At 41.0% G+C, this 58,769-nt stretch overlaps 1 protein-coding gene, 2 long non-coding RNA genes and 1 pseudogene across 3 annotated transcripts; 3 read left to right on the top strand and 1 right to left on the bottom strand.

Annotated features, from left to right (window-relative positions):
• Nucleotides 1–5,487: 5,487 nt before the first annotated feature.
• On the top strand, nt 5,488–7,589 carry LOC115590069 (gastrula zinc finger protein XlCGF8.2DB-like; annotated as a pseudogene).
• Nucleotides 7,590–13,820: 6,231 nt separating this feature from the next.
• On the bottom strand, nt 13,821–14,814 carry LOC115590121 (uncharacterized). The gene is made up of 2 exons (XR_003985686.1): nt 14,714–14,814; nt 13,821–14,236 (listed from the first exon to the last, which is right to left on the bottom strand). It is a non-coding gene; the product is annotated as an uncharacterized LOC115590121 (long non-coding RNA).
• Nucleotides 14,815–24,780: 9,966 nt separating this feature from the next.
• LOC115590050 (uncharacterized) lies at nt 24,781–34,279 on the top strand. Its single transcript, XM_030431306.1, has 4 exons — nt 24,781–24,814; nt 25,003–25,329; nt 33,089–33,427; nt 33,751–34,279. Exons 1-4 carry the CDS (start codon nt 24,808–24,810, stop codon nt 33,813–33,815), a joined length of 738 nt encoding a protein of 245 aa, XP_030287166.1. The 5' UTR covers nt 24,781–24,807; the 3' UTR covers nt 33,816–34,279.
• A 987-nt stretch (nt 34,280–35,266) lies between these two features.
• Nucleotides 35,267–36,789, top strand: LOC115590107 (uncharacterized). The gene is made up of 2 exons (XR_003985670.1): nt 35,267–35,584; nt 36,534–36,789. It is a non-coding gene; the product is annotated as an uncharacterized LOC115590107 (long non-coding RNA).
• Nucleotides 36,790–58,769: the final 21,980 nt, after the last annotated feature.

Below are 58,769 nucleotides of genomic sequence, written 5' to 3'. Positions count from 1 at the left end.
CACCAAAAGTCAAATATATATACATATAATGCATAAACTAATTATTGCTGTAAGCTTTTAGAATAAAAAGATGATTTAATCAATGAATAAATGGACATTCTTTCATATTTTAACTTTGTGCTACTCTGATGGTTCAAAGGTTTCTTGCTGCATAAGTCCTGTCAACAGCTCCATGTGGGTCTTTGTTCACATTTGTTTTATATTTTATCATCTTTAATGAAAATGTTTCATCATTTTTGACCAATAACTCAATGTTTTACTTAAAACTTCTGTCAGTAAAATGTAATGAACCCAGTTCATGCAGCAAGCTTTGCTCCTGGTGTTATAATAAAGGCAGATTCAGGGTTTACTGAGGTTCTGAAGCTGTAATCTACACAAGTGGCCTCACAGAGACTCCAGCAGTGAAGAGAGGCTCCAGAGGAGGAGGATGATCCCAGAAGAGCAGCAGCCGGCTGGTCAGGAGGGACTGCAACAGCCGAGCAGCTCAGTGTATTAAAAAGGGAAACTTCAGGTCACAACTCAGGTTTTATTTGCAGCTGCTGTGAACCGGAGGAGAAGCCGGAGAGTGAGATGTTCCCAGCTCGCTTTAGCTTCTCACACACCTTCATGTACAGACATGAAGATCAAATCTGACTTATATTATTTTATATCATATTATATTATATTATATCATATCATACAGTATATATGGAACACGTACATGTAGATAGTTCCCTATAAATTAATCTAGTGGTTGAATTAGAGGTAGCTGTGCTCTTCATATCAAACACACTCTTTATGTAACTTATGTAGGCTACTTCTTGGAGAAAGTCCCCAGACTCCCTGAAAAAATGTCTCAATTTAGTGAGTTGTTGAGTTAAGAGACACTTTATGAACTCTGTGAAACTCTCTCTACATCACTGTCTGAACTATTCGAGCCTTCTTGTTCATTCGGCAAATGTTTTACATGAAGATATTCCTTTCTTTGTGTTAAAATAACAACATGTTTACACGTTAGAATGAAAACAGAGGAGGTTCGGTTATTGTGCAGCTGCGAGGTTTGTCCCGATGGACAGTGACAGTCTGGATGTGTTAGTGCTTTTTGTACTTTCAGTTAATATTCTGTTGGGAAATCTGTTTGATGGTTTGCGATACTGCAGGATTATGTTTCGATCCGATACCGAGTAAATACAGCGCCAGTATCGCCAACACCGATACTTTTTGATAATTAAAGTGGCTGTATCATAAATGTGTTAAATCTGAATGAATTTTCATGACCTTTAAGTGTTTTTGTGATTTTTCCTTTGGAGTATTAATTAGATAAAACCCAGAACAGAATTTGGGCAACGTTTTGTAAATAGAAAATACTTTATCAACATGATAAAAGTTTTTGTTCAGAAACAACAGAACAGTAACAAAACATTTTTCCCCATACATTATCATTTTCAGAAACTCTTGGGGAATTGGCTAAGTGAAATAATAAGATGATTAAGTCTGTAGTACAACTACTTGCAGTTAAGATATAGTAATCATACAGTATCCCTTTCACAAATCTGACTTTATTATTTTATATTATATATCATAATGCTTTCACAGAGTTTATGAAAGAAATTGTCTTTAAACAGAGCACATCAGACCCATGTGTGTTTGTAAGATCTGGACAGGAGCTAGAAATACTAGCTGTGTATGTTGATGATCTGATGTTGATCACAGAATCAACAGAAAGCGTGGATGAGTTGAAACAACCTTTCAAGAAGCGCTACAAGATGAAGGACATGGGGAGCTGTCCTATATCCTGGCATCTCTGTTGTCCAAGACAAAGCAAAGAACTGTCTTTCTTCATCAGAAGCATTACATTGAAACCATTCGTCAGAACCCCATTGCAACCCCTGCTGATGCAAATGTAAAGTTGAGAAAAGATGATGGTGTCAGTAAACCCGTGAAGCCCAAGCACTTATCAGTCCATGGTAGGTAGTTTACTGTACGCTGCAATGGCCACGCGACCAGACATAGCACAAGCAGTGAGTGTTGTGTCAAAGTTCAATGCAAATCCAAATGCTGCATATCTGACGGCTGTGAAGAGAATGTTTCCATACTTGATGGGTACAGTGAACGTTGCCCTCAAGTATGAGCAGTCAGAGTCAGGAACTGTGATTGGTTTCTCAGATGCTGATTGGGCCAGAGATCAGGACGACCGTCGCTCAACAACTGGTAATATGTTGTTCCTGAGTTGGTTCAGCAAGAAACAGGCAACTGTTGCACTTTCAACAGCAGAAGCTGAGTATGTGGCACTCAGCCAAGCAGCTCAAGAAGGTACCTGGCTGAAGAGATTGCTGACTGATCTTGGAATGAGTGATTCACCTACAGTGACCATGGAGGACAATCAAGGACATCGCAATCACAAAGAATCCTGTCAATCATTCTAAACATAGAAACAGACTAAACACATAGACATTCACTACCATTACATTGGTGAATGTGTGCAGAATGGGCAAATACGAGTGCAGTATTGTCCAACAGTTGATATGAAGGCAGATATCTTGACCAAGCCACTGACAAGACAAAAGTTTGAGTACCTCAGAGGAGAGATTGGACTTTACCCTGTTTAAGTCTGCCTAATATGCTTACTGTACTGTTTACTGCTCAATATGTTATGGAACCTGTAAGCAAGGTAAAAATAAGTAAGGAAAACAAATCTTGCAAGTTTGAAAGGATTTATTATGTTGACATTATTTGTGAGGTCAAGCACTGATCTTAGTTGTGAAAATTGCTCAAGTGCTTAAATGCTGTAAAATTAAGTGGGAGTGTAAAAACAGTAATTTGACAGTGTTGAGAAGGCGTTGTACCGCCACCTAGTGACTGCTTTTGAAAAGTGTTTTCTGTTCTGAATAAAGACACGTGAAATAACGACACTCACACATCTTCATGTACACAGACGTGAAGATCAAATCTGATGGATCAGAGTCACTTTTCAATTATATAATATTTATCATATTATATTACATTACATTACATGGTATATATGGAGCACGTACTGTAGTTCAATATAAATTAATCTAGTGGTTGAATTAGAGGTAGCTGTGCTCTTCATTATACACTCATTATGTAACTTATGTAGGCTACTTCTTGGAGAAAGTCCCCAGACTCCCTTAAAATATGTCTCAATTTTATGAGTTGAGTTAAGAGACACTTTATAAACTCTGTGAAACTCTGTCTACATCACTTTCTGAACTATTCGAGCCTTCTTGTTCATTCGGCAAACGTTTTACATGAAGATATTCCTTTCTTTGTGTTAAAATAACGACATGTTTACACGTTAGAATGAAAACAAAGGAGGTTCGGTTAACGTGCAGCTGCGAGGTTTGTCCCATTGGAGTTGCCGTAGTATACCGTCAGAGGCTCGCGCTGCACGTTAACGAGCGTTAACGAATCAGATCAGTTTGTTTTTATTCTAACTGCGCCGCTCAGATCGCTTTTCTTGTGATTATTGATGATCGATTAGAGATGAGCCGTCCACGGTAGTGACGTAGTGACAGTCTGGATGAACGTGTGTGATGGACTTTGTGCTGTTTGCTCTCAGACTCATCTCCCGCCAGATACAAGTATACACACGTTAGCTTAGCATGCTAGCTGTAAACAGTGTGACTGTGTGAAAATGTCTAAAGTCCAGATTCTGAGATCGTTGGTGAAGCAGCGACTGACTGCGGCTGCTGAGGAGATATGTGCGCTGTTTGAAAGGACGATAGCAGAGTACGAGGAGGAACTGTGTCGGTCCACAGAGCAGAACCAGCGACACCGGAACCTACTGGACTCTGCTTTAACGCCTCAGCTTCGGTTACACAGAGCAGGTTCGTTCTCCTCCACACGTATCTCTTTGTATTGGACTTTAGTGCTTTTTCTACTTTCAATTACTATTTTACTGGGAAATCAGCATTTTTATCAATAGATTAGTTTAGATATAACTTTAGATATATTATTAGTTTAGATGTAACTTGTTTACATGTATCTTCAGTGTTTTTAGTCAGTAGCTTCCAGGTCATGTGACCCATTAACTCAAAGTCCACCCTGAAATGTCTCCCTATAGGTGAGATCAACACATCCAGGTACTTTGCACTTGTGTCACCTTCCAGTCACAAAAACAATCATTCTGATTTGACAATACAAACTGTGGTTACAACTTTACAAAGACTGTGTTTAGATTCTCTTCTGTCTACAGACTTGGGTTGTCACGATAGTAACATTTTCAACTCAATACCGATACTCAGGAAAATATTCGATACTCGATACCATTTTCGATACCACACGGATAAAAAAGACCCCAAAATTCAAAAGAAATATTTTTATTCACAAGAAAAATCCAAAAATAACCTCTTTTACAACATGTAGCCTAACAATTAACAGAACCACACATTAAATATTTATAATAAAAAACAGTTGTTCAAATAGAAACTGCAACAAGTTTCCGGTCTGAGGTTGATACTTTTGAAAATGAGTATTGTATCCGGATACAACATTTTAGTATCGATACTTTTTTGAGTTTCGATACTTTCGACAACCCTACTGCAGACACAATCGCTCACATGTCATTCACTCAGTGACATCATGAACTGACCTGAGGTCAGGTGTTTGACCCAGACGTCACGTATTGACTGGCCGGGTCTCACCACTTTCTGCAGGACCTCCTGGTCTGAGGCGTTACAGTTCTCAGAGCAGCTGGAGCTGCAGCCAGTCGTCTATGTAGAGACAAGTGTGAGTGAGCTGCTTCCTCCTGAAGTCCACAATGATCTCTGATGTGTTGTCCACATTCAGGTTCAGATTGTTGAGGCGACACCAGTCAACCAGGCGCTTCACCTGTGATTTGTACTGAACCTTGCAGAACCGTTGTGGGTCATCAGGGTGAAGAGCAGTGGGCTCAGGCTCAGATGTAGTGCTCAGGATATGGTAGCTTCAGTGGAGCACGATCATCTTTTAAATCATCTGTGAGGACACGAGTCAGTTGGTCCGTCCACTCTTCAATTCATTAAGATTTGTCATTTCTCATGATGTTCAGTGGAACAATGTGGGGTTACCTGTCCGCTCCAGTATTTGGTTGAATATCAACCTGATTTTAACTTTTTTCTGTCGGCCTAACATTTGTCTTTTTGTCTCTTGTGTCCTGCAGATGTCCAGCAGCTGTTGTTTGGTCAGAAGAAGGTTTCTCCAGAGCAGCAGGAGTGGAGCTCCAGTCTGGACCAGCAGGACCCAGAGCCCCCACACATTAAAGATGAACAGGAGGAACTGTGGACTAATCAGGAGGAAGTTGATATCACTGAGTTCACATTCACTCTTGTTCCTGTGAAGCATGAAGATGATGATGAAGAGAAACCTCAGTCCTCGAAGCTTCATCAAAGACAAACTGAACAGATGGAAACAGAAGCTGACGGACAGGACTGTGGTGGACCAGAACCAGCCAGGAACTCAGTTCCAGATAGACATTTACAATCAGAGACTGAAGACAGGACAGAAGACTCTCCTGAACCTGAAGCTGAAGACTCTCCTGAACCTAAGGCTGAAGACTCTCCTGAACCTGAGACTGAAGACTCTCCTGAACCTGAGACTGAAGACTCTCCTGAACCTGAGGCTGAAGACTCTCCTGGACCTCAGGCTGGAGACTCTCCCAAACCTGAGACAAAAGACTCTCCTGAACCTCAGGCTGACAACTCTCCTGAACCTCAAGCTGAAGACTCTCCTGGACCTCAGGCTGAAGACTCTCCTGAACCTGAGGCTGAAGACTCTCCTGAACCTCAGGCTGAAGACTCTCCTGAACCTGAGACTGAAGACTCTCCTGAACCTGAAGCTGAATACTGTTCTGAACCTCAGGCTGAAGTTAAAGATGATGTTTGGAGTGAGACCAAAGAAGCTCAGTCAAGTTCAAACGCTCAGAAAAACATTGAAGTCCCTGTAAGTGGTGTAGGATGTGGTACTGACAAGGAACAGTTTACTTCCTCTGACTGTGGTGAAAGATCTAGCAAAAACTCAAAACTGAGGAGTTTTAAGAGGATTAAGACCGGAGAGAAACCATTTAGTTGTTGTGACTGTGGTAAAAGATTCAACTACCAGCGCTATCTTAACAGACACAGAAAGATCCACACCGGAGAGAAACCATTTAGTTGTCGTGAATGTGGTAAAAGATTTAGCCAGCAGCAAAGTCTTATCAGACACACAAAGATGCACACGGGAGAGAAACCATTTAGTTGTCCTGAATGTGGTAAAAGATTTGTCCGAAAGCAAATTCTTATCACACACACAAAGATTCACACAGGAGAAAAACCGTTCAGTTGTCATGAATGTGGTAAAAGATTCAGCCAACAGCAAAATCTTATCACACACACAAAGATTCACACAGGAGAGAAACCATTCAGTTGTCATGAATGCGGTAAAAGTTTTGCCTGAAAGCCAGATCTTATCAGACACACAAAGATTCACACAGGAGAGAAACCGTTTAATTGTTGTGAATGCGATAAAAGATTCAGCCAACAGCAAAATCTTATCAGACACACAAAGATTCACACTGGAGAGAAACCATTTAATTGTCGTGAATGTGGTAAAAGATTCAACCAACAGCAAAATCTTATCACACACATGAAGATTCATACAGGAGAGAAACAGTTCAGTTGTCACGAATGTGGTAAAAGGTAAAAGGGGATGAAAGATTCAGCTGACAGCAAAATCTTATCACACACATCAGGATTCACACAAGAGAAAAAGCATTTCTTTGCTCTGAATTTTGTAAATAATTAAATAATAAATGTAGACATAAAAGAAGTATGACCCGACACGTGGCCGTGCACACAGGAGAGAAATACTTCTGTTGTGGCGGTTGTTACAAAACAATCACCCAGCGTGGCACATTAAATAAACACAAGTGTGATCATTGTAACACGTCACAGCTTCATCACAACCAAACTTAGAGGTTCAGCTGAGACCGAAGACTGTGATGAGACCAGTGACAACAACACAGTTCAGCACTTTCCTACAATATAATTACAAACGTGTCTGTTGAACATGTTGTCTAAATACTGACACAGCAGGGAGTTGGATATTGTTGTTTGACGAGAAATAAACATGTTTCGAGTTACTGTGTATTGAAAAAGTGTTTTTAGATCTGAACTGAAAGTGAGAAGTCTGATATACTCAAAAAGTGTTCAATGTTCTCATGGTTATTCTCATGTTTTGTTTAGTGTTTGTGTTGTTGAGGAAACTAATTGTGTTGTATTTAAATATGTTGATGTTGTGTTTGGATGTAAATCAGAGGTCCTGTTGTGGTGACAGTTCATCCCATATTAAATTCACAAACAAGCAAATGACTTTCTTGTGTTCAAGCATTTGTAATTCTGAAGATTCCTCTGAGCTGAAAGACACCTGTGAATGAAGTTTATCTGTCTTTGTTTAATCAACAAACACTGTGTTGATTCGATCCCGTCCTCAGACCTCTGAACTCTTCTTCTATCCTGTCTTTCCAGCAGAGGTTTCAGGGACTCTGTGTGTCTGTTGTCAGATCAGTTGAGCGTCCTATTCGTGACACCAGTGTTGTGTCGACAGTTTGTCTAATAAAGAATTCACAAACAACAGAATGTCTTTCTGTGTTTATTCAATGATTTGTTAGCGGACACAGTACAGAGTGTTTTTCTGTCAGGAGAGTTTACTTGTCTGAGCTTTTGTGAAGTTTAAAGAGGAATTCTGGATCTTTTTAACCTGGAACTATATTTACATGTTTGATATGCAAATGATTTATACTTCATGAATGTTTTGGATCCGTCCAGTTGATCTCCTCAGCTGGCAGCCATGACACAACTGCAGCGTGATCCTTATGGGCAACTCTGACCGTCAAACTTCAGTCCACTAGAAGTGTTTTTGTCTCTGACAGGCTGAGGTTGTTATTCTCAGAGTCTGACAGAAAACATTCCTACAGAGACCATTTTGTTAAATAATAAGATTAGTTTTGTATCCAGAAACACAAGTCCTGTTCAAGAAGTCCCTCTCTGAAATCTGGTGAGAGGTCACCTTATGATCCTCAGAATCAGTTAAATATTGAGACATGACTTGGAAATCCTCGTGGTAAACTCCAAACTCTTCTCTCCAACTTCTGGTAACGAAACAGATCTTATTATTTAACAGAACGGTCTCTCTGTGTGGGAACCATGTCTGTAATGATGTCAGACTCTTACTGGTAGATTCCACTGAGCACATCTGCACTTCCTGAAGACGATGTTTGTGTTTAAAGAAGCTATTTGTAGTTTCAAGCCACCTGCTTCCAGTCAGTTCAAACTCTTTATTTATTTCTTTTTTTTAAATTTATTTCTTTGCAGATTCCATGTTGCCTCAGTCTGACCCTGAAAGACCCCAAAGAGACAGAGATCATTCAACATTTAGATTCAGATTTTTTATTTTGATTTTAAATTAAAATTAAATTTTTTACAAGAGAACTAAATATCACAAAGTTCCCAAATAATCCCTTAAATCAGGTGCCCTGTAGTAATATAACACTAAACATACTAACATAACTAAACATACTCTGTTATTTATTTTATGTTTAATTTATTTCTTTGCAGATTCTGTGTTGCAAGTTTTTAAAACCTCAGTCTGACCCTGAAAGACCCCAGAGAGACAGAGAATAAACATTTAGATTTAGATTTTTTATTTAGATTTGACATTGAAATTATATTTTTACAAGAGAACTAAATATCACAAAGTCATGTATGTTTTTTAAGCATGTTTCGTTGCTAAATGTGGCGAAAAGTTGCTGTTTATTTTAGCATGCGCAACTTTACAACCGGTGCCCCGTAGTAATATAGCACTTCAATTATTAATATGTTACTAAATCATTTTGTGGTGATTTCTTTTAGACATCTTCATGTCATTATTTTGGTTATTTGGAAGTAATTTCAAAGACATTTAATAATTACATGACTTCATAATTACTCCCCTGCTGACAATGAAGGTTCTCAACCTGTAAAATACGTCAGTTAGGGATATGAGTGTGTGACTGTTGATGAAATTATTTCCAAATTACCATAATAACCTCAAAATGTGTAGAAACGAGTGTAAAATGCTGCTTAAATTAGAAAATAGAGCAAAATTGTCACCAAATAAGAGAGTTTCCACTGGACTGAGTCTGTTCATGAACAAGCCAGAAGCCAGAAATATCAAGAAGTCCCAGAAAAGCTTCACTTAGAGGGTCAGAAGGCTTCAGAAGGCTTTTTAAATGGAGATAAAATCCCCAATAATTAGTATCTGATGTGAACGAGTCACAAGATCTCCAAGAGATTCAGAGAACTCTTCTAGTAACTGGGAGTCAGAGGTCTGTAGATGACCACCAGGTGAAAGCCTGTTCCCTGGACGAGGACGTTACTACTTGATGAAGATGGTTTAAAACCAGAGCCTCAAATGAAAACAATGTGATGGTCGTACCTTGAGCTCCACTGAACGGCCATTCAGATCATTTAGGAACTGGAACAAGGAGCCTTTAGTGATAGTATGTGTTGGCTGCCTGTGCAGGAGGGATGACGGGATGCAGTAGTGATGAGCTTTGGTGTTTTATTATGTAAGACTGTGTAAGGTAGGAACATATTAGTCATTTTAGTGCTATATTACTGATAGAAGATGAAGATTCCTGTCAGACAATCAGAGTTCATCACTGATGTTCTGGTAAACAACCACCAGAGGGCGACATGAGCACAGCAGGATTATTACCTCTGACAACGTTTCCACTGCTGGACCTCAGAACACTTCTGAGATATTTGTACTTTACTTCTGCAAATATGTTCTTTTAACTCCACTACATTTATTGAAAACATCATTTTAGTTACTAGTTATTTTACAGATTACATGCTGCCCCAGAGCATTCATTTATTTGATCAACAATCAGATTAAAAACAACTAATTAAAAGGCCAGTTACGTCACAACGCTGCACGAAGACTGTCACAAATGAAATGCTCCCCACAAATGCTGCCTCCTTTTCCCTCTTCCTGAGGACGCACCGCCACGATCCTTCACGGATATAAACTGCCCAAGATTCTTTGCGTGCCCAAAGAAATAAATAAATCAGTCATGGAGAGCTGAAGTGGTTCAGATCTCGCATTTACATGTACGTTTTGTGTCTATACTCGTTTTTTACTCATTTGAACATCCAACACCAGATGTGTTAAACTTTAAGGGACATTAAAACCTCAAAATGTCAGTTAAAATACGTTAATAATGCTCAACTTGATGCCTTTAGAAGTAAAGACTGAAAAGCTTCACTTTTAAACGTTACATGTTCAGAGGTTGACTTATATCTTATATCTTATTGTGACTGTGGAGATGTTATAGACTCGTTTTACTTCATGTACATAAATGGACCAAGATGTACAGATTCAGATCAGGCTGCTTTATTTCAGACTGTAAAGCTTTAAGCAGAGCCGGCCCAAAGCATAAGCGAACTAAGCAGCTGCTTAGGGCCCCGTGACCACTAGAGGGCCGCCAAGAGCAATTAACTTAAAAAAGAAAAAAGTAATTAATTATTTTTTTTTTCCATGTGTGAGCAATGATGATTCATATATTATCAAATGTACATACTTGTACAAAAAACAACAACAACAACAACAACAAAAAACCCCAACATCAAAGAGTGTAGTTTCCTACTGCCTCTCTGCTCGAGATGTCAGAGCTCCGCTAGTGACGTGTGCAGTGCAGCCAACCGTGCAGTGCGCACGCAGCATCCAGGAGCTAGGAGCAGGTGGAAGATGTCGCAAAAAAGGACTTACCCTTCAGGGGCAGAAAAAAGAAAAAGGAAGAAAGATGAAGACGACAAGATAAAGGTATGTCTTAGTAATGTAGCATTTGTTGATATTTTGTTCCAAGTACGTTAGCCTATATTAGCAAATTTGCTAGCTAACATTAATTCAAAACGTCTGACTTGGTTAGATAGCTTACTATTCAAGCTAACGTTTTCGTGTTTGTGTGATACTTTGAATAAGTTGATTTTCAGTGTATATACATTATTCTGGGTCGCTTTTTGGCATCAAAACAACGTTTTTGATAACAGTGTTTGATAGCAAATGTTTAATAACTAACGTTAAATACAAACGCAGTGATGTTTGCTAGCAATATGGTTTTGCATTAATTAAATAATTTAGTTAACTGACTAGTTTGAGGTATGTTGTTTGCAATTGTTTGCTGCAGAGCACAGTAAATTATGTGAGTAAATAAACATATTCCTTTTACATCATCTCCCTGATATGCTCATACGTTATATGAAACTTCCCCAGGAGCACTGTTGAAATATTTTGGAGGCACTGACACAGCCCAGGGGCAATCCACCTCCTCAGGAGCAGCCAAGGCTGATGAATGAGGTGATCAAAAACTGTCACCATGTATATTTAATTTCTAGTCAGATTATCTCATTAAGATATACTAATATAAGATAAAATCATATGATATGGATATGTTTTTTTTTATCTCAGGTCCATCTCTAACACAGCCTTTGATAGCTCAGTGCACTGCAGAACATTCTGAGATGAATATATTTTTTAATATAACATATAATTATAAGCTATTATTATAGCTATTACAAGCTATAGCTGTACTTTTTTTATTTAGAAAATAAGCTGCATCATTTTCAAGTGAAGTATGACTATAACATGCTAGCTTGTTTTTCATCTTAGGTCCATCTCTATCCTCTGTGCCCACTGTCCCTTTTGTGTCTTCTGCAACCTCAGCTGTACCTGCTAAGTTAACAACAAAACAGCCTTTATAATTGCTCAGTGTACTGCAGAATATTCTGAGATGAATAATTTTGTCCAAAATATTATTGTAATTTCCCTGTAGGTCCTTCATCTTTGGTCATTGAGATTGATTTGTCGTCATCAGCATCCAGTTTGGAGCAGGGACCAGCAGCTCCACCAGTTGACCCAGCTGAGTGTCCCTCTTTCCTGTCAGACTCAGAAAGGACTGAACAGGTACTAAGAGGGCCACTGCCTATAGAGGACACATTCATATTCCCAAAAAGACACGATGGCCGAAGCCCCCCCCCCCTTTTAACAAAGATTTTGCACATTTTTACATAGTTTTCAGTCCTAATTCATCTTAATATTTTATTTATAAACCATTTGTGTTACCTTGTACCTAGTATTTGTCTGATTTTTTAAAATGTATTGTATTTAATACTGTCTGTTTTCGTACATTTGGTGTTGCAGTTTATTTAAAAATAATAATAATAAAGCAGATTGTGTTTGCAGTAAACAATTAGTTTTTTTGTTACTTTTAATTGGCCTAGATGACATTCGGTATCCCACTTAGTACTATATCACTTTGAATATTAAGTGTTAATCTGCTGCTCTTGTAGCTGAATTTGCTACCATTTCAGATTAAAAACCACAGATGGGTAAAACATGTCGGGCTGCTCTTTAAGGTTTTATGTATTGACTACTAATGTGTCGCCAGTAGGGGGAGTTGCTGACTTTGCCAAATATTAATTGAAAGATTTTTCTGTAAATTTGCAAATCTGGTGTCTGCTTCCATGGATTAATAACTGTGGATTACAATCTAACTACAACAGAAAGTTCTCACATTTAGTTTTACAAGTGTATTCGTAATGATAATAATGACAATAATCATTATTATTGGCAGTAATAGAGGGCCCCAAAATCAAATTTTGCTTAGGGCCCCATGGAGGCTTGGGCCGGCTCTGTTCTGAGGTCACAGTTGCTGCTGACTGTGGTCACAAACACTGAGGGGGGATCAGCAGCGTTGGCTCCAGGCGGTGCCAGTCGGTCCAGAGCTGAATGAGCTGGACCGCATTCCTCCACATTCTGCTCCCTGCTCATTGGAAACAACTGAACCAGAAAAGGTTCTGTGGACTCAGGACACTTTAACTACGGGACCTAACAGGCTGCAGTGGAATGTTTGAGGCCTCTTAGTCATAGTTGTACTGTAACATATTGACTTCAGCTGTTGATTAAATTCTGAGCATTTCTGCCTAAAATAACTGGACTTGTTCCTGGAATCATAACTGATAGATAAATAAAGCTGCAACAGAAACAAACACTGAAGCCTCTTTAAAGCAAATATTAGGTGGATTCTTATTTACTTCTCCTGTTATTCTGTGATATTTTATCAGTTTGAGCCTCTAACAGGTCGTCAGTTCATCTGAAGCCAGCGAGGAAAATCATTCTTTAAAAACTGACTTTAAAACTCTGAGAAACATCTGAATGTAAACACTCAGCACTTTATATTAAAAGATTCCTGTCAGACACTCAGAGTTTATCAGTGATGTTCTTGTAAACAACCACCAGAGGGCGACATGAGCTCTGCCCAGGTTTACTTTTCAGAACTGCACTAAATACACTTCTGAGGTATTTGTACTTTACTTGAGTGTTTCCATTTCTGCAAATATGTCCTTTTTACTCCACTACATTTATTTAAAACACTGTTTTAGTTACTTTACAGATTACATGCTGCCTCAGAGCTGAATCAGCACTTTTTGAAATTAATTTATTTGATGAACAATCAGATTAAACACATTTAAGATTCATATAAATAATCTGAGAAGTGCTGAATATACTTTAGTATTCAGTGAGAGAGTGGTGAGAGAAGGTAACAGTCTCAGTGTTATAAACTCAGCTATCAGTCTGGTTTCCTGCTCTACGTCCCTGACTGACCACATTAACTAGGCTGGTAGAGTCCATACAGCACTGACTGTATCACTAGCAGACTCTCTAGTCACCTGCAACCTGCTGAGTGCTACATACTGTCAGAAAAATGTGCGCTCTAGTAACACAGTTTTTCTTAACCTTCAGAGAGAAAGAATCACCAAAGAGAGTTCCTTTGATCAATAATCTTTTACTTGCAGCAAGGGGAGCAATCATACAAAGTAACAGGTTGTAAGGCTGTCTCTGCAGATCTCCACAGAATCATATTAAACAGCAACATTTATAGCATCGTCTTCACAGGTCACACCCAGTGATCGCGTAACAGTCACTGTTGAGGAACAAACATTCTTAGTTCATGTTTCTCATGTCACATTCTCAATGACAGGTGGTGCTCGTTTCAACTATTGTTAGTGGTTACATGCAGTGTTACGGAACAGCTTCGGTGATGATATGCTGGCTGTATATATACTGGCCTAATCCTCCGGTCAGAGAAGACGCAACAACTTCTTCCCTATAGATGACTTTATTATCTTCTATCCAAATGATCAGGACACTGTAGTATTTGTATGTGTGTGGTTTGTGATGTCTGCAGAGGACAACAACAATAAACAATATTAATAACAATTAACCTACAATACAGTGGCATTAATAGAATAACATTCATTACAATAGACATGAATAAGGTGTCATACTGCAAATCACCAATAGGGGTCAGTGTAAGATCATTAAACAACACTACAGCTTGGCGCAACAGGCCGGTCACGTGACCAAGCTAAGCTGAGACAGCCCAGGCAGCTACCGGTCTGGTCAATTTGACACGCTAGCATCAATATGATAGCAGCCTCAATGAAGGACAGCTACACCGCTAAATAAACAGTCACAGAAGAAAATAAAATGTATGGTAATTAACTGAGTTACATGTTGGGCCGTCTATGTGTCATGGGGTTCAGTAAGACATGCTAAATGGTAAGCTAACAAGCAAACCGAGTTTAGTAACCTGGTAATATTAATAGCTCTCATCACATATGAAATATAAACAATATCCACTCATCACGTAACTTACATCATCACCGACGCACACTGTTGCACAAAGGAATAAAGAAGAGCGCTGACGATCGGTGGAAGATAAACTCAACTAAACTGCACAGAAAGTGTCGAACACACTGCGCATGCGCAAACAGTCCATCAGTCTCTGCATGAAGCAGCTTGCTGTGACGTGTACTCCTCCTCCCAGCAGAAGATTCACAACATGCAGGTTAAACAATATATGCACCATACAGGAAACAGACTGCAACAACTCCTGAGACAGGATGTGGTATTCATTTAACCACTTCTCCTTTCACATACAAACACACGGGGTTATAGAAATGTCACACAAGAGTTTAACTAATATTGTTCCATCACATCCCTCGTGTTAAACCTTCTCAAACACCTGTCTATGTTGCTGTAGCTCACAGACACGTCTGTCTATTAGAGACACCTGAGACAACTGCAGAACAGTCAGCACAGCCATCATGACACTTGTTCATCGAGGCTGTGTTACTGTGGTGACATCCAAAAATAAAGAACTAAGACAAGAGACGTGGACAGAAACACAGTGAACCACAGCTGTGGGCGTCACAGGAAGCAGCGTCTAACATGTGATTTACTGGAAACAGCTCAAAGTGAAAGTTGAGTTCAGTCCTGGTGTCAGTGGACGGTCAGCAGCAGCAAAGTGACGACTGGCTGTGAACTGATGTCCTCCATGTGTTTCTGAAGTGAAGCTCAGTAAAGAGGACTTTGTGCTTGTTGTAGTTGTGACAGGAAGATGAAGATGTTTGTGGTGTTTGTGATCCTCGTGCACGGTAAGATAACCTTCCTCCCTCTGATCTGATCGTCACCTCGGTCCAACGTCATAATAATAATAATGCATTTTATTTGAAGGAGCCTTTCAAAGCACTCAAGGACACCACACATAACTACAACAGTACAACAAAAAGAGAGGACAATTTAGTGCAAATGAATAAATAAGTAAGAGGATGCAATTACATGGTGCCAGCTCAGCACAGAATTCACACTCTGCAGTCCTATACAGGAAGTCAACCAGGCAGCGTTAGGCAGGGTTGAGCTTCCGGGGTGAGAATAGTGCAATAGAGTGAGCTCACTAACACACATTGTGCATAAAAAGTCTGAAATCTTTGAGTTGAACTCGATAAAAATGTGTTGAGTGTTGTGTTGTGTTGATATTTGTGTTGAGTGTAGAAGACTGTGCAGTCACACTGTCCTCAGTTTTATGGCCTGTTGCAGCAACTGTACAGGACAAAGTCCACACAAATGATCCATTGAAACTCATTTATTAGTTTGGTACTGAAGGTGTGTCATGTTTTATAGCACTACAGCAGGCACGTGCACACATCGGGCCAAAGGGGTGCTTGAGTCCCTGCCCCTTTTTTGTGTTTTTAATGAATAAATGATTCCTGTTGTGCATAGAGATGTAGAACACAACAACTGCAGTGTAAAAACATCCAGCCCATTGTGCTGTATGTAGTGAAGTCTGGGGTCCACTCAGTCATCAGAGCTCTACCTGCTGGGACAAACATCCAACACAATCCTTACATGCTGAATTCTGCAGATATGTCCGTATCAGCACATCAGTACACAGAAACACACCAACAAATGCATGTAGAGCAGAATTAGACAGATACCCACTGATAATCTACATTCACAAGAGAACACTCAACTTTTTTAACCACCAGTCATGTTCGATTGTACCACAGCAGCCACATGCACACATTGGGCCCAAGGGGTGCTTGAGCCCCTTTTAGCCTCATAATAAAAAGTGCCCTTTTTATGTGTTTTTTTTAATGAATAAATAAATTCCTGTTGTGCATAGGGATGTAAAAAAAACGACGGTGTAAAAACATCCAGCCCATTGCGCTGTATAGTAGTGAGTCCTGGGGTCCACTCAGTCAAATCAAATCAAATCAATTTTATTTATATAGCCCAAAATCACAATCACATTGCCTCAGTGGGCTTTACAATCTGTACAGTGAACAACATCCTCTGTCCTTAGACCCTCGATTCAAGTGAGGAAAAACTTCACATGTTGATGGAAAAAAAAACCTTTTAACAGGGTAAAAAAACAATGGAAGAAACCTCAGGAAGAGCCACAGAGGAGGATCCCTCTTCCAGGACGGACAGACATGCAATAGATGTTGTGTGTACAGAAAAGAGCAACAATTCACAGTTTACAAGTTACATCAGCAGAAAATCTGATACAAGTTATGTAAAGTGAGTGGATCCAGGAGACGACCGAGCAGGACGAGGCATCACCAAGTGGAGCCCGAGCCAGACGACCTCCTGTCCACCATGCTGACCTGGAAGAGGGCAGGCCACACAAGATCATTAGTAACAGACAGAGAGAGACATCAAGGTTAACAGAAATATAGATATGAGGAGATAGTGAGGCAGAGGAGAGCAATGATCCAGCAGAGCCCGGGGTGTGACCATCCAGATCAGTCCGTGTTTCAAGGCAGCAGGAGCCCGGAAATGGTAGATGGTCCCAGGGTAGATTGGTCCATCAGAAGGGAGCCTGAAAGAGAGAGGGGAGGAGGAGGAGGAGGGGGAGGAGAGAGGAGGAGGAGGGGGAGGAGAAGCTATAGAGAGGGTAGAGAGTGACACAGCTTGCAGCTTGTAGGAACAGAAAACAAAACAAAGGTTAGAGAAATGCAGTATTTTTCAGAATAAACAGATTGTTTCTCGTCGGCAGCACAGTGTAACTCTAGTACTATAGGAACTCATAGAGACCGACACTGACCCACTGAAGAAGCTTACACTTGATATCAGGGCTAATTAAAGGCTAAATGGAAGAAGTGAGTTTTGAGTTTAGATTTAAAGGCGTCAACAGAGACAGATTATCTGATGTCAGCTGGGAGGTTATTCCAGAGGAAAGGAGCCCGATAGGAAAAAGCCCTGCAGCCAGCTGACTTCTTCTTTATCCTGGGAACCATCAGGAGCCCTGAATTTTGAGAGCGTAATGCCCGAGTTGGAATATATGGTTTAATGAGATCTGACATGTACAACGGGGCAAGGCCGTGTACAGTTTTGTATGTCATCAGCAGCACCTTAAAGTCTGATCTTAGATGCACTGGGAGCCAGTGCAGAGATGCTAAGATTGGTGTAATATGATCAAACTTTCTTGTACGTGTTAAGACTCTGAAAGTAAGGCATTGCAGTAATCCAGCCTAAATGGTAAATGGTCTGCATTTTTATTGCGCTTTTCCAGTCTAACGACAGCTCAAAGCGCTGTACAACACATGCCACATTCACCCATTCACACACACATTCATACACTGATGACGGAGGCTGCCATGCAAGGTGCCAACTGCTCATCAGGAGCAATTTGGGGTTCAGTATCTTGCTCAAGGACACTTCGACATGCAACTAGATGAAACAAAGGCATGAATCAGGATCTCTGCGTCCGCGGTGGACAGGAAGGACCTAACTTTAGCTATATTGCGCAGGTGGTAGAAGGCGATCTTGGTAATTTCTTTGATGTGCTGATCAAAAGAGAGTGTAGAATCAAAAGTAACACCTAAATTCTTGACGGTTGAGCTTTGAGAAATAACACAGTTGTCCAGAGTTACAGTCACCTGGTCAACATGGTGTCTCTGTTTGGCGGGAGCGATGACCAGCATCTCAGTTTTTTCCAAATTTAGGAGCAGGAAGTTTTCTGACATCCACTTCTTCACTGCATGTAGGCAGGTCTCTAGCTTCGTGATTTGTGATTTGTCATCAGCTTTTAAGGGCACATACAGCTGAGTGTCGTCAGCATAGAAGTGGAAATGTATTCCATAGCTCCGAATCATTTGGCCGAGAGGTGAAATATATAAAGAGAAGAGCAAAGGGCCCAGAACAGAGCCCTGGGGAACTCCATACTTCACAGCAGTAAAAATGGATGAGAGATGCCAAAATGGCTTTCAAGTCTGTCTGACAGTATGCCATGATCTATAGTATCAAATGCAGCGCTGAGATCCAGTAACATGAGCACTGAGGTCGAGTTACAGTCTAAGGTAAGTAGAATGTCATTTACCACTTTAGTAAGGGCGGTTTCAGTGGAGTGACAGGCTCTGAACGCTGACTGAAAAGGTTCCAGATTATTATTGAGTAGGTAGCCTGAAAGTTGTTGGGACACGACTCTTTCTAAGACTTCAGAGAAGAAGGGAAGGTTGGATACTGGTCGATAGTTGTTTAGTGATCCTGGGTCGAGGTGTGGTTTCTTAAGTAGAGGCTGAACCACAGCAGACTTAAAACTAGAAGGGACAACACCAGTCATGAGAGATGAGTTAACAGTATTTAACATTGTAGGTCCAGTGCTGGACGTAGTTCTTTAGACAGTTTTGCCGGAAAGGGGTCCAGGACGCAGGTAGTTGGTTTAGAGCATATGTGTCAAACTCAAGGCCCGCGGGCCAAATCCGGCCCGCCACGTCATTTTATGTGGCCCGCGAGAGCTTAAAAGGTATACAATTGTCTTAAAATAAAAGTCTACACTGCTTTACAGTGTACAGTGACCATAAACTACATCTCCCACAATGCATGTCGATGACCCGATAACCCGACGTGCATTGTGCGACCCGCGAAAAGATCGCATCCTGCTGCGAGATCCCAGTGTTTCCATATCAGCGTTTGACTAAAGTGGATTTCTAAGAAGTGATGGAGAAGTTGTCCACAAAATAAAAGGCAGACTGCAGCTGCAGCAGAATGTGTTCACCAAAGCTACCGCTAAAAGTGATGCAGCAGTGAAAGCTAGCTTTATTGTGGCTGAAGAAATCACCCGAGCGTCCAAGTGTTTTTCGGAGGGCGCATTTGTGAAGCGGTGCAAGCTAAAGGTGTGTGAGCAGGTGTGTCCCGACCAGAATCAGACTTTTAACAATGTCAGTTTGTCAAGAAACACCATCGCAGACCGAGTTAAGGAACTAGCAGACAATCTGACAACACAGCTGGCCGAAGAGTCACGCAGTTACCTGCTTTTTCGCGGACAACATGGATAAAGCGCATCTGTCCACTTTCATAAGAGGCGTGAAGGCAGACTTCACTGTCAGTGACGAGCTCTTGGATGTAGCTGCCATGCATGGGACGACGACAACGGGCAGGAACATTTTTGATGCGGTGGAAAGGTCCGTGAGTAAAACTAAATTACCGTGGGACAAGTTGATGGGTTAACTACCGATGGTGCATCTGCAATGTGTGGAGGAAAAACGGGCTTGGTTGGATTAGTGAAGTCATCACACAAGAAGTCCGACATGGTCACAGCTTACCAGCGAAAACTACACCTGTGGAGGTCCCAGTTGGAAGAGGACAATGTTGCCCACTTTCCTGTCTGTCAAAGCATCTCAGCCTCAGTTCCTGGTGCTTTTTCATGTGCTCTGTTAATGCCACATATTCAGTGTGTTTACAGGTGTATGTGTTCAAATATTTAGTGTACTCAAAACCATCTCTCATTACCTCTGCAAGGCTCTCTGCTTTTTGTTTTTCTAAAATGCCACACACGTGAGACGTGTTTTAGCAGCTCAGAATTATTTGTGTGCCATAGTTCTGCCCAACTCAACAGTGACAAAAACACTTTGAACAAAGTTGATGTAATAACTTGTGTGTGATCATATTTGGCTTATCTTTGTTATTAATTTGAAAAGTTTGATCTGTGATTGATGGAGTAATGGTGGGTTTCTTAACCTGATAAATTAAAGGGACCAGTTATAATTACAGAGCAATGTGCTTAAATATATTTTTACATTTATGTAAATGCTTGTTCAATATTTGTACAGTTGAATAAATAATAATTAAATGCAGAGACACTTATTTGTTACAATATTTTACGGAGTAGTTACATTCATACAGTCTTACAGTTACAACCGGCCCTTTAAGGGCAAGCATAATGTTGATGTGGCCCGGGCTGAAAATGAGTTTGACACCCCTGATTTAGAGGATGAGACAATTTTAGACAGTATCTGAAGGGAGATATTTTCAAAAGTGTTTAGAGCTGAGACTAACTCAGAATCGGCAGCAGGACATTTTTTGACAACGTTTGACGAGGAAGCCAGAGATGATGAGTTAATTTTAATTCTGATCTCATCAATTTTATTGCAAAAGAAATCTAAGAAATCATTTGCATTAAAGGGTGCACAGCTCACTGACTGTGGTTTTTGAGTAAGTTTAGCCGCAGTGTTAAAGAGAAATCTAGGATTGTGTTTATTATTGTTTATTAGGCTGGAGAAATATGCAGTTCTAGCAGTATTTAGAGCACGCTTATAGTTTAGTACACTATCATGCCAGGCAAGATAAAAAACCTCCAGTTTAGATTTACGCCATGCTCGTTCCATTTTCCTGCAGGCCTGCTCGAGATCTCGGGTTTCGTCAGTGAACCAGGGAGTAGATTTCTTTGGTCGTCTTGTCCTGGTAGAGACCGGTGCCACAGAATCAAGGAGCGAAACAAGTGCTGAGTTCACTTCATTCATGAGGCTTTCCACAGGTAGTTTCACAGTCACAAAGGGAGCCAGGACCCCGGGCACTTTATCACTGAGCGTCACTGTGATTGCCGGGCTGATAGGACGAGAAGTAAAAACATTAGTGTCATTGACATAAGGACAGGCTAATGACACTTCAAATGTAATGAGAAAGTGGTCCGACACAGCAGAGGAGACAGACGTTCAGGGCGGACACATCAAGTCCATGGGAAATTATCAAATCCAGAGTGTTTCCACTGGAGTGAGTGGGTTCATGGACAAGCTGAATAAAGTTGGAAATATCAAGAAGTCTCAAAAAAGCTTTCCCTAGAGGGTCAGAGGGCTTATTTAAGTGAATTTTGAAATCCCCAATGATTAGGATTTTATGTGAACGAGTCACAAGATCTGCAATAAATTCACCGAATTCTTCTAGGAACTGGGAGTAAGAGGTCTGTACAGTACAACCAGGTGAAGCCTGTTCCCTGGACAAGGCTGTTACTATCTGATGAGGATGGTTTTAAAACCAGAGCCTCAAATGAAGTAAATTTAATATCCTGGTTGGAGCTTAGGCTGCGAATAGATTTGTAGATTAGAGCAACACCTCCCCCTGTTTAGAGGCCCGAGCAACATGGGCGTAGTTATAGTCAGGAGGAGAGGCTTCATTTAATGGCAGAAAGGTATTAGGTTTCAGCCATGTTTCACATAAGCCAATCATGTCCAGTTTATGCTCAGTCATCAGAGCTTTGGCAATATTGTTGTTGAAACTTTCATGCCAATAAAGCCCCTTTGATTTGAATTGAATTGAATTGAATTGAAAAAAAAATTGAGAGAGAGAGAAGCTGCTGCCTCACTGAGAACTCCACCACACACATAGATGAGACGGCTAACAAGTCGCCTTCCACTTATTCAACGTGCTTAAATATGAGTCATATTTCAGAAAAGCACTTATTTGTCCTTGTTAAGCTAACTGCTTGTTAATGAGAGTTAAGAATAATCTAATCCGACAGCTGTCTGTGTGGCTGTTTATCTGAACTTCTTCCAGATATTGAGTTTACTGTGACTTTGCTGTTGTAAACATTGTTGTTCCTACTAACAGTCACAGTAGTTATTTCTTCAAACTGTCACACTTTTAGATGTGTTGCCTGTATTTCTAGTTTGCACCTGCTCGCCCATGATTTTCTTTTTGTTATGCAAGCTGTGTTAATGTGTTACCTTGGAAAGTCGGAAAGTGGTCTAGGTTATTGTCTAGCTAATATAGGTCTAAGGCTACGTTAGCTGTGTGTGTGTGTGTGTCTGTGTGTGTGTGTGTGTGTGTGTGTGTGTGTGTGTGTGTGTGTGTGTGTGTGGAACCAAGCAGTGATGATACTGTACAGTTTATATGCTGGCTTGCTGCAGGGTAGTAATTAGATGAATGCTTCTGCAAAGATTATAATGTGGCTGGTTTACTGTCATGGAAGTGCAGAGTTCAGATTGCTGGAACACGTCACAGATGTGATGTTGTGTTGCTCCTCCATGATCTTGTTCTTTAAACTATTTCAACGTAAGTCATCGGTGTCTCTGAGTCTTCATCTCATCTAAATGGTCATACAAACTGAAATTCCACAGCACTCTGCAGATTGATGAAGACGTTTGGTTCTTGTACAGAGAATCAGGAGGACTGAAGGTTCAGCTTCCTGTCTGTCAGTCTGAGGCTGCTTCATGCTCACACAAACTGGACCAACAGCTCTGAAAACTGTGAGGAAACTGAAGCTCCTCCTCTTTCCTCAGAAGTGATCTGTGGCAGTCTGACTTCATTCCAGAGAGCTGCTTTAACAAACTCTGGAGCTCAACTCTGAACTGACAACGGCCGACGGGTCAACAACAGTCTGTCGCCCAGAGAGTCACCAGACTCCTTTAACAAATGAATTAATCAGTATTTACATCAAAGGGAATATTGATCGTCCATTAGTCAATTTTGTTTTCATCTGAAGGCTGCTTACACACACACACACACACACGTCTGTGTGAGATATTAAAGATAATATCCACAAACGTATCAAAACAAGACATGTTGGACCTGTTTGTTCACATTCCAGCAGCTGCTTCACTGGAAACAGCTCAAAGTGAAAGTTGAGTTCAGTCCTGGTGTCAGTGGACGGTCAGCAGCAGCAAAGTGACGACTGGCTGTGAACTGATGTCCTCCATGTGTTTCTGAAGTGAAGCTCAGTAAAGAGGACTTTGTGCTTGTTGTAGTTGTAACAGGAAGATGAAGATGTTTGTGGTGTTTGTGCTCCTCGTGCACGGTAAGATAACCTTCCTCCCTCTGATCTGATCGTCACCTCGGTCCAACGTCATGTCTTTAATGTGGATCTGTGTCATCGTCACTTCATCAGTGTGTTTCAGCTGCAGGACCATGTTTTCTTCACAGAAACACATGAAGAACAGATTAAAGGCAGCAGATGTTCACTGTGTCTTTAAACCCTGATGAATGTAGAAGACTGTACAGTCACACTGTCCTCACTTCTGTTCTTCAGGATTAGATCCCTGCAGCTCGCTCACATTCTGATGGCTTCTGTTCACAAACGTAATAATGATGCTCTGCTGACAGCTGCGTCACATGTGGATGTAAATGTTGGCCTTCATTCACACAGAGTCTGAGTTGAGCTTTAGCAGCACAGTTTACAGGCTGCACACACTGCAGAGGACCACATTCACTCATGACATGAAATAAGGCTGCTGTCATTGACCCTCTCTGTCTGTGTGACCTCACAGTTTCCCAGCATGCCTCAGCTGTGGAGGTGTATGAGGGGGACCCGTTTGTCCTGCTGCCCTGTAACTTTCCCGCTGATGAACTGAACGATCCCTCAGTGGTGTGGAGCCGCTACGATCTCAATCCTTCAACCATCCACCAGCGTCAGCAGGAAGGTGACGAACTTAAAGACCAAAACCAGCTTTACAGCGGCCGAACATCCGTGAAGACTGACGCTCTGGAAACTGGAGACCTCAGCCTCCATCTGACAAAACTCCACCTCTCTGACAGCGGCTCCTACACCTGCACCGTCAGAGGGTTCATTAGGGGAGACAGAGAGAACGGAGAGTGACGGACGTACAGCTGCAGGTCAAAGGTCAGCAACTAACCCTAAAACCTCCTGTAGATACAGATCAGAGGTCAGAGGTCAGCAACTAACACTAAAACCTCCTGTAGATACAGATCAGAGGTCAGAGGTCAGCAACTAACCCTAAAACCTCCTGTAGATACAGGTCAGAGGTCAGAGGTCAGCAACTAACACTAAAACCTCCTGTAGATACAGATCAGAGGTCAGAGGTCAGCAACTAACCCTAAAACCTCCTGTAGATACAGATCAGAGGTCAGAGGTCAGCAACTAACCCTAAAACCTCCTGTAGATACAGATCAGAGGTCAGAGGTCAGCAACTAACCCTAAACCTCCTGTAGATACAGATCAGAGGTCAGAGGTCAGCAACTAACCCTAAAACCTCCTGTAGATACAGATCAGAGGTCAGAGGTCAGCAACTAACCCTAAAACCTCCTGTAGATACAGATCAGAGGTCAGAGTTCATGTTCTTTATGTTTCTGGTTCCCACAGAACGATTCCCATCCTGGGCCAAAGCTCTCCTGGTTCTCCTGGTTCTTGGACTTCTTGTTGGAGCTCTTTTAGTACATTTTAGGCAGTATTTCATGTCAGGTATGTCACTACTACTACACTACCCATCATGCACCTGGGCACCACCTTTACTCTTGTACCTCCCTGGCTGTTGAGACAGACTGTGAGGTCTGGGATTATAAGAGAAGGATGAGACAGTGAGGTCATGTTACCATCACAGTTCCTGCTGCTGTCTGTTCAGCTGATGTTGTGGTTTGTTGTCCTCTCAGTCTACCAGGTGGAGGTGGATTCAGGGGCGGAGTCTGTCCAGCTGCCCTGCAAAACCATAGTTCACCTGCTGAAAGACACTAAAGTTGAGTGGAGGAATGGAGACAACTGGAAGGTCCATGTGTATCAGAACGGTTCTGACCAGCCTGAAGAACAGCACAGATATTACAGAGGTCGAACAGAGATGAAGAGAAAACTGCTGGAACCTGGAGACCTCAGTCTGACCCTGAAATACCCCACAAACTATGACAGAGACACCTACACCTGCACCGTCTACAACAGGGAGGGACGCAAACTGAAGGAGAAACAAGTGGTGATGAATGTCAAAGGTCAGTTCTCTCTCTCTGTTTCTCTCTTAGAGAGTGTGGGTGTGCATTTCAGCGAGCGAGTGTGTTTCTATCTTTTGTGTGTCTGTGTGTTAGATTTATTTCTGCAGTAGTATTCTGTGCTGTAGTTTTAGTGGATCAGTATCAATCGTCCTCAGCTGGAGACGCTCACACACAGACACAGAGTCAAACTCTGTCCCACTGTTAATTGCTCTGTGGAGGATTGCAGTCCAGCAATCAGAGAAATAGTCGGTTATGACGGTATAAAGTCCAAATCTAGGATGAACAATGGAGTGGTTATTTTTCTGGACAGTATTGATAAAGTCAGCACGGTTGTTGAACGAGGTGTAGTGATCCAGGACACCTTTGTTCAGGTGGTACCGCTGGTTCATCCAGCCAGAAACATCATTCTGTCCAGAGTTCCTCCGTTCATTAGTAATGAAATGTTGCAGAGAGAACTGGAGAGACACGGACAGTTAATGTCTCCAGTCAAACTGATTCCTCTGGGCTGTAAACCTCCACACCTGAGACATGTTGTCTCCTTCAGAAGGCAGGTCTTCATGGTTCTGAACAACACTGAGGAGTTCAACTGGATGTTGAAGTTCACAGTGGAGGATTCTGATGATACTGTTTATGTGTCTTCTGAGAGGATGAAATGTTTTGGATGAATGAGTCAAATAGTTACTTCTTCTTTTTCCTGCTTTGTTCACTCTTTTCTGTTTTACACCTTGTTTCTCTGCTATGGGAGACATAAGAACAGGCAGCTTGAATATAAATGGAGCAAGGGCTGATGGGAAAAGGGCGTCTCTCTTCAAGCTGTGTTCTCTCAACAAGCTGGATGTTATTTTGGTACAGAGACACACAGTACTGCTGATAACCAGACTGACTGGAGGACAGAGTGGACTGCTGAAACCTTCTTCAGTCACAAACCAGTAACAGTTGTGGGGCTGGACTTGTTGTTTCCACAAACTTTCTTCCTCAGTCTGTAGAAAGTGAAGAAGTTATTAAAGGCCGTCTGTTAAAAGTGAGAGCAGTGTGTGAAGACGTAAAGATGGTGTTTATTAATATTGATGCTCCGGCTGTGGGAGTGGAGAGAGTGGTGTTTCTCCATGTTTTAAATGAAGTGATTGATAAATGTAATAATGAGGAATATGTATTTATGGGTGGAGGTTGTAACAGTACTGAGGACAGCAGGTCAGACAGGAACCATGCAGAGCCTCACGCTGCCTCTCACACTCGTCTGCTTCACCTCATGGAGGCTCAGGAGTTGTGTGATGTGTGGAGAGACAAAACACCTGGACACAAAGAACAAGTGCTTCTATATTCAACCTTTAAGGGTTCTATAGCTTGGTACGTATTTGGCACCCTCAAATGGTTCTATATAGAACCGTTTCAGAGGGTTCATTTAAAAGAATCCTTGGGGTTCTTTGTGGCTAGACAAAATGGTTCAATATAGATCCTTTTAAAGTTTCAATAAATATCCCAAACCTTTTATTCCCTTACTGCTTTGGTTGGCCACATTTTTGTTAAATAATTCTACAGAATTACCATGATATGAAGTTAATTGACTACTACTACTACTACTAATTTCAATAAAATAACCAATAACCTTTAATATTTAAAACCTAAATAACATATAGTCAGTCCTTTTCCACTACCAACCTATTGCAGATTGAAGAAAAAAGAGAAAGATGGTTTCAAATTGACTGTATTGAACATCAAAAAGTAGTTGCACCATATAAAAACAATACAAAACACAACATGAATCGTAGGTTACATTACAAGATATAAAATATTACAGTGATAAACCAGGCAAAATCACATAACAGCTGCTGAAATAGAGTCAATGAGTGCATCAATTCAGCTTTTACACAACTTTCTTGGTGAGAACTGCTCCACTTTAAACTGACACTTAAAAGCTTAAATTCCCCAAAATAAAGATTTTTTTACTAGAAGGAAAAATATCCAACAAAAACTGATTCTGCAAAAAAGTTGTATAATTTAATATGTGATTTTAACAAGGCTCAGTACCATGCACACAGTAATTAAAATATATTAGCAACACATGCACCAAAATACAATTTCAATTAAAATAGATTAGATAGATAGATTTAAATATTAAAATATCACTGGGCAATCCTCATACATTTGGAATTACCAATAAATGTTACTGAATAATAGTGACGGGTTAAATGCAAGCAGCAAAAACAAAAGAACAGTCGTTAAAGATTTTAATCTCAGCAAAGACTTTGTTGAATATCAATTTCATCATTCACTGTGAAAGCTGATGTACATTTTGAGAAGTGGGATAGACACTCTTTTCTTACCATTTCTTAGTTTGAACAAATAATGTTCTACAAATGACAGTGTGTGTTTCATCTGTTCAGCCGAGTCGCTCTCTCTCAGGTCTGTGATTCTCAGAGTGCAGTCGTTGTTACCACAGTTATACTGCACACAACTTAAATACCTCGCTTCATTTTTCAGATCCACATAATTCTCATTCTGCACTGTCCTGAACCAAAATCTGTTCTCAGCTCTCTTTACAGAGGATGGGTATCTGTAGCTGCAGCTAATGTCCACTGTTGATCCTTTTAAGGCACAGATCTCAGTAGAGCTGTAAGTCACTCCATCTCCATTGCTCTTGTACCAGGTACAAGTAGCTGCTGGGTTAGCATCACTGCTACCGGTCAGAGTCACTGAACTGCCCTCCACTATCTCAGCAGAAGGACTCACTGACACAGAGGGAAGCTTTGGAGCATCTTGGAGGAGATATGAACACATTTTACATTTCATTTTAAAATTGCAGATGAGTTTCAGATGAATAACAGATGAAACACAATGAGGAAACATTAGTTATAAAGTAGGTGATGCAGTTTGATTCAACCCTTTGCAACATATATTAAATATAACTACTGGCTGTGTTGGCTTTAGGGATCCACATGAGGCACATTTGAGAATAAACTAAAGCTAGTTCATCTTACTTTTGATTCAAATTAAAAACACAGAGCACACAAAGACTCAAAATGTCTCATAGTTCATCAGTGCTGAAGGAAGCAGATCTGTAGGAGCACTGCATGAAGCAGTGTCCCACTTTACATGAAAACACTGAACACCTTCAGTTAAAGTGTGGAGAGAGTCCAGGAAATACAGTTTCCAGGGGAAAAAGACAAGAAGAAGGTTTCTGTTACTTCATACTTATCATATATAACGTTGCATTACACTGCACTTTGTGTACTGTGAGACTACATGAAGCTGGTAATACTTGCAGTCGTTTTTACAGCGCTGATTTAACCACTTCAACCAGTAACGGTCACTGTACCTCTCACAACACGTACGGGAGTTGCTCCTGTGCTAACAAAAGTGTCACAATAACAATGACGTTGGTGTTTCAAATGGTTAGCTCGTCACACTAGAACACAAACAAACTCACAGATCGACGCAGCTCCTGGATTCTGAGAGGTTAAATTACTGTTTTGTCAGTGGAGTCTGGTGGCTAACGTTGGGTTAGCTAGGTTAGCTAGGTTAGCAACTGTAACGGCAGAAAACGAACGCTCAGTCTCCAGACAGCCGTTGGCACTGAACCGTCGTCGCTCGTGCACATTCAGTGAAGACGCTGCTGCCGGTCACAGTCAAAAGACCGCGAGACTGTGTGATCCTCCGTGAACACACCTGCCGACTGAAGAGCAGGTGGCTGCTAGATACACCTGTATGTTTCTGTGGGCTCCGCCTCCTCCACTTTGAGATATATATACTGAATGAATGATACAGTCACATGTCGGATTTACCGTAAATATGAAATGCCAACGAGGAGAATGTAGCTGCAGAGAATCAGCAAATGATGAAAATGATTTTGTAATTAAAAAATAAAAGATATAAAGTGGGCGAGTGATTAATTCAGTAGTCTATAGGCCTACACGTTTAGCATACATAACATAGTTTATATATAGGCTGATATATATATATATAACACACACACACACACACACACACATATAATATTTTTATTATATACTTTTCGATTATGGACAGAATGTGCACACAGCTATTGAAGAGATCATAAAAAGTCCATTCTTTAGTTAAATTGTAGGGGTAAAAACATACAAAATAACACAATGAAAGCACATACAGGCTGTGTATATGTAGCCTATAGGCTACTTATAGCCTATATATAGCAGTTATAGTAAATACATTGCTGTATATATTATATATATAGCATATTGTTACTTTTTTGCAGGGCTTTATTATTTTTTTATTCATTCATTTATTTATTGTCTGAAACAAGATCTCAATTATTCCATTCCCAGTCTCTTGTTTTTCATTAAGCACATAAATTTAAGCACATTTTTACAGAAATGTGATAGAACCTTTTTAGACAGACGGTTCTTTGATAGAGGATATAGAACCTTAGGATTCGATATAGAACCTTGATGAAGCCTTTTTTTAAGAGTGTGGACACACCTGAACATAACTCACTGTCTGTGGCCAGGCTGGATCTCTTTATTGTTTTAAACATCATTTTAATGTGTTTAAAAGTTGTGTTATCAGCCTGTTGGCTTCTCTGATCACTCACTTGTGACAGCTTCTGTTTTTATAACATGTAAACCAACAAGTGCGTGTGTTTGGTATGTTGGCATTTAACACGGACCTGACTGGAGGAGCAACACTGGAAGAAACACCACCAAGTATGAAATCGGCGGTTGTGTCTTTTACACAGTGGTGGATTTTAGAAAAGTCCTCCAATCAGGAAACTCTTGTCAGCAGAACACTCACATGATCCCACCACGTGGGTTCCCAACTGAGGGATACCAGGGTCCAGTGGTGGAGGGGCCTCGAAAGGCCTGAAATAAAACTGTTGTTTTTACTTTATTTTTTATTTCTAAAGCCCTATTCACATGGGACTAGTATTACCTGGGGACTTCAAGTGATTTAGAAATTATCCCACTACGTCTTTGTTTCGTGCGGCGCATTCACACAGGATAAGTGAAGTCTGTGTTTTAACTCTAATTTACTGACATTATCTCCTGGATCGATCGTACTGGAGCCCTGATATAATAACTGGTGAGCCTGTTGAAAGATAGAAAAATGTTCCTTACGGCCTGCTGCCATGCATGTAATCCATCTAATCATCTTTTGAGATTTTTCAATGAGCCTCCTGAATTTGCGCACAAAATATTGTCAAAACTTTCATTTATAATTCCAACACAGCCTCCATAATTCTCGACCGGGAAAAAGGCAGAAAAAAGGTGGGAAACACAAAAAAACTTTAAGAAAAACAAGAAACGACCCCAAATCACAGAGATGCTGATTCACACAGGACTAATATCATCACATGACCTCTGTGGTTGGTGAAATATGGCAGGTCATTTGCGGTGGAATTTTTACTTTATAAATTACAGACGTGGCAGATTCACACAGGATTTAGATCACAGACGACCTCCACAATTATTACAGATTACTGGAGGTCCCCAGGTTATACTAGTCCTGTGTGAATAGGGCTTAAGTAATTAGTGTCATAACTAAGTTAAACTGGCAGAATAAATCAGATGAGAGACTTTCCTCTGTATAAATAAAGAGTGGAGGCTGTCTGAGGCCCCTCTCACCCCTCACAGTACAGAATGGTTCAGTCCAAACAGCTTAACAGTGGAGTGGCTGCTGATCATCAACATGTCTTTACCCAAGAAAATAAAACCAGGGAGCCTTAAAGGAAAGGAAAAGGCAGAAAGGAAAGAAAGCAAGGAGAGGAAGACAACTCCTCACACATTTCTTTGTAAAGAAAGGTGAGCACAGTTCACAGCTAACACAGTTTAAGAACAGTTAAAGCTGATAATAATGTCAGCAGCTGTAAAGATTGAAGGCAGTCAGACAGCATGAATCTAGTTTCTCAGTTTGAGCAGCAGCAGGTTCCTCATCCTCATCTCATCCTCATTAAGTGCTGACTCAAAGTTATTATTACAAGTCATCATTTCACATTGAGGTGAAGACAGTTCAAATGTGGAGCCATATTTAGCTCCTTTCCCTGTAAGACAGCAGGACATGTTTGATATCAGAGGATTCATTTCAGTTTGAAGATTTCTATGATGCTTAAAATCATCTTAAAAACTGTTAATGTAATGTTAATGCCAGATGATCCTCCATCATTTTCAGGGTTAAAAGAGAGTCATAAAATAAGAAATGGTCTATAATCCATATTTATGTCAGAATGATTTCCATGTATTAACAGTTGTGAAATAAAAAGAGCATATGTATGTGTATATATAATATAGTTGACTACAACAGAGTGTTTGTTCAGTAGTTTGGGACTCTCACCTTCCTGCTCTGCAGTAGAACAGAGGAGAACATTTCTGCTGCATGCAGACTGTGTGACTCAATACAATCAGAGAAATGTTTCTATTTTCTGGAAATCAGAAGATGAAATCACAACAACCATACAGCCTCATATCTGTATTTATTCAGCCCAAATCCAAAGCCAGCAGCTGTGAGTCTGCAGCTGTGGAGATAAATCAGAGCTGCAGGACAACAAGGAGACAGTGAGCAGTAACCAAGTAACTGTCATGTTGTTCTTTTCACTAATATGGGAATGACAGTCAAATATAGCATTAAAATGCAGTTTTATATAAAACAGCATCACATGTTTTCTCCGGCCTGAACAAGGGCCCAATTAGATTTCTTTTCATGGGGCCCTAAATCCCTGGCAGCACCCTGCCTAGCTGAGACCAGCAGAGACCAGAACCAGACTGAGACACTGAAGTTAAAAAGTCTCTTTTAGCTTCCTGCTGGGTGTCTCAGCTCAGGGGGTTCTGGTCCGGTCCAGCTTCCAGACTGTAGCCCAGATGGATGTTCCATCACACTTGTTCTTTGGTCTGGAGCGTAAGAATGGACAGAAGAGGTTCATTCACAGTTTAAGGTCTGACACTGGGCAGCTGCTGACTGATCACACTGCAATCCACAAACATGCTGTCAACTTTTCCAGTGAGCTGTTTGAATGTGAGCACAGAGAGCAGCAGGCAGCGTCTCTCAGCTTCTACACTGGTCTTCCTCAGGCTGAGCAGCAGAGTCATGTAGAGCTGGAAGCAGCTCTCTCCTCTGATGAGCTCTATGCTGCTCTGCAGAGCATCAGAGTGGGAAAGCTCCAGGAAGAGACGTCTACCTGTTGACTGTTAAACTTTGTTGGTCACAAAGTGAAGCTGTCAGTGTTGGTGGAGTGGAGAAGAAGCTCAGTGTGTCATCAATCAGCTGATTGATTTCCAATCAGAGTTGACAGTATTGATCTGATTGTGATGTTTTTATTTGATCCAGAAGAAAGTTGAAGGAACGAGCTGAAAGAAACAACAAATCTTTTCATCACTTAGAACAAAGAAATGCAGCTTTAATAGTTTGTATCAGTTATTGATTGATGATCAGTTCTCAGCTGATTCAACAAATCTTCACTTCCTGTTGAAGAAGTTGATCAAAGAAAATGTTAAATGTGACGTCCAGAAATGTGAAAGTGACAAAGAGAAGCAACAAACAGCAGTTGAACACTGAGATGAGACATTACTGTGAAGACCACAGGGACAAAACATCACAACACCATCAGGACTCTGATCATGTCCAACACCTTGAAAACCTGGTTTTACTTCCTGTGTTTCTGTCCCCTGTTACCTGCTGCTCTCATCTGGTTCTGTCCTTCAGCTTTCTCTACTACTTTGTAATCAGTCAATAAAGTTATTCAAAACTGCTGCTGCTGTCTGCACAGCTGATGTTGTGCTTTGTTTCCTCTCAGACTGTCAGGTGGAGGTGGAGGAGGGGGAGGAGTCTGTCCAGCTGCCCTTCAGAACTACACCTGACCTGCCTGAGGACGCTAAAGTGAAGTGGGTCTATGACCCTTTCAAGACAAAGAGGACAGTCCACCTGTATGAGAACAGATCTGAGCAGCCTGACAAACAGCACCAGGATTACAAAAACCGAACAGAGATGAAGAAAGACCTGCTGAAGACTGGAGACCTCAGTCTGACCCTGAAACACCCCAAAGAGACAGACACAGGAAAATACGGTATATATATAGTCATCAACAAGGACGGATACAGACTGAGAGTGAAAACAATGATGCTCAAAGTCAAAGGTCAGTATGAAGATACAGAACAGAGGTCTGTGTGTCTGTCTGTGATTGGCTGCTTGTCTCTGGTTGGTTGCTTGTCTCTGATTGGCTGCTTGTCTCTGGTTGGTTGTTTGTCTCTGGTTGGCTGCTTGTCTCTGATTGGCTGCTTGTCTCTGATTGGCTGCTTGTCTCTGATTGGCTGCTTGTCTCTGGTTGGCTGCTTCACTCTGGTTGGCTGCTTGTCTCTGGTTGGCTGTTTGTCTCTTGTTGGCTGCTTGTCTCTGATTGGCTGCTTGTCTCTGATTGGCTGCTTGTCTCTGTCTAACTGTCCTCTGTCTCCTCTGCAGGGAACGTCAGGAACAGAAGCAGCTCCACTGATCCGACTCCTCTGATGGCTGATCAATATGTTTGATCGGTCTGTTGGTCAATCTTTGATTATTGATCTGATGTGACTTTGGATCAGAGACTAAATGGAGGTGAAGGAGCTGATGGAGGACGGATGAAGACAGGAGGACGCTTCATCTGCTTCTTCTTCACTCTGACTCTCACACACAGTCTACACACTCACTATTGATGACTATTGATCAGTGATGTCAGAGTGATGTCAGAGTGATGTCACATGGTGGTTTGGACTGGAACATGTGGTTTAGATCCTTTGAACTCTGACAGTAAAGTGTAAATACAACCTCAGATGTAGAGACAGCAGGTCTCTGCAGTAACAACATGTATCATTACCTTTACAGAGTGTCTACACAGAGAAACACTCACATTTAACACTTTTAACACCTTTTAATGCCACTTTATATGAAATTTATGGCCAAACCTTTGGTGGAAATACTCACCAAAAGTGAAATATATACACACACATTGCATATACTAATTATTGCTGTAAGCTTTTGAAATAAAAAGATGATTTAATCAATGAATAAATGGACATTCTTTCATATTTTAAGTTATTTAGAGTCCAGCGTCTTTAATGTGGATCTGTGTCATCTTCACTTCATCAGTGTGTTTCAGCTGCAGGACCATGTTTTCTTCACAGAAACACATGAAGAACAGATTATAAGATATCAGATGAAGATTCCTGTCAGACAATCAGAGTTCATCACTGATGTTCTGGTAAACAACCACCAGAGGGCGACATGAGCACAGCAGGATTATTACCTCTGACAACGTTTCCACTGCTGGACCTCAGAACACTTCTGAGATATTTGTACTTTACTGGAGGATTTCTGCAAATATGTACTTTTTACTCCACTACATTTATTGAAAACACTGTTTTATTTACTTTACAGATTACATGCTGCCTCAGAGCTGAATCAGCACTTTTTAAATTCATGTATTTGAAGAACAATCAGATTAAAAACAACTCTTATATTCATACAAATAATCTGAAAGTGCTGAATATACTTTAGTATATTTAGCTGAGATTAGATTCTGTCTGTCTGGTGACATTTTAACACCATGTTATAGAGAATAACACACAAAATGTCGCCCAGCAGGCTGCAGCACTTTATTAATAAAGATAATAAACCATAAAAACAAAGAAAATAAAAGACATTTCTGATTAAACAGTCACATCTGGATCGATGTGATGATGTTAAACTGCTGATCACATGTTCCTCTTTATGATAGATTATATTTTATAATAATAACATCTTTAAACCTCCTGATGAAACACATCTGTTACAGATATATAAACATGTGTCTCAGGTGTTAAAGGTGACACACCTGTCTTAGTAAATCAATCAATAACAAGTCTGAACTCTCTTGTTGCTAGGTGCGGCAGCCTCCCGCAGCGCGCTCTCTGATTGGCCCGCAGTCCGTCACCTCGGGCCAATCAGACGCCAGTGCGTCCGCCATGAGAATCCACGATGTTCTTTTTGTTTCTTTCATCAATTTATCAATACTACGATTCATCATCAGGCTGATCAGATCACCGCGCATGCTCACATCTACCGGGGTGGCATCTAAAAGAAAGCCTTGCCTCCCCAGTTGGCAGCAACGAATCCAAAGAAAAGTTATGGCCAAGTTGACATCTACGAGCGCGAATCTCCAATGTCCGACTGCTGTGAATGCAGCACGAGATGACGTCAGAGCAAGAGACGCTTCGTTTGGAAAACTGAGTGGCGCGAAGCGAAGAGCGGGAGTCGCGAGGAAAGGAGACACGGGAGGAAAGAGGTAAAAACTGATGAACTATCTATCAAGAAATGAAATAATATCAAAGCACAGTGCTAGTATAGCTGCGATGCTGATTTAAGATGATAAAAATCAGGTTGAAGAACGTTATTTCGCTAACTGTACATGTAATGTTAGCTAGGTCTGACGTCACTTCTGTGTAAAGTAAGTTAACGTTAGGCTACAAAAGCTAATATTGATTCAACGTCTGTCAAGGAAAACACGGTAAAGTTACTTTGAATCTTCCAGAAATGAAGAGGAAAGGTAGCATATGAAGTGAGCAAGGTAGAAGGAGGAGATGAGGTGGAAGGAGAGAGAGAAAGGCGACCAGGGAGAGGAGGAGGAGGGAGAACACCACAGCGATGAAGATACGAGGAGGGAGAGCAACACCGAGATGAGGAGGAGAAAGAGAGAGACAAGATAACGTGCAGGGCTCAGACACTGAAAGGGAAAGCAGAGTGCTGAGCATCACCAACCATCTCTAGTCCAGCTGCTCCACATGGTGTGGACATTGTTGCTGTGTAGTAAACTAACTTACATATCAATAAGAACAACACGTGACAAAAACGGACATTTTGATCAGAACATTAAGGTGCATTTAGGAAAAAGTGCTTCAATGCAAAAGGGACTTCTTCAAATAAATATACATGTTCATGTTTGCTTGAATATGAATAATTGTGGAAACTTGTAAGTGAAAGTGTGATGAGATGGGGACAGAGTTTTAATATTCTGTGTACAATGTATTTTAGTTCTATTGCTCAGCTTAAATTCCCAAATTAAATAAATGAACCTAAAAATACTCTCCCAGGCTAAAATGTTAGTGTGTGTTAGCACAGTCTGATGGTTATAACAGATCAATGATGGTTCTACATTGATTGTGTTTTTACTAGTTATATTCTATAATGAGTTGAGATGTAATGCAGTTTTAATGTTTCCTCCCTCCATCTTCTAGACGTATCCATGTCCAGGTGTGAGGTGCCAGTGCAGCCAAAGCAAGAGAGTTTCCCTGAGTCCCTCCAGGAGCAGGAGAATCTTCTGCAGCCACTGGTACAAATCTCACCTGGTTAGAAGACTCGCAGTCCAAACATGCAGCGCACTGTTTTGCTTGTAGGCATTTTTCCCTCCCGATGCTCCAAGGACTGTTTTCATCTCATTCAAGGGTTATCGTAACTGGAAAAAAGCTGAAATGAAAGACAGTGGTTTCTGTTTGTGGTCCCAGCTGTGACTTTACTGAGGTTCACCCAGTGTTAGCAGCAGGAGGACGGTCAGCTCACCTCCCAGAGCCTCCAGCTGAATCACTGGACACTGATTTAGGGACCGTCATTAAATTACTGAGCACAAATATATTCATACTAAATAATTGCAGTTTTTTCGATGTCTTCCATGTCATGTGACCCACTGACTCCAAACCAGCAGTATATAAGCAGCGGTATTTAAAAATAAATTAGATTCAACTAATACGTTTCTGCATTGTACCATTTTTTGTAAGTCTCAATCTGTCAAATTTTTTTTCACAAATCTCACCAGTAGTCTTTATTTAAAGGGTTATATTTCTAAATGTTCTTCCGGACCCTCCTAGATTTTGTAAGTTAATGACTCAGAGCACCGCTGCTACAAATATTTATAGGGGAAAAACTGTGTTATTGTGTTTTAACGTCTCTTCTTTTACATGTACAGTATACAGCCTGTATGAACCTACTCACACAATGTTTCTGTACTTTTTCAGACTGGGGGCAAAATGGACTTTTATATGACTTCTTTTCAGGTTGATGGAGATGTTCTTATGTAACATACCCTTTTGTAACTCTGTGAGCCTTTTTGTGTAATTTGTTGATACAGCAGCTCAGATTTACATGCATGAAATGTCCCTTTCATGTCTCCTTAACTGCTGTGAATACTGTATATATTGTACTGTATTTCTCATGACTTTATCAGTAAAGACCTGACCTGTCAAACAGTGTTCAAGCTACTGAGGGACAAATAGGGAGAATGTGTGTTCTGAGTAAACAATAAAAGCGATGTCCAGCACCTTGTTTGAGTGCCGTGCCCATTTATTACTACAGTGTATTTACGCTCACCTTAGTACAGCTCAGTCCATAGATCTTCATGGGTAAGTTTTTATTTGGATTGTTTCTTCTTGTACAAATGCTGTCTGCAACACTGGCACTCTGACACAGTCAAATCTGTTTGCTTCCCCTCTCACACATCTGCCACTTATCACCTGTGTCTTACCTTAATGCCTTTCCTGTGATAATGGCCCATCTACAGTAGTGTTACCATACTTCCATCTCCTATTAATCTAGAACACATTGTATGGTCACTTATTCCTAATATGTACTGTTTCACATGAAACCTCAAATACAAGACATTGACTGCATGAGATAAAGTTGTCTGTATGAGTTTGTAAATGGCAGCCCGTGTCCTTGTGTACTGTGATTAAATTCAGTATATATACGTCAACCATATGTTGCCACCCCTCAAAACTTCCTGCCCCCCTCTCGCCACCCCATAAATATGTTTCTAGATCCGCCCCTGGATCCGGACCTGATGGATATGTTCATCCTGATATCACGAGCGTTTCGTCAGCACACGTCATCATCGGTCGGAGCAGATCAGAGAGACTAAAACAGCTGATCAGTCTGTTGAGTTAACGGCCGCTGTGATGGCGGCTTTGAAAGGCACGAGCACGCACGGAACTTCCTGTTTGAGAAAGGCTCGCTTTCTACTTTACAAAATAAAAGTCTATCTACTCTCTGAGCTGAAGAATACATGATAAAAGTTGTAATAAGGGAACAAATTCACAAATGTCACAAAATAAAGAGAAACACTAAAACATCCGTCATTAATGTGAAGTGGTTTATTTACAGGTCCAGAACTTTAATGGCGTCTGACCACAGTTAGAAACTTCAGACCAAACCTTCGATGGAAACACTCACCAAAAGTCAAATATATATACATATAATGCATAAACTAATTATTGCTGGAAGCTCTTAGAATAAAAAGATGATTTAATCAATGAATAAATGGACATTCTTTCATATTTTAACTTTGTGGTACTCTGATGGTACAAAGGTTTCTTGCTGCATAAGTCCTGTCAACAGCTCCATGTGGGTCTTTGTTAACATTTGTTTTATATTTTATCATCTTTAATGAAAAATGTTTAATCATTTTTGACCAATAACTCAATATTTTGCTTAAAACTTCTGTCAGTAAAATGTAATGAACACAGTTCATGCAGCAAGCTTTGCTCCTGGTGTTATAATAAAGGCAGATTCAGGGTTTACTGAGGTTCTGAAGCTGTAATCTACACAAGTGGCCTCACAGAGACTCCAGCAGTGAAGAGAGGCTCCAGAGGAGGAGGATGATCCCAGAAGAGCAGCAGCCGGCTGGTCAGGAGGGACTGCAACAGCCCAGCAGCTCAGTGGATTAAAAAGGGAAACTTCAGGTCACAACTCAGGTTTTATTTGCAGCTGCTGTGAACCGGAGGAGAAGCCGGAGAGTGAGATGCTCCCAGCTAGCTTTAGTTTCTCACACACCTTCATGTACAGACATGAAGATCAAATCTGACTTATATTATATCATATTATATTATATTATAATGCTTTCACAGAGTTTATGAAAGAAATTGTCTTTAAACAGAGCACATCAGACCCATGTGTGTTTGTAAGATCTGGACAGCAGCTAGAAATACTAGCTGTGTATGTTGATGATCTGATGTTGATCACAGAATCAACAGAAAGCGTGGATGAGTTGACACAACCTTTCAAGAAGCGCTACAAGATGAAGGACATGGGGAGCTGTCCTATATCCTGGCATCTCTGTTGTCCAAGACAAAGCAAAGAACTGTGTCTTTCTTCATCAGAAGCATTACATTGAAACCATTCGTCAGAACCCCATTGCAACCCCTGCTGATGCAAATGTAGAGTTGAGAAAAGATGATGGTGTCAGTAAACCCGTGAAGCCCAAGCACTTATCAGTCCATGGTAGGTAGTTTACTGTACGCTGCAATGGCCACACGACCAGACATAGCACAAGCAGTGAGTGTTGTGTCAAAGTTCAATGCAAATCCAAATGCTGCATATCTGACGGCTGTGAAGAGAATGTTTCCATACTTGATGGGTACAGTGAACGTTGCCCTCAAGTATGAGCAGTCAGAGTCAGGAACTGTGATTGGTTTCTCAGATGCTGATTGGGCCGGAGATCAGGACGACCGTCGCTCAGCAACTGGTAATATATTGTTCCTGAGTTGGTTCAGCAAGAAACAGGCAACTGTTGCACTTTCAACAGCAGAAGCTGAGTATGTCGCACTCAGCCAAACAGCTCAAGAAGGTACCTGGCTGAAGAGATGCTGACTGATCTTGGAATGAGTGATTCTCCTACAGTGACCATGGAGGACAATCAAGGAGACATCGCAATCACAAAGAATCCTGTCAATCATTCTAAACATAAAAACAGACTAAACACATAGACATTCACTACCATTACATTGGTGACTGTGTGCAGAATGGGCAAATACGAGTGCAGTATTGTCCAACAGTTGATATGAAGGCAGATATGTTGACCAAGCCACTGACAAGACAAAAGTTTGAGTACCTCAGAGGAGAGATTGGACTTTACCCTGTTTAAGTCTGCCTAATATGCTTACTGTACTGTTTACTGCTCAATGTGTTATGGAACCTGTGAGCAAGGTAAAAAGAAGTAAGGAAAAAAATCTTGCAAGTTTGAAAGGATTTATTATGTTGACATTATTTGTGAGGTCAAGCACTGATCTTAGCTGTGGAAATTGCTTAAGTGCTTAAATGCTGTAAAATTAAGTGGGAGTGTAAAAACAGTAATTTGACAGTGTTGAGAAGGCGTTGTACCGCCACCTAGTGACTGCTTTTGAAAAGTGTTTTCTGTTCTGAATAAAGACACGTGAAATAACGACACTCACACATCTTCATGTACACAGACGTGAAGATCAAATCTGATGGATCAGAGTCACTTTAAAATTATATTATATTTATCATTTTATATTACATTACATAGTATATATGGAGCACGTACATGTAGTTCCCTATAAATTAATCTAGTGGTTGAATTAGAGGTAGCTGTGCTCTTCATATCAAACACACTCATTATCTAACTTATGTAGGCTACTTCTTTGAGAAAGTCCCCAGACTCCCTTGAAAAATTTCCCAATTTAGTGAGTTGTTGAGTTAATAGACACTTTATAATCTCTGAAACTCTGTCTACATCACTTTCTGAACTATTCGAGCCTTCTTGTTCATTCGGCAAATGTTTTACATGAAGATATTCCTTTCTTTGTGTTAAAATAACGACATGTTTTACATGTTAGAATGAAAACAGAGGAGGTTCGGTTAACGTGCAGCTGCGAGGTTTGTCCCGATGGACAGTGACAGTCTGGATGTGTTAGTGCTTTTTGTACTTTCAGTTAATATTCTGTTGGGAAATCTGTTTGATGGTTTGCGATACTGCAGGATTTTGTTTCGATCCGATACCGAGTAAATACAGCGCCGTTATCGCCAACACCGATACTTATTGATAATTAAAGTGGCTGTATCATAAATTTGTTAAATCTGAATGAATTTTCATGACCTTTAAGTGTTTTTGTGATTTTTCCTTTGGAGTATTAATTAGATAAAACCCAGAACAGAATTTGGGCAACGATTTGTAAATAGAAAATACTTTATCAACATAATAAAAGCTTTTGTTCAGAAACAACAGAACAGTAACAAAACATTTTTCCCCATACATTGTCATTTTCAGAAACTCTTGGGGAATCGGCTAAGTGAAATAATAAGATAATTAAGTCTGTAGTACAACTACTTGCAGTTTAGATATAGTAATCATACAGTATCCCTTTCACACTCAATATTTCAATGGGATAAATGTTATCAAGTTCTGAGCATTATTTATACTTTTTGCGTTGCTCGCTCTTCATTGGTCAGTCAGGGTTTCTGGTTTTATGACACAGACATCTTCTATGCATTTGTGTTTGTATCCAGTTACAGCTTCTGCATTCTGCTCCACATTGACCGTTTGCTGGTCAGTGGCTGTAACTTTAAACATAAAGCAGACAGAACATTCAAAGCAGTCCTGCAACACACTTATGCCCAGTCAGAGGAGCCCAGGTGGGGCGGCGGACTGCTTTAAAAGCCCCCTTGATGTTAGTGTACTGATGGTGTAGTGTGTAAACTCCCCGAGTCACAGAATCTCATGTTGGTGATGTTGGACTCGAGCTCCTCTACCTTCACTTCAGTCTATGTGTCATCCGAGTCCTGCGTGATCTTTTAATGAAGCGATAGGAGAAGATATTCTGTCTCAAATCAATGTCAAATCACGAAGTCTGACAGCCCTTTCTGTCCCTGACCCAGTCTATTATACTATATAGAGTTGAATAGTGCATGAATGTGTTCTTCCATTGGATTGGTCCGTTGGCTCTCGACCTTTAACAGGATTGGCTCGTGGATCTGACTCCATCTCCCGCCTTGTTACTATCTGACTCCATGTGACCTCCACGTGCAGCTGCTGCCAGTAGTCCTGGCTGTGTTTCCTCTTTCTCTGCAAAAAGAGCAGAACCTACACTTCCAGTTCCTAACTGCCGAAACTGCTGCCCTTTGGTTGACCTACAACGTAGACACTTCGGAGACCTTAGAAGGAGTATACACAGCCAATGTACTTTCCACCTCCTTATCTTGCTATTTTCACTTCTGCACATTTCTGCTTTGTAAATTATCACACTTCTACATTGCTCATGTGGCTCCTTTCTCTACACTAGTTCCCTATAATGCAGTGATCAATAATTGCAGCTAAAAATGAACGCACAAAAATATATTTTATTTACAGTGATAACAGGGAGAACCTTCTTCATGTTGGCCTGGTTGAAGTCTGCAGCAACAGAGACCTCTCCAACAGGATGTGTGGACTGTAGCTCACTGATGGAGCAGTACTGAGTGTTCAAGACCTCCTCAGTGTCTTCACTGGGGAAATGTATACTGCCATGATGACATCTCAGTACGTTCCCTGGGTATGTAGAGAGGGCGACATATAACAGTCAGGAGTTTAATGTAGGAGAGCAGTGACTAGAGACTGTTGTGGTTATTTGTAGTTATTTATGTATATTCACTCCAGCAGCCTGAGTTTTACCCCTGAGAGTTCAGCTCCTGACCGTCCAGAATGATGTTAGCCCCTCCATGTAAATGGTGTCTGGGACGGTTGAGTTCAGCCAAGTCTCAGTGAAAATCAGGGCTCAACAGTCTCTACTGTTCCTCCTGGAGGCTAATTTCCAGCCTCAGGTAGCATGAATTCAGGCTTTTATAAGGCGGCATTATGATGTTGTTATTTTGGTGTCCTTTTGATTTATTTATTGCTGTCAAATCACAGAAGAATCTCTTTGTTGGGGTTCACATCAATGTGGCAAGACAGATCTATTGTTTTTAAACACCTGATAAGAAGCTGCCACTCAGAGGAGACAGATGGACCGATGCTACACAGCTGAGAACTGTTCACCTGTTAGCTTCAGGTAGCGCTGGAAGCTGCAGACTCTGGCTGGGTGCCACGCGTTCACGGTTCTATTCACGTTCTATTCACGTTGTGCGAGTAGACATGATTTAGAGTTAACAACCCTGCAGTCAAAAAAGTGTGAGTAATGTAGCATGAATATTTTTTTCGCGTTTTGTCTGAATGCAGCATAAAAGCTTTATTGTGGGCGCAAGAAATTTGAAATTGGAGGTTATCAAGGAGCATGAAGCGTCAAAATGTAGGTGCAGAAAAGAGCTTAAAATCAACATTTAACATGTGATTGTATTGTTGTTGATTGTTTTTCTTTTTTACCTAAACAAATGTAGAATTTTCAGAAGTAAATTTCCAACACAATATTACACTTTCACACTGTTTGAATTGATCAATATTTCTCATGATGTTCATGATGACTGTGGTGGACCAGAACCAGCCAGGAACTCAGTTCCAGATAGACATTTACAATCAGGGACTGAAGACAGGACAGTAGACTCTCCTGAACCTGAGGCTGAAGACTCTCCTGAACCTGAGGCTGAAGACTCTCCTGAACCTGAGGCTGAAGACTCTCTTGAACCTGAGGCTGAAGACAATGATGATGTTTGCAGTGAGATCAAAGAACCTCAGTCAAGTTTAAACTCTCAGAAAAACATTGAAGTCCCTGTAAGTGGTGTAGGATGTGGTACTGACAAGGAACAGTTTACTTCCTCTGACTGTGATGAAAGATCTAGCAAAAACTCAAAACTGAGGATTCGTAAGAGGATTAAGACCGGAGAGAAACCATTTAGTTGTTGTGACTGTGGTAAAAGATTCAACTACCAGTGCCATCTCGACAGACACAGAAAGATTCACACAGGAGAGAAACCATTTAGTTGTTGTGAATGTTGTTAAAGATTCAGCTGACAGCAAAATCTTATCACACACATCAGGTTTCACACAGGAGAAAAAACATTTATTTTCTCTGAATGTGGTAAATAATTGAATAATAAATTTAGACATAAGAGAAGTATAACCCGGCACATGGCCGTGCACACAGGAGAGAAACCCTTCTGTTGAAGCGGTTGTGAGAAAACATTCACCCGGGGTGGCACGTTAAATCAACACAAGTGAGATCGTTTTATCACGTCACAGCTTCATCATAACCAAACTTAGAGGTTCAGCTGAACAGATGGAAACAGAAATGGAACTGAAAGTGGGAAGTCAGACTCGGAAAGTATTCAACCAAACGGTGTGAGTTAAATGTTAAATGTTCTCACGGTTATTTTTGTGTTTTGTTCAGTGTTTCAGTTCTTGAGGAAACTGAATGTGTTCTATTTAAATATGTTGAAGTTGTGTTTGGATGTAAATCAGGGCCCCTTTCACAAAGAATCTTAAGACTAAAAGTAGCTCCTAACAGATGAATTTAAGAGCAACTCCTAAAAATAATGGGCGTGCCAGTCGTAACTTTAGGACTCTTAATTTTTGAAAATAAGAGTTATTCACAAAACACTTTAAGCCTAAAAGTAGCACCTAAGTCTGGGAGACCTTAGAAGTAGTCCAGAGGACTCCTAACTCACTAAGACCTGGTCACAGCCGAATGTTTTGGAGATGCTAAATGACAGGGAATTATTAAAACGATGTTGGACCGCGAAGGGACTGAAGTTGTGGTTGAGTTGGTGAGGGACGCAATAACGAGCTGCCAGCTCTTCGCACATACTAGTATCACCTGGGGACCTCAAGTGATTTAGAAAATATCCCACCACACGCAGCGCATTTGCACAGGATAAGCGAAGTCTGTGTTTTAACTCGGATTTACTGACATTATCTCCCAGGTTGATCGTACCGGAGCCCTTGTTGGAGCAGCGCAACTGTTAGATATGGATATTTTTATTATAATAACTGGTGAGCCTGTTGAAAGATAGAAAAATGTTCCTTACCTCATGCTGCCGTGTATTGATTAACTGATATTTTATTCCAAAAGTCGTCATAAATAAAGGGAACCACCACATTTAACAGCCTGGAGGGCGCAAGTAGATAAACCCGGTAGAAACAGTGCCCGCCCGTATGCGACGCTCCTTGAAGTACAGCAAACGCACCCGCAAAGAAGCAGGTATAATCTGATTGGTCAACAGTAGTTGGCCTTCTATTGGTTGACAGTGTTGATACACAAGAAAAATCCGTGAGCAGAACTTGACCTGTGAGCAGGTGTGTGTTCTGAGTGTGTGCACTTAGATCTGAGAGCGCAGAGGGCACATTTGAATGCGAGCGACATTTTTGTGTGCAAGAAGGAGAAATGTGAGCACAGGCATGTGATTTTTTTAGTTCAAGCAGACATTTTGAAAGAAAGCAGAAGAAATTTAAATGCAAGTGTAGCCTGAGCACCCTCACCCCTCCTCACAGCGGGGTGCTGTGTCTCTCTGGTGCACAGATTGATGGGCGGTCACTCCTCTATATAGCAGGTGGTTTCACCTGGCGTGCCCTCTCCTTTTGCCATTCTGCTCGTCCTCAGTGGTGGCGGAGTGGATGTCAGCGTGGCGAAGCTCAGGTGGTGTGGCTCTGCTGGCGTTGGAGCGTCCTTGGCATCTTCACCACAGATGCACGTTATCTCTGCAGATGCACGTTATCTCTGCAGCGCACAGGTAAGGCGCAGTAAAGCGCACCGCTGCCTCTTCTCCCCACTCACTTGTCGATTGTGTAAATGTGACACAGTTGTCTCCGCTGCAGTGTGGCAGACTGCTGGTGCCGTGGGGCTGGGTCGTCCCACTGGAAGCCCATCTGGGTGTCGTTGTGTTCTCCACGTGGTAAGTCGGCGTTGTCCGCTCCTCGCTTTCCATTCTGTTGTTCCGCCTCCAGCTGATTGCTATTTTGTGTGTTGCCTTAGAATATTTATTCTGACTCTCCACGACGCTGTGCCGGTGAGGACAAAAACACCGAAACCATCACCTCCTGGACCTCCTGCTGTTTTGGTTATACTGCAACTGTGTTTTGTGTCTCCTCGGCTCTTCGGAGCTGCGTCGGAGGTCAATTGACCTCAGAGGCTTGTAGCGGAGCCGGCACCGGGGCTTAGATTGCTGCCCCTGGGAACTTCATTAATTGATTAATATAATTAAGATTTGTATTGTGTTTTGGGAATGAGACTCCTCTATTAATTCAGTTAACATGGTTTAATAACCTTTTTCTTGATGTTACGGCAGATGATGGCGAAGGTCTAAATGCATTGGCTCTCTTCCTTACCAGCTGTAATAATGCAATGACAGACTTGGACTATATGGAAGAGTTGGATAATGTTGCCAACATGCGCGCCATTGTCAATAAGCTTCCATACAAGTTGAGAGAGAGGTGGAGGGGTGTTGCCTTTGATATCCAGGAGCAAACGGCTAGAAGACCCAAGTTTAAGGACCTCGTCAAGTTCATTAACATGCAGGCTAAGGTCGCGCTACACCCTTTGTTTGGAGATATAAAGGACAGCAACAAAGGACAAACCAAATCCTCAGTAAACCTCACAGCAGAGAGGAAGAGTAGTAAGACGATCTTTACTACATCTGCAACGCCCATGAGTAACCAAAAAGGTGTCAGCACAGAGTTAAAGCCAAGCAAGAGGAGTCCTACTAGCTCTATCAGCGCTTTCACCAAGCCCTGCCTTTTTTGTCAGGGTGAACACAGCATGGTGCATTGTAAGAAACTGAGGAAATCACTTCACAAAGAGAAGATCGACTTTCTCCGTGGGAAAGGGCTATGCTTCAGTTGCTTGAAACAGGGGCACATGAGCAAGTCCTGTGAGGAGAAATTACAATGTGAGGTCTGCTCATTGCTTCATCCAACTGTGTTGCACATGAAGAGCAAAGACAAGGTTACACCAAAGGAAGAGACATTAGATGACACTTGATTTGGGTCTTTGTTTATTTCCCTGTTATTCAATTAATGTATTGTTATTCAATTAATGAATTGTTAGTGTGTGTGTGTGTGTGTGTGTGTGTGTGTGAGATTCTTTTTGTTTGTGGGCCCCTGACGGTGACCTAATCCCTGGTGGTGGACCCTTTTCTTCACGAATGTGTGTGTGTGCAGTGTCACGGGTGCTTTTGTTAATTCTCCCTCCCTTGATTTGATTTCGGGCACCAAGGTAACCTCAGCCCTGTTCACCCCTTCATTTGGCCACAGCCTAGCAGCAAGTGAGTCAGCCAATGATGTCTGTTTTATTAATTAACTGTTAAATAAAACTGTGTTTAGATTTTTCTAAAAACGTCTCTTGCCTGTGGTAATTTCGGACTGTGCGACCTGTAATAAAGGTAATCAATTATTCCTTTTCCACAATTAACTATTTCCTGGGGCGAAACTCCCCAGGTGGCGTTGTCGGTGACACCTTACTACCCTCCACTTGCCACACAAGCACAAAATTTGAGCACGAGGAGAAAAAATCTGAGCTGTGTCACTGAAAAGGAATGAAATCATGCTCTTAAACTGAAAATCTGTGCTCTTGATTAATGACATGATTCTACTGCTGCAACGTTTGCTGCAAATCCATCGCCGACTTCCGAGCGCTGTCCTGACACAAGTTGTTGCACGTGGGGATAAAACACTTTTGCTGTCAGGTTTGTAGTCCAAATTCCAGAACAATCGTTCACTTTGTGATACAAGCACCAAATTTGGCATGAATAATGCAGAGACCCTACTTTTTGAGAAAAGCCCATTAGCCACCTGAAAATCCAATATGATGGCCATTTTTCAAGATGGCGGCCACATAAAATGTACCAAAACCCCTTTTCTATTGTAGAATTGTAAAGGCTGGGCATATTTAAAAGATCTAGACATCGAATTGTATGTATTTTGAGTAGACAAATCCAATGATGCAACTAAAAAAACTGTTTCAAGGTAGGGGTGGGCGATATGGGCAAAAAACAATATCTCGATATTTTGGGGGATTTTGGCGATAACGATAATCAGTCGATATCCTTTAAAATGTGATTGGAACTGTCCGAGTTATGGCTTGTGTCCACCAAATGCGTTTTTAGTGCTGAGGGCTCTCAAAAACTCTTTTTCCGAGTGCCCAGCGGTGTAAAAAGTTGAACTGATTTCAACTTGAAGGAAAACACTTATTTATTTTCTTTAAACTTTAGCATTCAAGTACAAATAAAAGAAAGACTCTCCATTTTTGTACTTTTGAACTCAATAATTGAACTACAATGTAGGAATATTGAATTCTGTAAACATTCAGCTGTCAGGTAAATTGTGCTGCAGTGCAGACAAACACGAGCATATGATAAAATAAAAACGGTAGCATTTGTAACAAAGTGCTCTATGCATATTTTGAGAATTATTGCGCATCATCAAGTCTATCTTATGGCCTTATTAAACAAATGACTAACTTCAAGTTCCATCCAGGATTGTACAACGACAACAAAAAAATCCAAAAAAGACAAAAATGCGTCACTAAGGGTTTAATATTGTACAAAAATATAGAGATTTGTAAACAAATGACATTAATGTTGAAAAAAAATCCGCCATTCTAAGATAGAAAAAATACCCAGTATTATCACAGCTATGGACAGATGCCAGAAACTTTGCAGAACTTTGAACAAATAACATTCTAGGCTACTTCAGATTATGAGCCAAAAACACCAGTCTGTCCACAGCCCTTTTCAGATAGAAAAGGCGGCACATTTGCTCCAAGGTTAGAGCGGCCCTGTCATTCTAAAATATTCCTCCTTTTCCAAAAGACACCTCTGGGGTCGGTGTAAACATGTGACGTGATGTGAAGCTCGAAGTTCGGCTGTGAACAGTGAGACAAAGAATTTGTCATCAAAATAAGAGCGTTACATTTTACCCAGTCAGAGTTTAGAACTGGGTTCTTAGCGGGGGGCTTTTAATTTGAAAGTAGCAACCGCTCCTAGCTTGGCACTAGCTAACAAGCGGGCACAACAATCATCTGAAGTACAGGTAGCTTCAGGGACTGGAGGCGCCTGCATTTTCTCTCTGCCATCACGACGCGCTGTGAAACTGTTGCAAGTAGGATGCTAGCGAGAGGTCATGTGATCTCGTAGGCCCACAGGTGTGTGACTGAATCCTGCTATGAGAGAGCGATGCTGCACCGTGTATTAAGTGGATGTGAGGAGTTTCTGGGTGCGTTTCAATATTTTTGGCGAAGTAATTTAAATACTCGATAATGGAAATTTGCTAATAGTCAAGACAACAATGACGATATTATCGCAAACGATATATATCGCCCACCCCTATTTCATGGCTAGTTTTCAAAATGGCGGCCATTTTTCAACTCAAATTCGCAGTTTTCTGTAAAATTTTATCACATATGAGGTTTCAATTATGCAAAATTTCAATTCAATCTCAAAATGTTGAAAAATGTCTTCATAAAGGCCTTCACACACCTATCTGACTTCCGACCATTATCAAAAAAGGCAGTTGGACTGATCAGTCGGCTCCTGTCTCCCTGAGGTGGTCAAAAAAGTGTCTTTAACACACCTGAACAACCACCGACCTGACCATACGTTCTGCGTTTACATGAATCATAATAAGTCTCCATACAGACAGCGCTTATCCATCTTATTCCAGCTAGCTCCCGCTAGTGGAAATTATAGCGCTGACTAGTCAAATTTGGGACACTTGGTTAAATGTTGAATATCTAGATAATGCAGCCCATGTAGTGAGCTGAAAGGAAGTGCAATACATTTGTCACATACCAGAAATACTGTTTGTAGCTTGGATCAACTCAAAGATCAGGCTGTAATATATATTTGATGTTAGTTGGCTAGCTGGTAGCCATTACATTGCACGTAATTGATTAGTTAGCATGGTTGCTAGCGGAGTTATTCCATTACAATCCATGGCGTTATTTCTACTGATATGCATCCCAGAACACCACATTACACCTCAAACTAAAAATCAGAAATGGCCAGTGTCACTGACAATTAAGTTTATTGTGCCGACGGCATGATGTCAAAGCACAACCAGGGCACACTGGTGGCATCATTGCTGTGAGACTCAGCATGAGGTTCAGTGTCAGCTAATTAGAGTACTTACCGTAGTTGTAGTCTAATAACTGTAGTTATAGAAAGTATAGCTTAGTGTCCCAAATGCTATCTAATTAGCCCTTTATATACACCAACTAGTAGTTTAGTTAGTTGTGATATAGTCAGCCGCACCTGAATTAACAGGATGTGCCAGCGCGGGAAAGCTGAGCCAAGTGTAATGGGGCTTTAATTACCTGGATGGTGTACAGATCACACTAGATGAATGATCGGGCTAGGTGTAGGGCACTTTGATGTTTGAACCTAGTTGTGTCCCATATCTGAATGTGCTTTTGTATTTAGTATGGTTAGGTGGTAAAAGGAAAGCCCCTCGGCCTAAACTATTACACATGATGGCTGCTTCTAATCCTCTGAGTTCTGCATCTCAAACTGAGCAGTCAACCAGTTGCCAGTCAGCTTAGACATGTCCTGGTTGGATGATGGAGGGGGCATTGAGGAAACGCTGAGAAGGAACAGTGCAAATGATCACCACAGCTGTCCTTCTGTCAAACCGCACTGTTCTATTGAAATAAAAAAAATCTATACAAAAAAAAAGAAAACAAAATGAATAAAGAAAAACATGCACTTACTTAGCCTGGGAGGTGTGTCCTGGTATAGTTCAGTTCAAACCAGTGATCATTTCCCATTCATTTTAAATATTCTACTGATATAAAATGTATCAAATGTAACAAAACAAACAAACAAACAAAATACCAAAAACAGTGAGAAAACTATTAACTAAACTAACGAAAATTTGTACAAAAAGGCGTTATTTTGCCATTCATTGCCGTCTATCTTCACAATTTAACACATTTTTTGACTTTTTATCGAAGAGTATCCTTTAACCTATATATAAATATTAAGATCATCAAAATGTGATTATCCAGTCTCAATCCAGGTCAAATACCAAGTCTAATGGCTTTCAATGGCGGCTGTTTTGGAAATTGGCGGCCATATTGGATTTTTTTTTTTTTTGTGGCTAACAGGCTTTTTGGAAAAAGTGGTTCCCAAAGAATATTTGTGCCAAGTTTGATGCTTGTATCACAAAGTGAACGATTATCTCACTAATCTGCCGGACTATTGTGGGAAGCATTTTGGAACTTCTGCAAAACTGAAACTGCACGAGAAACTTCACTCAGAGTGAGACAAAGCGTTTCTCTGTGACGTTTGCTGCAAAACGTTCTACACGATAGGTGAGCTGAAGGTTCACCTGAGGACGCACACCAAGGTGACGATCACAACTGAACCAGAAAAGGTTCTGTGGACTCAGGAGACGTTAACTAGGGGACCTAACAGGCTGCAGTGGAATGTTTGAGGCCTCTTTGTCATAGTTGTACTGTAACATATTGACTTCAGCTGTTGTTTATTAAATTCTGAGCATTTCTGCCTTAAATAACTGGACTTGTTCCTGGAATCATAACTGATAGATAAATAAAGCTGCAACAGAAACAAACACTGAAGCCTCTTTAAAGCAAATATTAGGTGGATTCTTATTTACTTCTCCTGTTATTCTCTGATATTTTATCAGTTTGAGCCTCTAACAGATCGTCAGTTCATCTGAAGCCAGCGAGAAAAATCATTCTTTAAAAACTAACTTTAAAACTCTGAGAAACATCTGAATGTAACACTCAGCACTTTATATTAAAAGATTCCTGTCAAACAATCAGAGTTCATCACCAGGGCTTTCCACTAAGACACAGACTAGCCAGCCATAATACATAAGTAGCCAGCCGGGGGGGGGGGGGGGTACGATCTTATATACTGGTCTTAAATGTAATAATAATAATAATAATAATGTTACATTATTATTATTATTATTAGCCTAAGTGTAGAACAGGTGATGCAGGCAGCCTATATTAATTTCTCAGACATTTGCTCTATTATTATTATTATTAATATTATTATTATTATTATTATTATCAGCATCAATATCTACTCTATATATTATATTATTATTATTACAAAATATCGCATCTTCTTTTATTCATTAGTGTAACTAAGTATGCCAGACGCTAATGCACCAATAAAAACTGTGATTTGCGCACTGAAAATAATAAATAATAGGCTATACAAGCTCACATAATATTGCATCATGAGGCGTTCTGGGCTTGTAAATATCTTATTGTCGGTGCATGACACCTTCACAGTCTGCAGTGGTGGCTACACAATTAAACACTCAGTGAACGTTTCTCCCTTAGCAACTAATGAAAATACACTCTTAGAGTCCGTTTGGTTTCATTTGTACAACCGACAGTGTTTTTTGATGCCAGCACGTGTCGCAGGTATTGCTAAATGGACGCTGGAAGAGAAGAGTGGATTACCGGTGACAAAATAAGCGTATTATGGTGAGCCCTGCTTCTCGCCTCCGACGGCCGACACACTGACTCCGCTGAGTGCGTGCGCACACACACCGCGTGTCGGGGCCGCGGATGAGTTTCTCTCCCTTGTGATCAATGAAGTCGGCGATGATCGGAGTAGTTTGTGATTATTATCAGTACAAGCACAGCGAATCACAATTTTAATGAGTGCGGTTCAGTTTGACATTATTGTCAGTCTGTTAGAAAAACATTTAACTTTATTAAAATCGAAAAATAATAGTCATTAAAGTAGCCGGCTGGAGTTAACTGTGTAGTCGGCTATATGGCCGGCAGCCGGCGCTTGTGGAAAGCACTGTTCATCACTGATGTTCTCGTAAACAACCACCAGAGGGCGACATGAGCTCTGCCCAGGTTTACTTTTCAGAACTGCACTAAATACAATTCTGAGGTATTTGTACTTTACTTGAGTATTTCCATTCCTGCAAATATGTACTTTTTACTTCACTACATTTATTTAAAACACTGTTTTAGTTACTTTACAGATTACATGCTGCCTCAGAGCTGAATCAGCACTTTTTAAATTAATTTATTTGATGAACAATCAGATTAAACACATCTTATATTCATACAAATAATCTGAAAGTGCTGAATATACGTTAGTATTCAGTGAGAGAGTGGTGAGGGAAGGTGACAGTCTCAGTGTTATAAACTCAGCTATCAGTCTGGTTTTCTGCACTACGTCAGTCAGTGCGTTTACATGCACAGTTTAGTCAGATTACAGCCATAGTTCGACTCTGCTACTCAATCAGACAACTGCAATTATCTGAGTATACATGCCGGTGAGAAAATCGGATTACTGGGCCGAAGCATGTCATACCCCGGTACGCTCGGTGGCGCTGTAACCATTTCAACTAGTGTTAACAGAGACACTTTCGGCTGACCTCATTACGTCACCAGCTGCCTCAGCATTCAAGAAAGATGGCGTACGAAGAGCGAGACGAAGCTACATCTTATTACACTTCGTATATGGTGTACATGATAATTACACAAACTAGGGGCACAATGGCGCTCTTTCTTAAGGTGATTTCGGAGGAAAGACGTCGCCGTCCGTCTACTTCCGGCTCACGGCCCCGGGGAAAAATCTCGCGCCTGCGCAGAATTTAAAATCCGATCCTATCTGATGGAACGTATACATGCAGGAGGAATGTGACCGGGGCCGGCTCTACGCAGGGGCAAGAGGGGGCAGCGCCCCCTCGACTCAAAATTTTAGAAGTTGAGAAAGCATTTTTTAATATAGTCACAAAATGAATATATTACAAGCTGACAAAATTATCTGCAGTCGCAGAAAAATCCACTGAAAAAGGGACACACACGATACAGTATCGGCTTCCCTCTCCTCTCGTTTTCCCTCCGCTGTGCGTGTATTCACAGACTGTGCAGCACACACACACACACACACACACACACCTCCCCTAAACCCTCAGTAAATATCCAATCACTGTTGCAGTATGCGAATGAGCCAAGACGTAGCCTAACAGTGTAGTGTCAGGTTTCACAACGGCCACGGAGTGGGAAGACTTTGGAGTAGCAGCAGCGTCACAAGCACAGAGATGAGTGCCAACGTCCACTGCATGTAACAAACTGAAGACAAATATTCTGTGTCCAGGGGCGGGCTGGCCATAGGGAGGTTCAGGAGTATTCCCGAACTGTCGGTCTGTTCCAGGCCGAACCGGACGGTGGTCGGAATGTTTTTTTACCCAATCAAACAGCCGCAGGTGGCACAGAGTGGAATGTCAGACTGGGTCAATCTAATATTAGCATATTAAGGGGGGATACGAGCGGCCCCTCCCAACTTGAGCTGATCCTTGTTTCTATTGAAATGTGATTGGCTCAGCCGCTCAGTCAGTCATTAAACCTTTTTATTTATTTTCCTGTTTAAATAAAGAAAGATGAGCGGGATAAATTCAAATGAGCAAACAAGCTGAAATGAAAGAAGCCGCAGAAAGAGATGGGTGGAGCAGAAAAATTAAGGGCAAAATAGAAAAAACGGTTAATACAGGATGCAGTCAAATGCACCAAATTAACAGAGCTTTTAGTGGTGGAGGGGTGAAGGTCAGTCAGGCCAGTGACGACACGGGACCCAGCAGGGTCACATTTCTTTATTGCAAAAGCAAACATATTTCAGGAGAGAGTCTGTGTTCAAAGTTAAAAAAAGATATTATTTGATATATATAGGCTATACATCTTGTCTTTTACATCCTAACTCATTTATCATTGTTGCTGTTATTGTTAATATCAGCTGACAAGCCCAGTGTCAGTCGCAGAGTTGATGCAGAGGGACAGGATAATGCCAGGCATAGGAGTTAGGAGGAGGGGGATATGGAAGAGGAGGAGGAGAAGAAGGAGGAAGAGGAGGAGGAGAAAGAGGAAGAGGAGGAGGAGGAGAAAGAGGAAGAGGAGGAGGAGAAGAAGGAGGAGAAAGAGGAGGAGGAAAGTGGACCAGGAACCACCAAAAAAACAGTGGCAGGTACAGGTGCAGTGTGCAGGACTGGGACTGGCAATAGGTCTTTGCATAGAATTATATTAAGATGTCATATATTGATGTTTCAGTTCTAGTCACACAGAAACAATAAGCCCATCCACTCCTGCAGTTATGTCAGTGGCTTTCTGAACTAGACATCTGTTTTCTTCCCAAAGTTAATAAGTTATTGCTAATATTCATTATAACTAGGGCTGTCAAAGTTAACGCGTTATTCGCGCATTAACGCAACATCCTTTTAATGCCGTTAATTTTTTTAAAGCGCGATTAATGCTCGGTACAAAAAAAAAGGAACGTGCATTGTTTGATTTACGGCTGTCAGTGGCAGCTGTAGTCTTGCTCCAGAGGGCGGCAGAAGAATAAGAAAGGGAATCAGAGGAAGAAGAAGCAGGGTAGGCGTTCGGGAAAAACACGGTGGACTGAAAAGCGAAAGTGAAAGTAAATGGAGAAAGAACTTCAGAACGGCAAATTCACTTAAAACACTGCCAGATGGTTCGGTCCATAGGACAAAAGTTATCTGCACGTACTGTCGACATGAAATGAGTTACCATTGAAGTACATCGAGTCTCAAATATCATTTGCAAGCCAAACACATGGCAGATGCAGAGAGCCCAGCACCCCCCTCACCAAAAGCAGACATCTCCATGTTTTGATTCTATTTAGGGTAAGGGGATATTTTTTGAGCCTTTTATTTGAATAGCATGATTTTAAGTGTTGAATAAACATTATCATAAAGCAAGCATATTTGCACTTTCTTATGTTGTTAAAAGTATTAACAACATGAACAAAAATACATTAAGGTACATTTAGAACAGAAAGAAGTGTGCCAAAAAAATTGCCATTAATTTGCGATTAATTGCAAGTTAACTGTGGACAAAATACGATTAATCGCTATTAAATAAATTAATTGTTTGATGGCCCTAATCATTACTGATGTTCTTTTCATGCAGATATAGCAGTTCATTAGATATTTTTTATAGCTCACAAAGAGAAAGTTGGACAGGTCTGATGGTAGAGGCCTGACAAAGTGCAATCCACTTCTCCAGGTTGGGGTTGGACACATAGCTAACAATTCAATGAAGAAACAGTGTTACTGTAAGCTGTAAAAGTGCTGGTGCATAGGGCTGGGCGATATGGCCTCAAATCAATATCACAATATATTGAGCAACTCACCTCGATAACGATAAATGAATGATAAGTAACACCCCCCCCCCCCCCCCCCCCCACACACCTAAATAAAAGGAAAAAAAATCCTGTGTATTTACAGAAATGCCACTTTAAAAGGACTGTAAAACTACATTGTAGTTAAGATTTATATTATTTATTTAGTAGTTAAGAACAACTGATAAGCACATGATTGAACAGCTGAAAAGCACAGATTACTTGAAATGACAACAACTGAGCAAGTTTAAAAGTATAAAATATACAGTCCCTTATAAACAAATTCTAAGCTTCTCGCTTCTCCCTTTTTTTTATTTCTTCGAATTGAATCACGTGGTTGTACTGCAGGTGGTGGAAGAGGTTGGATGTAAATAAATAAACATTTTGAGGACTTCAGAATCAGAATCTAAGACATGAGACAAAATAGTAGAGAAGTTGACATTGCTGCTTAATAATATGTTAACCTCTTGAGCATTAGAGAACTTTTTTTACCATTATTTTCTTTATCATTATATATTTTTGATAGACACAGAATCTGTTTCAGAAGTCAGTGGGTCACATGACATGTAAGCTATTGAGAAAAAAAAATCAAGATTTCTGCATATTAATATTCATATAAAATAGAGGAAGAACTAATGTACAATAAACATAGCTGTGTCTCATTCGTCCAGTTTACTAATACAATCTGCTGCTGGAGTCACTGGGCCCCATGACATGGAAGATATTGAAAGAACTGCAATTATTTTGTATTAATATATTTATGCTAAGTAATTTGATGACAGTCCCTAAATCAGTTTCCAGCGATTCAGTGCCATGTTCTGGGAGGTGAGCTGACCGTCCTCCTGCTGCTCACACTGGGTGAACCTCAGTAAAGTCGCGGCTGGACCCGAGTAGAGCTTAGAATCAAGCCCGACCCGAGCCCGTGCACGTTGTGTCCGAGCCCGACCCGAGCCCGTGCACGTTGTGTCCGAGCCAGGCCCGACACACTGAATGTAATTATGAGCCCGAGACCGATTTAAACCCGACAACTGTTTAATACGTGGACTGTTATAACTGACGTTCTCGACTACAATTGCGAGTTGTTTGAACTACAGAAATCTTAATGAATAATGCAACAAGTGCCGCACTTAATGCACTCGACAAAGCCGACACATGTTATCACCCACGACTTGTTTAAAATGGGTCCACAGTCACACCTCCGACTTTCCTCCAAACTTCCTCAAAGTTAATTCTACTGTTTTTATTTTTTTCTTTACATCTTCATGCTCCATGTTGCACTTACGCTACACAATCAGTGATGCCGGTAACGCGTTACTAGTTTTGTCATTTTCCTTAGTAAAAAATATATATTTTTGCTTTCTTCTTGCGTCTCGGGGAGTGACGTCACGTACGCGAGAAGTCACGTTTTCCAGCATGAGGACACTCACGTGTCAGACCACGCAGAAACACAAATGCAAACAACAATGGAGGGAGGAGAGAGATGCGCGCACAGTCATTATTTTGAGTGAATAAAAAACAAAACACAAATGTTTGATCAGTGGACCGGCCCGGCCGAAGACAGTGGCCTGTTGCAGCCTTTGAACGCAGCATCATTAAACAAACTGTCCGCCACTCACAGCGAGAGTGGGTTCACTCCACAGCAGGCGGAGTTTGCTATCAAATTAATGTAAAATAAGCACATCGGTATATGCCGGGGTAGATTAATCAAGTGGACCTAACATGTCCCCTGTCCCTAGTGGATGTTATGCCTATGACACCGAATATACCGACATGGCCAAAATGACGTCGGTTATCGTTGTAAATTTCGGTATCGGTAAATTTTCGGTTTATTGCCCAGGCCTACTGGTGCATGATGTGTACACATGATGCCCCCTTCATATTTTTGTCTGCCCCCTCATATATGCCTGCCTAGAACCGGCCCTGAATGCGACTATCAATCGAATAATCTGGGTGCTTTAATTCGACTATGAGAAATCAGATCCGGTCCGATTTTAGTCAGACTAAGGTGTATACATGCAACTTAGAAATCCCGTCATAGTCAGACTAACACAGTAATTCGGTTTTCTTGAGTGTCATGTAAACACACTCCCTGACTGACCACATTAACTAGGCTGGTAGAGTCCATACCAGCACTGACTGTATCACTAGCAGACTCTCTAGTCACCTGCAACCTGCAGAGTGCTACATACTGTCAGAAAAATGTGCGCTCTAGTAACACAGTTTTTCTTAACCTTCAGAGAGAAAGAATCACCAAAGAGAGTTCCTTTGATCAATAATCTTTTACTTGCAGCAAGGGGAGCAATCATACAAAGTAACAGGTTGTAAGGCTGTCTCTGCAGATCTCCACAGAATCATATTAAACAGCAACATTTATAGCATCGTCTTCACAGGTCACACCCAGTGATCGCGTAACAGTCACTGTTGAGGAACAAACATTCTTAGTTCATATTTCTCATGTCACATTCTCAATGACAGATGGTGCTCGTTTCAACTATTGTTAGTGGTTACATGCAGGTTAAACAATATATGCATCATACAGGAAACAGACTGCAACAACTCCTGAGACAGGATGTGGTATTCATTTAACCACTTCTCCTTTCCCATACAAACACACGGGGTTATAGAAATGTCACACAAGAGTTTAACTAGTATTG

This window comes from Sparus aurata, chromosome 10 (genome assembly GCF_900880675.1).
Source record: "Sparus aurata chromosome 10, fSpaAur1.1, whole genome shotgun sequence".
Lineage (NCBI taxonomy): Eukaryota > Metazoa > Chordata > Actinopteri > Spariformes > Sparidae > Sparus > Sparus aurata.
This window is presented reverse-complemented; position numbering and strand designations above follow the sequence as displayed.

What these genes read in the sequence shown, in the direction of transcription:
- LOC115590050 (XM_030431306.1), top strand. An exon ending in AGTGGTGATGAATGTCAAAG is followed by an intron (nt 25,330 to 33,088) that starts GTCAGTTCTCTC and finishes GTTTCCTCTCAG; the next exon opens with ACTGTCAGGTGGAGGTGGAG. An exon ending in AATGATGCTCAAAGTCAAAG is followed by an intron (nt 33,428 to 33,750) that starts GTCAGTATGAAG and finishes TCTCCTCTGCAG; the next exon opens with GGAACGTCAGGAACAGAAGC.